We start from the raw sequence: 68,868 nt of genomic DNA, 5'->3' as shown, positions 1-68,868 counted from the left end.
CAGTCATAACTATACAAAAGTAGTCTCAGGCCATGTCTTGTTTTAAAGTAAGATCTTAAAGAAAGTACCCATTGGCTGGCTGAATGTGATTTGGGAATGAATATGTTCAAAAGAGAGGGAGAGCCATGAAATACTGAAATTTCCAAAAGGATAATTCTCTGTTCATGTTATGTTCCAGATCTCAGTTACTACAATAATACTTTGATGAATGCTAAAGGATATGAAACCACCTTAAAATATTTTTTAAAAACCCTGACATTCTAGAAATGCATGTATCTGGGCCTGAACTGGTGCCTTGAATGTCAGGTTTGCATGAGTAGTATTTTCAGCGGTGTTTCAGGCTTGTATCTTTGGCCTGCCCTGGACTATCTCAGGATTTTAATAACATCAGTGCTTTTCATCAAGGAGCAGTATATTGTCATCAGCATGCACGTTACACAAAGGCTTTGCAGTGTGTAAAGTTCACCTGATTGCTTTATGGAGAATGCATCTGAGAGCACCAAAAGGAGCCCAACCCAGACAAGCTGAAACGCTGTGATCCCAATTCCATTCCTTCTCTCACTCTCCTCCTAAAGTATCATTATATACTTAGAACTACATCTAAGGACTATAATGAATCTGTTCTATTTGCAACACTGAGAAATATTGCATATGTGATCTTTTAAAAATAAAACAATAAAATCTTTGCAAACAGAACATTATATCATGTCATTTAGAATACCAGGTAAGCTGAGATGACAGGAAGGCCCCAATTACACAAAGACTAACAAAACACAGGAGTTCATCTCTCTCGCAGCTAATGACCTAGAGGTGATTGTTGAAAGCAGCCTCTTCTCCAGGGGTCCTTCTGAGAACCAGTTTTCCCTAGTGTTCAGGTTCTACTACTGCATGTCCCAAGACAACTGTCCCATTGCATTGTTGCAGATTGAAATCTGCATTCTACCATGTCTGACCAATAGTAGAAGAAATGGGCTACAAAAGCTTTTCAGGCAGCAGCATAGAATTTGCAACTCTCCCTTCTGCTAACATCAGTAAAAGAAACAGTCAAGGGACCACAATCTGGCTTCAAGTAAACCTGGGCAACGAATCTGCCAATATGCCATAATATTCATTATTAGTTACGTTTGGAGTCATTGGTGATAGAAACAAAATTTGGAGAACAGAAAATGAAGGTTAGTTTTGTCTCTACTTCAGGAATGTCATAGGGTTGTTCCCTCCTTAGGAGAAATTTGGTGCAAAACAGATTTGTTATTAAGAATTTTAAAGAGGGGTTCTTGTCATGGCATAGCAAGATTAAGTTCTGCCTGTGTCACCAGCATACCATATGTGTGCTGGTTTGAGCCCCTACAGGCCCCCTGATTCAGATTCCCCACTAATCATCAAGAAAAGCAGGAGAGGATGATCAAGTCCTTGGGCTGCTATACCCACAAGAGAGAATCAGAGGTAGCACCCTGCTCCTGACTTCAGATTTGGTTGATTTCCAATGGTTGGGGCTGTTTGGGGAGTGAACCAGTGGATGGAAGATGTGTTTCTCCATCTCTATCTCCCTCTGTAACTCTGCCCTTCAAATATTTTTTTTTAGTTTTTAAAAATGTTAAAAATATATTATGAATAAATACAAAATATATCTCTGTTACACATTAATATCTCAAGAGGATAAGTATTTCTGGTGATAATAATATTACCATTGTTAACAGTAACATAATAATAGTTGCTATTTGGGGCCTATGCCATGGCAAAAACTAACTCTCCACCCTTTCGTACCATCATCCTATATTGGCATAAGTTCCTATTCCGGCTGTTGCACTTCCCATTGAGCTCTCTGCTTATGGCCTGGGACAGGGAGAGAAAGAGAGAGAGAGAGAGAGAGAGAGAGAGAGAGAGAGAGAGAGAACACCAGAGTTTTGTCAGACAAAAGCCAGGATCCAGACGTTTCATCCAGGTCTTCTACAAAAATGCAAGGACCCAAGCACTCAGGCCATCCTCTCTGCTTTCCCAGAAACTGTAGCAGAGAGTTGGACCAAAAGTAAATCAGTTAGGACCAATCATTGCCCTTATAGGATACTGATGCTGCAGGCATTTACTTAACCTACACTGCCACAGCACTGGCAGTAGGGATGCATATTGCATTTTATCTTCACATCTAAATATGGTAGATAATAGATAACCTTCTGTATCGATTTAGCTTAGGGTTATAAGTTAGTATGGAGGATAAATTTTATTGAGTACTTTCCTGAAGCTATTGAGATGATTATGTGATTTGTTCAATTATTTGATTAACATCATTTATTATACTTACTGACATATAGTGAACAATCCTTACATTTCTCAGATAAGTCACACTAGATCACAGTGGATGATCTTTCTGAGTTGATGTTTGGTCTAGTTTGCTAATATTTTTGGCATTCTTTGAAAGCATGCAGGGAAATAAAAATTTATTTTAACCCACTGTTTCGAGTGAACAAAATTTTCCCACAAGCTTCTCTTGTAAATGCAGTTTTTCCCTTTGTTTCCCTCCTCCCCGTCTCCTGCTCCTCCCGTTGTCTTTCTCTCTCCCTCTCTGTCTCCTTTTTCTCTTTATGAGTCCTAAGCAGAAATTTCTGTTGATATAATATCATCTATTGCATTTACGTGTTGGGACATTTTTATTGTGATTACATCTTACAGAGTTTATTGCTATAATATGGACATTTAATTTTTCTGTGTTGTTTAATATCCTTCTGCTCTCTCATTTGAATAGCAAATACAGTTTTAGATACTGTGGTTTATGAACATAATCTTAAAATTACTTTGATAGAACACAATATGACATATAGTGGTCCTGTGTTTCTGTCATAAGGCCCAAACTTTTCAAGAATAAATTCATTCTACCTTGTATCAAAACTGGAAATATGATATGACATTTTCTCCAAAACAGTAGATATTTTGGCCATTGAGAAGGCATCACTTTTATGTTTATTTTCCATTTCCATCTTTTTGTACATGCTCAGCTACATTTCCTTTCTCCCTGTCTTTCTCCCTCAAGGTGTCATTCTGTACTCCACTTTGCCTTTATCAGGAGTTCTCGGTCACCTTATTTCTCCATGGTCCACTAGACAAAAAAGCAACCTCTCTGAGAAGAAATTCTACCTAAACTTGTCTGTGTTTCTTTTTTTTCCTTTAAGCTTTCAAATACTCCATTACAAATATTCTTCAAATAGCAAATATATTCAATTTGACCAAAGCAGTGACATGGTATTATTACTTTGGTACACAGATAATAAACTTTGATGGCACAGGCTTCTGATTCTGACTCTACTTGTGACTAGTGGTATCATCTAAGATTCACTGCTTTTCCCCCTGCATTCATTCCCTTCCTGTGTTAGGGAAATCCATGAGGAAAAAGCACATCATACCTAGGTGTTACAATACCTAATACCAAGGTGTATAATACCTTATACATAAAGCTACTTTGAAATGAGTGTTGGCTTGCTTTTTGTTTCTCTATGCTAAATTGACTCAATTTGAGTTATCCTATTGTTCTTACTGAACATTTCTTTCAGCAGGTGGTTGCCATCCCCTTGGAAAGTGTACATCTAAAATAAAAACTGAAATACATATCTTTAGTGAGCTGTTTAAGTCCCTGATGCCTATGTTTTACAAGCAAAGCCCAGAGAATTTGAATTGGGTAGGAAATCTCAGAGTTTTGTTGCATTTTATGTGTACATCTAATTACTCCCATAAATATGCAATCATCCATGGAAGATGAAACTGTGTACCTTGTTTCCCTTTGTGGAGAGAGTAGTATATAATTTCCCAATCTACCCATCTCTTTCCAGTGTGTTGCAATGATTATTAAATAGAATTATCTTGATATTTTATTCCTGCCTTCCCAACTAAAGTGTAGGAGGAGACTGAGCGTGTGATCGGCAGACACTCAGGACAGGAGCCGCATGCCCTACACAGATGCTGTCATACATGAGATCCAGAGATTCATTGACTTGGCTCCCACTAACTTGCCCCACACACTGAATAAGGACAGTCAGTTCAGAGGGTATCATATTCCAAAGGTGAAAGGCCTGTCACCTGTAGAGTTCCTTCTTAAGCTGACAGTTGTCATCACAGTAGAACTGTAGACCACTGAGCCTTCCACACATATGCTATTGGTATAACCTTGGCATCTCACCCTGTGAGCACATGCTGATTTCTGTACTGCTTGATGGTGAGGACCTGGAGCTGTTTTTAGTCCTAACTACCATCTTACAGCATTTCACCTTGAAACGTCTGGTTGAGCCAAAGGACATTGACTCCACCCCAGTGGACAATGGGATAGTCTCTGTTCACCCTCCTATGAGCTGTGCTTTATTCCAGTCTGAAAAAGTTAGCAGCCTCTAGGGAGGGAACGTGCACAATTATCTGAACCAATCAGATGGTTACAACATTGTGTAATACATTCTCCACCCCTCCCTTGCCAGGGAGAGTGCTGTAACTAAACACTCTGCCTTCTAATTTTCCCAATTCATCAGGATCCAGTCCAAATTTTCCCACATAGAAAATAATTCTTTGTTTGGACTCCCAATAAAATTATTTTCATAATGCAATCCAGAGTTCATAAACTCCATCTCTCTTTGGTGTATATCTAATGGAAACTCACCATAGGTGTCTTATTTTATTTTATTAAAAATGAAGAAGCAGAGCACAGCACAGACATTTGATACAGTGGTTAGGACACTACTTGTGATGCCTTCAATCCACATTGGTGTGCTTGTGTTCAAGCCCTGACCCAACAACTCCTGATTCCAGCTTCCTGCTGATATAAGTCCTGGGACGGCTCAGGTGTCGCAGTCTCTGCCATCCATATGGAGATCTCATGAATGTTCCATGTTCCTAGTTATTGTCTAGCTGTTGCAGGCATTAAGGAAGTGAAACAGGATACAGAAGAGCTCTGTCTATTTAACACAATCTCACTTTGTCTCTGTTGTTTTCAAAACAAATAGCATTTAGGGAAGAGGCCAACATTGTGTTATAATGGGTTAAGCTGCCACCTGCAATGCCAACATGCTATATGCGTACTGGCCCATGTCCTGTTATTTTCACTTCTAATTCATTTCCAATACAGCCATTGGAAGATTTCTTCTCTCTCTCTCTCTCTCTCTCTCTCTTTGAAACCCTTTTCCCCTTCTCTGTCTCCCTCTCTATATATAACCCTGCCTTTCAAATGAATAAAATAAAACTTTATAAATAAACAAATAAATAAAAATAATTTGAAACTTACATGAAATTAGAGTACAAGGTTTAAATTAAAATTAAAATTAAATTTAAACCATGCAAATGAAAAAAATATTGTGAATGTGTACAATATGGCTACTATTTGAAGCTTAATATATCATAGAGATTTTTATCATATCCTGTTGCATGGCAATTACATAATCGTAAAATATTCACCTTTCCAAAGATACTATCTTTTTAGTTTCATAGTAAACACTACTGCATGAATGTATCTTTAACATTCCTCTACTATAGCTTTAAAAGCAGTTGCAAGAGACAAAGTGGCATACCATAGCATACAGAAACTTACATTTATCATACCTTCAGAAAAACAGTGCCCTGAAATCATGTGTGCTTACTTTTCCATTGTAATTCAAGGAGACTGTGGGAGATAAATGGTTTACTTTGAGGGAGTACCTCACATAATGCTGGTTTGACAATTTTGAAATCAATACATCCCATAGATTAGAGACCTTGGGAGAATCTGATACTGCAGTCTTTATAGAAACACAAACTAGAAGCAAAATCCATTCCTTGTGGGGGGACTCTAGTCCTTTCTCTAAGCCTTCAGCAGGTTAGATGAACCTTTGGAAATTATGGAGGGTAAACGGCTCCATTCAATGTCTCTAGATTAGATGTAATCACATCCAAAAAGCACCTTCAGGTAATGCTTATTGGTGTATAACCTAGGTCTGGGTATTATAACCTAGCCTAGTTGATACAAATGTTTAATCCTCACAGAATGCAATTTTTGAAACAAATCATGTAAATGTAGAGCAGCTTTTTTTGTCCTTTATTTTTTCTTTTTCTTTCTCTTTCTTCCTTTCCTTCTTCCTTTCCTTCTTCCTTCCTTCCTTCCTTCCTTCCTTCCTTCCTTTCTTTCTTTCTTTCATTTTTCTTGGTAGAGAAACTGGACCTGATGGGATGAGGACAGGGAGTCTGTCCTGGCTCGGCTACTATAGTGCCCGGCTGGGAGAGGGCCTGAGTCAAGGTGTTGCTGCCTGTGTCACCTTCATTTCCTCGAGGCCAGTTGCTTGAGACTTCCAGGAACTCTTGCCCTTATCTGAATTGCTATTTATGTCATTAATGATTGATCGCATTGCCAAGCCACTCATGCTTTTTTAACTTGTTGTCTTCAGATACTTCAGTATCTCCAGCCTCAGGGACCAAAGTCAGCACAGAAATTATATATTAATTCCCTCCTTTGCTGACTCTTGTGCATAGGAGAGGAACATACCCAGGTACATGTGGAAGATAAACCTGCCTCCTCTAGTGAACCAGTCAAAGGCCTCAATACGTTTCAAAAGCAAACACATCAAGGCTGCTGCACTTTAACTCAAATATGTTTTTACCTGCTTCTTCCGTTGATCCTCCCTGGAAGCTGCTGTTAGCAGGAGCACTCCTCAGTGAGCTCTTCCATTATTATTGGAAGATTTCATTTTCTGATGTCAATCTAATTTTCTAAAAAACCAACCATAGCTTTAGGTAATTTAGCCTGGAAATTTGTCCCTGGGAGTCATTTCAAGCCAACTTCTACAGTATGGACTCAAATACACAGACACTCTATCTAAAGTGGCTGTGGACAACTGAAACGCTAGAATATATACTTGCAAAACAAGGAGGAGCCTATGTTAGTACACATTAATGGCATCTGTCACTTCTAATGCTAGTATGTTCACTGAAAGGGACGTGATAAGTTTTATTGAGTGAGCTAGATGGTTTTGCCATCTTTGTAGAGGCAATCTGTCAATACCCAGCATTAGGGAAATAATAACATTTATTCTTCAATTCTCTTTTTAAGCTTTTTTTTAATTGGGAAGTCAGATATATAGAAAGGAGGAGATAGAGAGGAAGATCTTCCATCTGCTGATTCACTCCCCAAGTGGCCACAACAGTCAGAGCTGAGCCAATCCAAAGAGAGGAGCCAGGAGCTTCTTCTGGGTCTCTCCTCCATGTGGGTGCAGGGTTTCAAGATTTTGACCTGTCCTTAACTGCTTTCCCAGGCCACAAGCAGGAAGCTGGATGGGAAGCAGGGTCGCTGGGATTACAACTGGTGCCCATATGGCATCCCAGGACATGCAAGGGGATGACTTTAGCCACTAGGCTACCATGCCGGGCCCTATTCTTCAATTCTTAAAGAGCACTCCAGTTGCAATTAGATTCTTTCAAAATGCACTCATACAGACTGATAAACTTTTCTTTTTCAGAATCTGATAATTTCTTAGAGTAATGAGAAGGGGGATACAGCCATTGACAGTAATGCAAAATTCTCCAGTTCATTTGATCACTCCATTAGATGAGATTGGGAGAGATTTCCGAACCTAGGATATAAAAGGCCTATGTCTCTAATCAGCAGGAAGTGATTATAAAATGTGAAAACTCTGTGTGCTTCAACAATACAGCTCAATTTTCCCTTGTCTGAAAGAGACTTTTCACTAATTTCACTGAGCTTTTTATTCTTGGTTAGAAGTTTTACTTATTTATTTTTTCCTTTGAAGACCTTGAATTGTTGCGTTCCATTCTGTTTTGGCTCATAGGTTTTTGGCTAAGAAATCTGTTGCTTATTTAATGCAGTTTTTATACACACACTGTTGTTTTTCTCATATAGTCTTAATTCTCTCCTTATTCTGAGTTTTTGATCTTTTCCTTACAACATTAACTATTTTTGATTGAAACTGGTGGTGGTCCTCTGAGCTCACTGCATCTGTATGTAACAGATCTTTCAAGACTCATAATGTTTTCAACTGTTACTTTACTAAATAAATTTCAAATGCAGGGTCTGCAAAACTTAAGCCATCCTCTCCTGTTTTCCCAGTCCATAAGCAGAGCGTTGGATTGGAGTGGAACAGCCGGGACTCAAACAGGTGCTTACATGGGATGTTGGTGCCACAGGTCAGAGGACTAACCTTAAACAAACAAACAAATAAATAAATAAAATCTTTTTTAAAGGGAGAGGCAGTATTCTATCTCAGCTGCTACTTTTAGAGAGCAAACAGTGACTTAACATGGCATAGTACAGTATCTATTGCTAGATCTGTAACATATTTCCTTAAATCTACATCTAGATCTTTATTAATTAGCATTCTAATATCTCATCATTTTCTGTGCCCCTACATTCAGCAGTGCATGTACTGTAATAGTCCCTTGTTGTTTATGGAACAGATTTCATTGGGGAAAAATTTTGGTCTAAATGGAGTGCACGGTGTCATTTACGCAGCTGCTTTACTTGGGCTCTATATGATCCCATAGATTAATCTCTGAGTTATCTGTAGCAGTTCATGAAGGTGGAAGCATGAACGTGAAGCGGACATGTGCTTCAAAAGGCACATGTCTTTAGCCTCAGGATATCAAGCACACCAAAGTTTCTAGTGGCAGCAGCCTGGTACTTTCTGCTGTGGAACACAGAAGAACTGCACTATTATCCTACCAACCGTGAGCGATAGCTGTGACCCTGAGAATGTGTGATCTGAATGAGATGTTTAGCATGTCCAACCCTGTAGGTAGAGATGGCACCAGAGCTTCTGGCACCAAAGCTTCAGACTCAATAATGAGTGAACCCTGTACAAGAACAGTGGAATGAAAACGGGTAGTGCTAAGGATTGTCCAATGGCAAGTGAGGACCTGGAACTGTGCAATGCACACGAAGTCGTCTCCAGGTTGTGCTGGGTGAGTTACTCTGAGGAAAATAGCTTTACTTTTCATAATCCCAGAACTGTAAGACAAGAGTACCCGGAACCTAGGCACACATCTAGGGTTTCTGGCTCTCTGACTGCCTAGCTACAGCCGGTAGAATTTTGGGCAGCCTAGGTATGTGACCCACCCTGCTGGCTGCATACACAGCTGCAGCCAGTGGAATTTGAGGCAGCCTAGGTGCCTGACCCTGAATTTCTACCATGCCCACTGAGCAGCTATGTTCAGCAAAATCTTAGGTCACCCAGCAGTGAGCTCTGGAAAATTGGGGGTGTGAGCCTATGGGGGTTCTGCAGGACGGCACAGGTAGAGGAGTGTAGGGACCTGAGGATTCCTGTCCAGGTAAGGAATGACTTCCACGGGACTTCCATGAACCTGGCCACTCTACTAGAAGGTAAGCAAGGGGACTGTGACTGAGCTGTTTGGAGTAGAGAATGGGAGAGGCTTTAAGGATCAGACAAAAAGTACTAGCACACATGGGAGGCCTGAGCTGGGGTAGGTAACATCACCCATCATGAAATACCACTCACAGGAACACAGTAAAGCTAGGGCTGTGGGCCTATCTCATAGGGCTCGATCACAGTACCAACAGGGAATGGGTAATGTGATGCTGGGCCATGACACTAACCAGCATGTGAATGAATCAGGTCTGGGGGCAGAATCAGAGGGGAGTGGCGAAATGGGTCCTCACTCCTGTGGAACAACAGTCTCCATTGGCACAGCAAGATCTGTAGCTGAGGACCGGCCTGGTTGAGGAGCTAAAGGGATACCCTGGCTGGGTTAGCATTCAACTAGTAAGTACAAGAATCAGAACAGAGGAAGTGGGCTACACTGGACATGGCTGCAGTCTCCCTTGGCATGACTGTGAACTGGGTCTGGGAAGCACCAGACTGGGCTAGACCCAACACCCACTGGTACTCATGAGAGCCAAGATGGGTGTGGAACAGGCTGGGCTAAGCCTCAGCTCCTGCTGAGTCACATGGGTGCTGTGTCTGTGTGGACAAGGTGTGATTGGGCTGTAATACTCAACAACAAGAGCCAGAATGTTTGTGGGCTGATTGGGTAAGGACACTGTTCCTGTCAGGACAAGAGGTGGACTAAGTCAACCTGGGACAATGACCCACTGCTGTATGCAACATCTGCCACTGAAAGGAGACCTGATAAAGGAGCTTAGGGAACTGCTTTGTCAGGATGCAGTCCTTGTAGATAAGTTAAAAAAAAAAAAAGGAAAGGGAAGGAGCAGCCCAGGCCAGGCCAGGTCACTGTACCCACCTACGCATGTAAGCAAGCCAGGCTGGGCCAGTTCATGACATCCATTGTCAGAGCTGAGAACCAGGACAGGGTGCAGGAGGGGCCTGATTAGGATGCAACACCAGTCAGTTCACACTAGAATAAGAACTCAAGGCTGGTTGGTTGGGCTGGGCTAGGCTGCTACACACACTACAATTGGCAGCAGGCTTGACTGAGCCAGGCTACAGTATCCACCAGTGGATGCCAAGGTGAATCATGCCAATCTGGGGGAAGTGGATGCTGGATCCATGAGCCCCAGGAACAGCAGGTCAGGCAGGGCCTGGGTCATCTGGCCCACTTCCTTGAATGCCAGGATTTTGAACCCTGGGGGCAGGGGATCCAGTGGGGCCTATTCGCCTAGCACAGGTCCTCAGCCTGCCTGCATAGAGGGTGCCAAGTCAGTGAGTTTCAGGGATCAGGTGGTCAGGAGGCCTGGATTGCTTGGCCCAGGCCCTAAGCCTGCCTGCATGGTGGATGCCGGTTCCATGAGCCCGGGAGGGAGGGGGTCCAACAGGGTCCGGGGCCCCAGGTTGTCCCAGGTCCTTGGCCTGTCTATGAGGTTGATGCCGGGTCTGTGAGTCCTGGGGGGCAGGTGATTGAGCAAGTCCCAGTTCACCTGGCAGTGGTCCTTGGCCAACCACCAGAGTGAGTGCCAGGTCCATGAGCCACAGGGTGAGATGTACAGTATGGGCAAGGTCATCTGCATAGGTCCTTGAGCACACCTGTGAGAACTAGTCCTACTCAGTAGAAAAAAATAGAATAGTGAACAGCTGGCCTTGATCCACATAGAAGATATCACAGCCCATTGATGCCTACACAGGCCATCTGATACCTGCCAGAGGAAGGACAGAACAAATTGGAAAACTACCCCTAATCAACGATGACAACAAATATCTGGGCAAATGGAGACTCTAATATCAACTATGTCAGCCAATGGACCTTGGAAGAATTTCCTTATCTTTACATTGGTGAGATTAACAATGTTTCAGAACTATTGAAACCACCTGGACAGAACCCTCTGAGCATGTACCACAACAGGACCCTGGGTTGATACCAGGTGGCCATTCCAAATCCTCATGTTTGGGGTGGTTGGGGAGCTGAGTGTAGCTTCTGCCCTTATACCTCCCTCCCTAAGAAACAGGAAGAAAAAAATAGAAAATTTGAATACAATGGCCACACCCACTTTTCCCTAAACCTTCATCCTTCCCACCTTAATCAACTATGTAATCATCTAAAATTAAAAACAATTATTTAAAGGGTATATAATGTACAAGCCACACAGAAAAACAAGGACTTGCAGGATCTTACCCAAGTCCCTGTTCCATGAGCAGTTTAGCTTTGGGACTGGGCCTAGCAGGGCAAGAATGGGATCCATTGTCTACATCTGAGATTCTCACAAATTCCTATAAGTCAAATTCAGGCAACTTAGGGATGGCTCCAACAGCTCTAATCTCAGACCTGCAGCAGTGTAACTTAGCAACACCCTCAATGTTTATCAGTAGCTTGTGTACTAAAGGGTGCAAGCCTTAAAGATATATATACAAATGGAGCCTTCTCAGTCACTGCCCTCACCCCATCTCCAGTTCAGTACATCAGTCTCTGGGGCCACAGATCACAAACAGCAACAGGTCTGGAATTGCTGACCAAAATGGGGTCCTTTCCCAGGTCCATCAGTGTGGATGCAGGTGACTATGGAACATAGCCTCAAAAACCTAGGGCTTTTGGACATGAAGGCACCTGATACATGCCCTGCACTGTAATCTCAGTTAATAACTAGGATTGCACATTAGAAGGGATAGGCCAAAAGCAAAGGAATGCAGTTGAGTCTTCACTGTCCCTATTGGTGAGCACAGGTGTCCATGTACTTTACATAACCCGTAGCCACGGTGCCAGAGCTGCAGATTTTGTAGGGTCCTTATTCAGGTCACACAGGGTGACTTCAGGAATGTTATTATCCACAATTCTGAGCTCTCAATACATCCTATCTGTTCATTATATATCTGTTGACTTCACTCCAGGTATTCTGATATGGAATGTGGACATTTAGATATTCTTAAGAACTGCATTCAACTCCCTTTTTACATTTTCAGGAAACAATATATCAACAACAATAGTCACATTGCTGTGCAATACATTCCCTAAAAATATTCCTCCTGTCTAACTATAGTTTTGAATCCTTAGACCAACATCTGCACATCCCCTGCCCACTATGCTCCCAGGCTCTGCCAACTACCATTACACTCTCTACTCTGATGGCATCCTTTTGTTTAGATTACACATATGAATGATATTCTGCAGTATTGTTTTTTCTACACCTGATTTATGAAACTTTACATAATGGTCTCCAGGCTTATCATACTATAGGAAATTTTGTTTAATCAGTGAATAGTACTCTCTTATTTTATATATTTTGTATGATCTACACTGTATTACATATTTACTTAAATGAATAGCCACAAATTTTACCTTTAAAAACTGTAAAAGAAGGAAAACTTCTGAGAAGACTTGATAGAACTCTGAAGAGCATAGACTTAGAAATTCAGCGCAGAGGGAAGCTCAATGACCCTTATAACGTCTTCCCCAGTTCTCTAGCCTGGGGAAATCTATATTAAAGGACAAAGGTAAGCAGAAAGCTCCAAGAGTCATACACCATCACAGATTGACAGTCTTCATTGTCTTTAAGTCCACCTAGACAAGTGGAAAGTATCTCTGCTGTGTCAAATACTTTTCTACCAAAAAAAGGAAGGGGGCAGAAAACCCACCTCATCTCCCTCATGTCTCAAAAGCATTAGTATTAAGGTGCTACGATATCAGCACTGCTAAACTCTATTTGGTATGAGGCAACAGCAGGTGTGTGACTGCCAAAACGGTGGCCCTGAAATGCCAGGGTACTTCACAGGGCAGAGACTAGGCCCTCCTGAATACTGCACATGAATGGGGCCTTGACGCAAGCCCTAAAGCCTTGTTTACTCTGTGTAATCTAGGAACATTGTTTGAGACTGATTTTGAAGGCAGCTGGTGTGTGAGCACAGAGGAACAGAACTGAACATGATCCCTGCTTAACAACTTAGCAGAGGTTTCTTGGTGGCCAGGGTACAAACTCTAGCACCACCCTAGCATGTCCTGTACGATTTGAGAGCAGTCCCTTTTGAATTCTGAAGCCCTAGAACCATGAGTGCTGGGAACATAATTCCTGGAGCAACTCACAGTCACTGATGATGCCTGGAAAGCCTTATCCGCATTGTTGTGCTTCAAGATGGTAGTTGTGGGACTAACTATGGGAGTAAACCAGCAGTCACACTGTGTGACCTGAATAAGGACCCCACAGCATCCTGAACTGCTGGGACAACAAGAACCCAAGTATTTGAGAGATCACCTACTGCCTCTCAAGGAAACATTAGGAAGATGCTGGTTCAGAAAAGAGGAAACATCATTCAAGCCAACCATTCCTGTATGGGATGTGAGGAGTCAAAACCACACCATAGCCACTCCACCAAATGCTCACTTCATCTTATGTTTAATAAAGCCTCGCAGGGTTCAATAAGGCCTTATCATATAAACAAGAGGCAATTACAAGTCATAAAGCACACCGACTTTCAACAAAGTTTTCTATTTATTCATTTAGGAACTTAGAATGTTAAAAATGATTTCATGATTTTTTAAATCCTGCTGTACCTTGAAAGCATCTTTCATTACTTATTAGTGATTCCTAAGTCCTTTCACAGAAATAATCGAACAAACTTGCAAGGTAAGATCTGCCAGGAGAGACAGTCTTAGAAAAAAAATTCGGATTAAATTTATCAATGAACAAAGTCCACTCAGAAAAGATTAGAGTTGACCTACCAGATTGATTAATCACTTAGTATGTCAAATGTCAATCTCACACACACACACACACACACACACACACACACACACACACACACATTCAAAGAGCAGGGAGGATTTTAAAAGCCTCGATTTTCAGCTTCTCACTGTCTCAGGGAGAGAAGAACTCCAATGGACCCAGTTGTGGCTCTGGTGCTCAGTGTCTCCTGCCTGCTTCTCTTTTCACTCTGGAGATGGAACACCACCAGGCAGAAGCTCCCTCCCGGCCCCACGCCTCTTCCAATTATTGGAAACATCCTGCAGATGGATTTTAAGGACATAAGCAAATCCTTAACCAATGTAAGTACCCATGATGTTCCTCTGGTGGCTTACAAAGGATAAGTAAACATGAATTGACTTTGAAGTTAAAATGTATCCTTGGGGGCAAATATGTGAGCTATTTTTGTGTAGAAAGTGACTCCTATGGATTTGGACAGTCCCATTGCTTTTTTGTTTTTCTTCATTATTATCAGTATTACCCAGAGATAATGTACTTCGAAAAAGGAGAAATGTTTAAGTTATCGAGTGGTAGGATCAAAATACTAAAGTGACTAATTTCATGAGATCAATCTATAAACAACTATACAGGAATGACAAAGGGCACAGAACTTAGGAGTTCACTTAAGAACCTACAACAGCACAATGGATCACAAAATACTAGTAAATTATTCAAAGTCAGAGAAAGAACAGTTTTAATTTGCCAAAATAATTATAGTTTCACTTCCATTGCTTTGGAAGATCATTGACCAAGATCAAGTGCTATTCACCCAGGGAAACAAGGATGATTAAATACATAGATCCAGAATGGTCAAATGCTAGTAGATTGGACAACAAAAGTTATGTGATTATTTCAACAGGTACGGAAAAGATATCTCAGATAATTGTTCCTTTTTATATGAAAACCATTCCCAGTAGAATAGGCACAGAAATGATGTGCCTCAACATAGTAAGTCTTCATATGACAGGTCTGACATCATGCTCCGGGCTGAAAACTTGAAAGACTTTCCTCTAAGTACCAGCACAAGAGTGCCCAGTCTTACTAATTGCAATCCATTTCAGACTAGACCCAAGGCAAGACATTAGACAATGGAAAATTCTAAAGGACATCCAAATTGGGAAACATATGACATAGTCTGTACTGGCAGAGGACAAAACCTTACAAAGAGAAAACCCTAAAGAATCCAACAGAACTATTCAAACCATAGATGAATTACACAAAATTGCAGTACACAAAATCAACACAGAGACTGCAGTTGTGTTTTAGTCAAGAAAACTCTAAAACGTACACAAACACAAGAACCTGGACAACTTGGGTCTAGATGAACAGTGTGTCAAAGGAGAAATCAAATGGAAAATAAAAACAATTTTTTTGAAATCAAGAAAAATAAAAACACAACATTTCAAACCTGTGAGCAACAGCAAAAGCAGTGCTCACAGGAAGGTTGATAGGGATGAGTGCCAACATTTCCAGCATGTTTTCAAAGATGATCAGATGAAGAACAAAAAAGGAAAGAACAAGTTAAAACCAAAATTAATAAAAGAGAAGAAATAATGAAATTATTAAAATTAAAATAGAAAAAAGAAAAGCTATAAAAAGATTAATGAAACAAAGAGCTGGTTTTTAATAGAAAATTATACACCATATGACCAGTTATTCAAAAAAGGGGGAAGCCATAAGTTTATAAAAACAGACATAAACAGCATGTTACAGTTCCTACCACAAAAAAACAAATTACTAGGAATTATAACAAAAAACTATTCATCAACAAATTGGAAAACCTAGAAGAAATCAATACATTACTCAACACATGAACTTCATCATTATTGAGTCATGGCAAACAAAATCTGACTAGAACAATAACAAAGGTTGAGATTGAATCAGTAATAACAGGCCTCAAGTATTAAAAAAAAAAAAAAAGCCCAGGTAAGAGGGCTTCACTGATGAATTCTGTCAAACTTTTCAGAAATAATTCATCTCTATTCAATGTAAATTATTTTTTAAAAATATGAAAGGGAAAGAACCCTCCTAAATTCATTCTGTGAGCCCAGCATAGGTTAAGGCCAAAACCAATCTAACGTGCAAGAAAAAGGAGAATTACGGGATCAAATCACTAAAGAACATACACCCAATAATATGGAGCAAAATGCTACCAAATCCAGGGGCTGGCTTATACAATAGCATATCAAGCTGCCACCTGCATATCAACATCACATATTGCCACTTATTCCCATTCTACTTGTTTCAATTCTAATCCAGCTAAATGTTAATGGCCCAGGAAGAGCAGCAAAGCTCATCCCAAGTATTTGGCTGCTGTCATTCCTGAGGTAGACCCAGAGAAAGTGTTGGCTCCTGGCTTTCATCTGGACCTTATCTGCTCTGACTGTTGCAGCCATTTGAGGAGTGAATCATTCAAGAGAGAGAAAATCAGCATTCAACAGTTACTTGTACTTCCCTGCCTATCACACACAGGTTTCCCATGGTCACAGTAGAGGGTGACCCACTGTCTTCTTTCTAGGTTTTCTGTCCACAGAGCACTGCCTGCCCTACACAGGACAGTTCATGTCCCTTGTCACCAAGCTGAGTTCTGTGTTTGAGTGAGGAAACAAGAGCAATGTGCCTGCCTCTTCATGGCACTTACTGACACCCTTCCTCTCACCGACGTTCTACACTGGGTTAGAAGTCAGTGCTCACAGAGTCTGTCTCAACACATCTTGTAACAGAATTGATGTTGTTTTATTTGGGTTCATTGATGCTAACTTTGGTTATTAGACTGTGCCTGCTGGTGGCTCTGGAAGTTACATAGACAGCTTTGTTAGAACCTACCAAATATGTTTTCAATTTTTGGTTGTGAGCTGAAAGAGTGAGAGAGAGAGATTTTGTAGGTTTTTTATTCCCCAAATATCCTTAATGCCCCATATTAGGCCAAGTTCAAAGCTGGTTGCATGAACATGATTCAGGCTTCACAACCTAGTGAGAAGAATATGAATAAGTAGTCACCCCAGAATCTTTCCAAGAGACACAATAGCAAGATGCTGGATCTAGGAGCCATAGCTTAGTTTCTTCGGGGTTCACTTTAACTACTAAACTAAATACCCACTTGATTCAGAGTATATTTCTTTTATACGATGTACTTATTTTTATTAGTGAGATTTAGAAAGAAGGAATCACAGAAAGATGTTCCATCTGCTCAATTACTCCCCAAGAAGCCACAAATTAGCAAAGAAAAGATTAGCAAGCAAAAGCAAGATTTAAAAAGAGAGAGAGAGAATTGGAAGATATGTCCTGTCATCAGGGGGAAGCAAACAAAAAGCTGGAAGCTGAGTAGGATCTGACCAAAAAAAGTGTTCAAGAATTGAATGACACTATTAAGAGGCCAAATATGAGAGTTATGAGAGTCCCAGAAGGTGCAGAAAGAGAAACTGGTTTTACAGATGTATTTAATGAAATAATAAGGGGGAATTTCCCTAATCTGGAGAAAGAATTGGGAAACAACATTCAGGAGAGGCACAGTACTCCCAACAGGCTTGATCAAAAGCAATCTTCACCACAACACATGATCATCAAGCTCTCTTCAATTAAACATAAGGAAAAGATCCTTAAATGAGCACATAAAAAAATCGATTGACATAGAAAGGAATGCCAATCAAACTCAACAGAGGACCTCTCACAGGAAACTCTTTAGGTTAAAAGAGAATGCAGTGACATATTCCAGATCCTAAAAGAAAAAAATTGTCAGTCCAGAATAATACACCCAGTAAACCTTTCTTTTGTGTTTGAAAATGAAATAAAATTCTTCCACTGTAAAGAAAAGTTAAACGAATATTCCTCTTCCAAACCCACCCTACAAATGATACTTCAAGATTTCTCTTGATAGAGAAAAGGAATAGCACCCAACAAAACCAAAGGCAAATGTGAAAAAACATCCCAGTAAAATGACAGTAGAGGACTAAATCAATGAACAACCCATTGCTAAAGTTACAGGACCAAATTACCACGCATCCATATCAACCCTGAATGTAAATGGCTTAAGCTCAATCAAACGTCATAAATTAGTAGACTGGATTTAAAAAAAAAACACATCTATTTGTTGTCTAGAAAAAATACATTTCACCAACAAAAATCAGTGGAAGCTATATCTCATGGCTTATTGATGTTTCTTTTTTTGTTAGTTTCATCTCTTCAAAACAGTTTCTTGTGATTAAATTATTCAATGACTCAGATCATACAGTAGCATCATTTTCTTCAAGAAGGTTCTTGATTTTTTTTATTAAATTTTTTATTGTTAATAACATTGTATTATGTGATACAGTTTTATAGGTGCTTGGATTTCCCCCACTCCTCCCACAACCCTCCCCCCATGGCTACATAGGATAATTTTTCCTTTCCATTAGCCTGGAATATCTTCTTCAATCCTTTCACGTTTAGTTTCTACATGTCTTTGCTGGTGAGATGTGTCTCCTGTAGGCAACAGATAGATGGGTTTTGTTTTTTGATTCAGACCACTAAGTTATGTTGCTTGGTTGATGAATTTAAACCATTTGCATTCAGAGTTAATATGGATAGGTGGTCACTTGATCCTGTCATTTTAGCAATGGGTTGTTCATTGCTTCATTTTATCTTCTGAGGTTGTATTACTGGAATGTTCTGCACATTTGCCTTTGGTTTTGGTAGGTGCTATTCTTTTCCTTTGTCAACAGAACATACTTGGGCAAGTCTGAAACAGGCAAATTCTTTGAGCTTGTTTTAATGTGAAAGAATTTTCTTTCATTGTCAGTAGTGCTGTTCCACCCAGACCAATTCTGGGTGGAACCCACAGGATGTTAAGTCAATACTATTTTCCCAGTGGGACCAGTGCAATCTGTTGAGCTGGAAGTGAGTTTCCTCCATTAAGCTAGGTATGAACTGCTCCTAGAATAACAGATTACTGTTGTTCCTCCAGCCTCACAGACTTTGCCTCAGTACACAAAATGGCACTTTATGGTGTGGATCTGAGCCATGAAATCCATCCTGTTCCTGGACCCGCCTGCTTTGGCTCTGACACTAGTCTTCTGTTTGTCGTTGGATCAAGCATATCAGCAGGATGGAGAGCTCTGTTTGTAGTAAATCAGGCAAATCAGCAGGTCTATGCCTGGGGTCACCTCATAAGGTTCTGGTGAAATTCCCTTCCCTCCTGGCTGCTGGTGCAGCAATGATTACTAATTGATGTGACAATCATTGTGAAATGTGTACATTCATCCCCAAAACCACATCGTATAGCTGAAATATATGTGATTTTTGCAATCATGATGCAATAAAGCTGCTTCTCAAAAAACAAATAAGTAAAAGGCAATCACTGAGTACTGAGGAACCAGCATAAATCAGTAAATGTTTAATCATTCAGGCTCCAGTGGGTGATGACAATATCACATGGACTCTTTAAACTCTTACTGCTTGCCTACTGCAAATACACGAAGAGAGAAGTATTATGTTTCCATAAGACATCCCAGGTGTGACATTGCCTCTAATACTTACTGTCTTTCTGAGCTGCTTAGGCCGTGTATTCTCACAACGGGGTGAACATTAGAATCATCTGGGTTCATTTTTAAAGACACATTTATTTTCAGCATTTTTTATCATGCTAATATACTGGAATCGAACCGAGAAGAACTGTGTTAATGATCCTGAAGGAATCAATTCCACGTTGCCACATCTCTGTGTGACACTGTGAACTAAATTTGCTCAAAACCTGGAAGTGAACAAACATTAATCTACTGCATAAATGGGAAAATGCTGCTTTTTGGTTTGCAATTTTCTGACTTCATTTTCATTATTTCCAAACATGACATATAAACCTGATTAACATACTGAGTGAGGATTAATTACAATGTTTGCCCAAATTATTGGGATTGTTCATGGCACATTTTAGATGGAAAAGCAACAGTAACTACAATAATCACCATCACATGTATGAATATATTTCAGAAATGTTTGAAGCTTTACCTGCAAAAATTAAATATTTAAGATTTAAAATCTGAGTGACGAACTCTCTGTAGACCAAATAATGTCTTCTTTGGTAAAATTTCCATTTCCTTTTGCAGTTGTCCAAAGCCTATGGCCCCGTGTTCACACTGTATTTTGGCACAAAGCCCACTGTGATATTGCATGGATATGAAGCAGTGAAGGAGGCCCTGGTTGAACGTGGAGACGAGTTTGCTGGGAGAGGCAGTATTCCAATATTTGAAAAATTCACCAAAAGGCTTGGTGAGTGCATGCACCTGTGTGCATGCTCAAGCGTGTACCTGGCTGATCAGCAGTTGGTAATGAAGAGGGGAGGATGGAAAGCAGAAACCTGAGGAGCTCTGTGAGAGAGCCTGTGCCATGCATGTGACTGTTCCCTGTCATCTCCCTCCTCCTAGCCTGGTATTCTCTTACTCACTGTTCTCACACTGACAGGAATCGCGATGAGTAATGGAAAGACATGGAAGGAGACCCGGCGCTTCACACTAATGACCTTGCGCAATTTCGGGATGGGGAAGAGGAGCATAGAGGACCGAGTTCAAGAGGAGGCCCGCTGCCTTGTGGAGGAGCTGAGGAAAACCAACGGTGGGTGACTCTCTTCTGCCCTGCTAACTGGACATTAGGATTGACCTGCAAATGATGCAGGAAGATTTTCTGGGGTTCAGAAAATATCCTTCATCCCCTTAACCAAAATAAACCTTTGCTGTCAATGTTGGAATTCTGCAATGTTTAATGCACACTATCATAAATGTAAGGTACTCAACAGGCTTGTTGCTATTCATTGCTCTATCATTGTTTCATTTATTTTTTTAAAGAATTAACTAACAATAAACCAGACAGTGCAGGAAACTGCATTAGTCCATCATACTATTCTACAAGTTGTGATATCCACATTGTGTATCAGAGTGTCACCTCCAGTTCAACTGCTCCTCTTCATTTCAGATTCTCACTGCATCTGGGAGACAGTAGATGATGGTTCAAGTATGTAGATCTCTGCCACCATGTGACAGAAGCTAAAGAATGGTCCTAGCATATCAATCATATTGGGCACATTTCATTATCACACTTTGTTGGCATGAGAAATGGTTTATTTCTTTGGTGACATTCTTATGCTTTTTTATTTATATGAAAGGAGGAAAAACAGAGAGAGTGAGGAGAAGAGATAACCCATTCCCCAGTTCACTCACAATACTTGTAGGAACCAAGCCTGGGCCAAGCAAAAACCAAAAGCTAAGATTTTCATCCGGGATTCCCACATGGGTGGTAAAGACTCAAATATTTGGACCATTGTATGCTGCCATTCCAGGAACATGAGCAGGGAATTAAAGCCGAAGTGAAGCAGTCAGGACTCCAATCAGTACCCCAATCTGGGGAGCCAGCAATGAAAGGAAGGATTTAACCCACTACATCACAACTTCACCCCATAAAAAAATACCTTTTTAAATATTTTTAATTTCCACTCAAAATACAGAACACCTTGACCTAAAATATTCTAATTTTATTTATATCTGATGAATAATAGAGTTAGTGGTTCATTAAACCTGTGGTAATAAATTCTATTGGAATTATACTACTACAAATTTAGAAGAGGAAAACGAAGCAGATGAAGGGAGGAGAGAATAAGGAGGGTACAAAAAGAAGGATGGTAAAGGAACTGAAGGAAAGAAGAAAAAGGAAGAACAACGGAAAACAAAGGGGGATCGGGAAAGAAATATGGTTATCATCTTAGAATTGTTTCTATAAGGTGCAAAAATCAGTTCTATCGAATAGTTTTAAAATGATTTTTTAAATTTACTAAGAATTTTAAAGATTTTGTGTTTGTATGGAATATCAGATAACCAATTTCAGAAAAAATGTAGTATGCAAATGAAGTTCAGTCAAAAGACATGCTAATTTTATGAATGGTGCTTTTCTCTGCTTAAGAGTCACTTTTTATGTAAATGATAACATTTGTCAAATTATCCTTTCCTGCGGTCTCAAAGATGAAGGCTTTACTATGTATAGTCTAATGTTATTTTTAAACTCTGTTATTTTTTCAGCCTCTCCCTGTGATCCTGCCTTTATCCTGGGCTGTGCGCCCTGCAATGTGATCTGCTCCGTTATTTTTCAGAAACGTTTTGAATATTCAGACCAAAATTTTATCCACTTTCTGAAGCTATTGCATGAGGCCATCAGTATTATGAGCTCTCCATGGGTCCAGGTGAGACCAAGGTCCTTTCTTCATAAGAAAACATGGATCTTATGTACTTGTCATGCTAAGTAAGAACCCACGCTATGAAATGTCACCACAGTCATTCACAGAGCTCTGTGTCGTCAATGGAATCTGAGAAACAGAACTGAGCCCTTGATTTTGTGCACATCAGTTACAAGCTGATGTTCAAGCCCACTGGCTCCTTGACCAGTGCAGGTTCCACCAAGCTCTTGGACCAATTTGCAGGTGACACTGTCTGACTTGACACAAGCAAGGACATAACATTCAAGCTTATGTAGAGTTTAGGGGAGGATAACACCCATCACCAGGATTGTACCACAATGACCTTTAGAAATTTCTATACCACACTTGGAAGATATCATGGGTTAAGAAATCGAAGCGGGACAATATTCATAGGCACAGAGATGACTAGAAAACTGTAAACACATTTGGAAGTTTGATGCCTCAGTCTGAATGCTAACAGACAAGGTCACTAGGTTACATAAGAAGTACCATCAAAATAGGTCCTGTGTGGTAGCCTAGCAGGTAAATTCCTCGCCTGGCACACAGTGTCTCCCATAAGTGCCCTTCTCTAGGCCATGTGGGTGCCATTTCCAATCCTTGCAGCTCTGATTTCTATCCAGCTCCCTGAAAGTGGTCTGGGAAGGCAGTCAACGACAGCCTAAAGCCTTGGGACACTGTGCCTAAATGGTAAACCAAGAAGAGGTTCCAGGTTCCTGGCTTAGAATCATCTCGTCTCTGGCATGGTAGCACCTCGGGGAGTTCATCAGCAGACAGAAGATCTTCCTATGTCTCTCCTCCTCTCTGTCTCCACCTGAATTGTCAAGTAAAAGAATAAATAATAAACCTTAAAATATATATATAAAGAAATCACATAAAGAAATCACATAAAGACATGTGATTGTTTTCCTATGCTGAGCTATTACTCTACTTTCTTTCTTTAAAAAAAAAATCCTTGTAGGATCTTAGTAAAGTCACAGAAATGCTCATTTCCACTGTCACTAAGAACATAAAATGTTCCGGGGAATACATTCATGGAATTTTCAAACTCTCCCTGTCCTGGAGTAATCATTCTACACTAGAGGCATAAGTAATAAACAGCGAATAAACATCATACTCATGGTTTGACTGCCCAACTTCCTCAACATCTGTTGTCATCTGAGAGCACATTTATTTATTTATTTATTTGTTATAAAATTGTTCTATGAGCATATTACATGACTATCACATTTAAATCTTTGGTCTTATTGTTCTCCCAGAATTCGTTCTGTGAGAGGCTTATTGTCAATGTATACTAAAGGAAAAAAAAGTCTATCTCAATGTAGACATACTATTATTTTTACTTTTTAAGGTAAAGTTTCCAAACCTGCACTTGAAATGAAGTCTGGATGTCTTTAGTAAACATCTCATTAGGTAAACTTTTTTTCTTTTTCTTGCTTTTTAGGTCTACAATACTTTTCCAGCTCTCATTGACTATTTTCCAGGGAGCCATAACAAAGTTTTTCAAAATATGTATTACATCCAGAATTTCATCTTGGAAAAAATAAAAGAACACCAACAATCCCTAGATGTGAACAATCCTCAGGACTTTATTGATTGTTTCCTGATCAAAATGGAACAGGTAAAATATGAACAGCAGCTCAGAGAGTTGATTGCTTTGTGCATGTTATGATGCATTTGATGATCTACTTGGCATGAGTGCAAGAAAGACAAGAATTCCTTAACAACCACAGGTGAGGACATTTTTAAACTGATGGAGAAACATTAGCCAGGGTGAAGCAGAGAGGGCACAATTTTGTATGTGTGTATGGATCTGTACCAGACCCTTATTTCTTACCACAAACAAAAGTCAACTCAAAATTGATCAAAGATCTCAATGTTGAACCTGAATATACGAAGTTACTGGGAGAAGATGGAGGAAAACACTCCAAAACATTGTTGTAGTGGATCAACTGACTTCTTGAATACAAGCTGCAAAGCACAGGCAACAAAAGTTAAACTAGACAAATTGGTTTAATTAGACACAGAAGCTTCAACACAGTAAAGAAAACAATCAATAGAGTGACAGAATTCAACAGAATGGATAAAATATTTCTAAGCTTCCTAACAAAGGATTAATATCCAGAATATTCCAAAAAAAAAATCCATAGCAAAGAACCTCAATAGACAGTTCTCAAAGAAAGAAATTAAAATGACCAACAAACATGTGAAAAAAATTCTCAACCTCACTGGCCATTAAGGAAATGCACATCTAAACCACAATGAGATAACACCTCATTGCTGTCAGAATAGCTATTATCTGAAACACAGAATAACAAATGTTGATGAGGCTGTGGAAAAAGGAGAACACTTGGGCACTGTTGGTAGGAATGTAAAGTATTGCAACCACTATGGAAAACTGTATTCAGGTCTTTAAAAATTAAAATTGACTTCCCATTGGAACTACCATGCCTACTACTTGGTATATAAACCAAACATATAAACATGTTGTATCTAATAAACTTAAATTAAAACCATGCTGTCAGCATTATCGTTTCAAATAATCTTCTCAATCTAAATCAAACCTTTTTTTTTTTCTTTGAACCGGCTTATCATCTCTTTTTCTCCAATTTAATCCCACATTGGCAGTTTGTGCGTCAATTCCACGGAATTGTGGTTCTCTTCAACTTAAACAAATCCGATTCCTCTTGAACTTTTCTAGGTGAACTTGACTGGGGTCTCACATTCCAAACAATTCCAGATTCACCTGTAGTACGTGGGAAAGCCTGATCCAAGTAATTATATTCCAGAAGAAAATCACACTCTCTTGATAGAAGATTATTACATCCCTTTATAACATGCATTTATCTTTATGTATTGCTATAAATTAAGACTCTCTCTACCCACAAATATCCAATCAAAAATGGCTTTAAGTGGTGTGCTTGTTTATCTTGCAAAAAATAAATCTTGTGGAGGCTAGTGTGATATAAGTACACTAATTCTGCCCCATCATAGGTTGCTTTACTCCCACTTGCTACCATCACACTTTGCATGCCAACTTTCACCTAAAATCCTACTCTCAGGTGCTGTATCACTTGTCTACACCTTTATATCCTCATTTTTTAAGACACGAAAGAAGTGATGCTAACAGGCCTTTGCTTGTAAATAGTGATCATGAACTATAACCCATGGAACAGGCAGCTGCTAAGAGGATGGTGATGAGGATTTTTAGGCAAGCAAGAACAGGTCACCTGCATTGCAGTCCATCATGTCACATAGATGTCTTTTCTACCATTTCTTCTCCAATTTTTAGTGGTGGCTTTACTTTATACAAACTGAATTATTTTGTAGTTACTGCAATCAATAAGCTAGAAACTAATTCATCAAATAATTTTATCAACTCATTCCCAGGAAAAACATAACAAGCAACCTGAATTTACTCTGGAAAACCTGAAAATCACTGCATTTGATTTGTTTGCTGGTGGAACAGAGACCACAAGCATCACCTTGAGACACGGACTCCTGCTCCTGCTGAAGCACCCTGAGGTCACAGGTATTAATATTGTAGGAAGTTAAAGTTAACAGTCTGTTCTACAATGACATGAAGAAAACAGCTGAGTCATTGCCAATAAATTTGATGAATTAGCCCACATTTTACTATGAAATTTATTTGCCTTTAGAGTTTTTATCAGAAAGTCAAGATGGCAAAATAGGTAGAGGACACATTTAAACAGATGGAGAAACATTAGCCAGGGTGAAGCTGAGAGGGCACATTCCAAGAAATAGGAAAGGGCAGACCAATGTCTGAGCAGCACCTGATGGCTGCTGGACACAGGAAAGAAAGCATTGCATTACAATGGTGTGGTGTTGCAGTCATGTGATATGCCAACGACATTCAGCAAGGGATGATCTGACCTACACTGGCAGCTGAAATGCCACCAGCAACCAGGTGGGAAGAGGAGTTCACTGGGAAAACAAGAGGTGAACCCTGCCAAAAAACTGCCCATCCTGCTGGCCAGTCTGTTTCATTTGACCTGGAGCAGAGACAGACACATATACAAAACAGACAGTGCAGGAACATGGTGGATTTCACAGCCCAAAACCCCAGTAGAGCCAAATAGGGCACTGTCATGTGTAGGCAGGCAATATCTATGGGACAGGAATGCACATTCACTAAATAAGAGCAACCTCATTTTTGGCTCAGTGAATTGCACTGATGTGACAGCCTTAAGGTTCCACCCAAAATAGGTGCAGATAGGCCCCAGACCTAATGGCCAATAGATCAAGAACTCCACCAGTGGCATAACAGGTGCCATTTTATATAGTGTGTCAAAGGTTTTGAAACTGTAGGGACAACAGTTAGCTGTGCATGCAAATCCATCGAGCTCAGTACATTGCACTGGTCCCAAATCAAAAATAATACCAACAGTGGCATCTTGCAACTCAAAATATCTGTGAGTGGCCAACAGACCCAATGGCCATCAGGTTCTGGCAAGATCAGCACTGCCAACAACCTAGCTATTCAGAACACCCAGTGTTTCCCTAATCCTGAAACTATGCAAACGAATTGGAGAAATGTTGTACAGATAATGGTACAACAACAGTATGGGATCACAGGAGGTACAGTGCTAACGAAGGAGCTGGGTTATGAAGGCCATGGTGGAAGTATAACATAAGAACCCAGATCTGAAACTGGCTGTAGGAAGTGGAAAAAAGTTCTTTGTTTGACTGCAAACAAAGAACTGTGTACAAACTACAATCAATAAAATCAAATTGCAGTGACACAGCTTGAAAACTTGACCTAAGGAGAAGAATCTGCTAACCAAAAATACAATGACCAAGAGTAAAGGAAGAGACAAAGGCACAATGAATATTACTAAAGACTCCCCTGCAAAGCAGCAAAAGCCTTTGCCAACCTCAGAGTTAACTGAGGAGACATCGAGAAAATGGGAAATAAAGAATTCAAAACACTTATTACAAAGTTTCTTATCAACAGTGAAAAACACATGCAGAAAATTATGTAATGTATCAAAAAGAAATAGCAACATTGAAACAAAATCAAACTGAAATATTGGAAATGAAGGATACAATACAGCAAATTAAAATTTTAGTGGAAAGTTTCAATAATAGAATAAAGGAGGCAAAAGAAACAATCTTAGAATTGGAAAATGTTTCTTGTCACAATGGGAAAATGCTAAATGCAGACCTGGGCCAAGCTAAAAAAAAAGTATGCCAGAATTAAGAGTCACTGTTAAGCGGGCAAATTAAGAGTTCCAGAAGGTGCAGAAAGAAAAGGTGGGTTTAAAAATGTGTTTAATGAAATAATAAATGAAAACCTCCCTAATCTGGAGAAGAAATTGGGAAACAATATCCAGGAAGGGCACTGAACTTGCAACAGGGTTGACCAAAAGCAGTCTTCACTAAGACACATGATAATTAAGGTCTTGTCAATTGAGCAAAAGGATAGTATCCTTAAATATGCTCGTGAAGATAACCAACTGATGCATAAAAGAATGGCAACCCTTTGTCATTGTCCATGCCCACAATGATGGACTTATGGCTGTTTATGAGGAACTATGCTATTGTAATGATACAGGAGATCTCTGTATGAGGTACATGAGGCATTAGCAGAGGTGATAACAAAATTCCCATGGCCCATGAAGCTGTATCATAAAAATGATAATAATATGATAATAATATCATCAGTAAAGAGAGTTTATAAAAAAGTGTTTTGGTCAACTTGGGCTTTGTATGTGATCTAAGCATGTTTAAGGAAACCTACACTAAGCGATCACACTTGAGATATTAAAAGTATTCAGTGCATTTTCACATGAACGCCATTTACAGCTTAGAATAGCTTTGTTAAGGCATAACTCCATTGTAAGATGAGAGGCATCTATAGGGAATTACCAGTAAAATTTAACTTTAAAATATGTATATTATTTTAATTTTTTAAAAAATGCCTTCTGATTTTTATCTGCATTGCCAATAGTTTCTGGAATTATGTGATAAATATTATGTTCATATTTTTAAATATATACCATCTTGAACTTGCTAGCTGCCATGAATGCCAATTGATTGATATGTACAAATGTACCATGTGCCTGGCCTGTGTGAGAGTCACATATCTCCATTTTATGCCAATTAGTTTATATATTTCAGTATGTTGGAAACATGTAATTCAAATCTAAATGCCTTTGGGATAATCCCATGTTTCTTGTAGCTCTAACATATTCTGTCAACTATGCCAGTTTTCTCTTTCCTAACAGTTCTTTCTTATTTTTTTAACAGCCAAGGTCCAGGAAGAGATTGAGAGTGTGATCGGCAGACACCGGAGTCCCTGCATGCAGGACAGGAACCGCATGCCCTACACGGACGCTGTCATACATGAGGTCCAGAGATTCATTAACCTGGCTCCCACTAACCTGCCCCACGCAGTGACGCATGACATTAAATTCAGAAACTACCTCATCCCCAAGGTAAAAATATTTCTCTCACACTGCACCTCCACATTCTCAATGTTCCTAAATTCATTATATCAGCCCATTATCTCCCAGAACAACAAGGGAAGAACAAATCACATAAATGTGGCAGCTTGGTAGACTTAACGCTATTTCCAAAATAACTCTATTTGGGCCAAAATTTGCATCAAAAAAGTAATAAAAATAAAAATGTAATTATATTTTCATGTATCAAAAGAAAGGAAAAAGTTTAACATTATCTAGTAATGTGTCTTTGAAGTTTCTTCCACTTTTTTATTATGGGCCTGCTATTAGCTCTGTACATTTCCAAATAAATATTGGTGTCAAATGTCAAATTTCCAAGCCTTTCCAAAAATTTTGGAAGTTGACTTTAATCTATAGCAAAATTTAGAAAGAATGGTGATCCTAACTTCTTCAATATTTCAGTATATGACCATTGCATATCTTTCCCAAATTTTACAGACTTAATCATTACAATTGGGCACACATTTTATAAGGCTTCTTCCTGTTAAGTAATATTTGTGTTCCTACTATCAATAATAAAATATTAAATGCTTTTTCTATTTCTTGATTTTCAGTAGGCAGAATGTAAATACATTTTATTTTGATCATTTGTTGTTACTAATTTGCTAAACTCATCAATTACTATTAATGATTGCTTGCATAGATAGCTGAAGCTTTTTGTGTGTGTTATCCTGCTAGCCAGAATGATATATGTTTTATTCCTTGTTTTCTAAGTCTCATGGCCTTAATTTCCCATTATGACAAGGTTCTCAAGAGAGTGTTGAGCAGAAGTAGTGGGGGTAGACATCTTTGTTTCATGGTCTCTCTGAAAGTGTTTAATACCAGTGTAACTGCTCCTCTTCATTTTATTGTATGAGAGATGTCTGCTTTCCTCAATCTCTGTATGATGTTTTGTGATCAATGTATGTCCAGTGCGATTAAATGAATTCCATTGATACACACATATATTTGGCATCACTTTGCCAACAAAATATGCAAATCATATTTTCTCACCATGTAAAGGAATCTTGTATCTATATTTGTGGGAAGTCATTCTTTAATATTTCTTTTTATTATTATTATTTAACTTTATGACACAGTTCCAAAGGCTCTGGGATTCCCCCAACCCCTCCCCATGCCCTTTCCCCATATTGATTCCCTCCATATTATTACAGTATTATAGCTCATAACCAGTCATAATTCCATCATTATCAGCATGGACCAAGCAGAGAGTCCATTGTCAAGATAAATTCAACAGTTTCTTAGACCATCCTTGATCTGAAAGTAGAGCTGGCACAATATCATCCCCTCCAATGAAAAACCATAACACAAATTCAACAACAGGAAGAAACATGGAAATTTACAACACCATGAAGTCAATTGACATGCTATGGAGTGACCAATGTGTTAGAAAATGCAAGTTGTTAACCACATCCTGTAACTACTTCCTTGACATCTCAATTTCAGTTTATACATAACCGACTGCTGTAAACCTTAAAATGGTTATAGGATACTATTCAGCTATCTCGTGTCTTTTTTTTCTTCATACTTACGTTTAGCAGCTTATAGCATTCATGCAGATTTTACTGAACTTTGTGAGTTTTAGGATAATTCAGAACAGTTTTAGGAGGGTGCACAGAGAAATCTTCTCTAACTTAGTGAGGAGTAACTGATCTTTGTGTCCTAACTAGTGAGGTATATGGGAGTCCAAGCTGACTTTTTCCTGTCTGTTCTAAGCTTTCCTTATTGGTCTCTGTCTGTCTATCTGATCTAATTTTGGGGGATTGGAGTGACTCTGATGGTCATTGCAAGAGAGGATGGGGAGCCAAAGTTGGAACTAAGTAAGGGCCAGAGAAAGCCCCTCTCCTGAGTTCCAAAGGAAGCTTACTGTTCTGTTTCTAAGGACCGCTCAGGACATTGGCTGTTGTTCTGATGTCATTAGACCCTGTGAGGATGGTTCTGGGCTTCTTCCATCCCATGTGGGAGATCCAAAAAGAAATGGTTGACCTCAGAATTCTCAGCCTATGAGGGCATTCCAATTCCCTGTGATCTCCTTGGCAATTGGGATATAGTCCTTGGTGCCCAAACTGATAGTTCTTCATGAGGTATCCACTGCTTCTGTGGTGAAAGCATTTAGGAGGTTACTAGGAGTCACCAGGGTCAAAATACAAGCCTCCTCCTGTTCCAGTTTGGGGTCCCCTCTTGCTCTGTGCATACGACCTCCTGTTTAAGAGGCTATCAGGATAGCTCTTGGATTCCACTGTATGTCTTTATAGTTTTTGCTAATGTCTAATGTAGATTTAAGTATGCTGTCTATAAGTTACCCATTACAATCTTGATAGATTATACTTAACATCTTCCTCAAGCACTCTAAGAAGGTGGAAGATTTCTCTGCTCTCCCAACCCGTTGTGGAATAACATAGGGTATTAAAAGCACATCAGGCTCCCTGAGTGGTCTGCAGAAACAGAACAGTTAAGTTCCTTCGGGAGTAGGGAAGGGAGCTTTCTCTGGTCCTTGCTTGGTTCCAACTTTGGGTCCCTACCCCCTCTAGCAATGACCATCAGGATTGCTCCAGAAACCCCTCAAAACAAACAAACAAGCAAAAAAAAACTAGAATAGATAGACAGAGAACAACAAGGAAAGCTTAGAATCAGACAGGAATCAGTCAGTGTGGATTCACTGATACCTTACTAGGTGGGACATAAAGATTAGTTACTCCTCACTAGGGTACTGATTTCTCTGCACATCCCTCCTAAAATTGTTCTGCACCTAAACTGTTGACATATGTCTTGTTAGAGTGATAAGCCAGTCTAGACTACCCAAAAAACAGCCAGGTTCAGCAAAATTATGCTACAATGCTATAAAATCCTAAATACTATAATGAGAAAAAGCACAAGACAGCTGAATAATAATCTGTAACCTTTTTAAGGTGTATAGAACCCAGTTGTATATAAACTAAAATTGAAATGCCAATGAAGAAGTCACAGGATGTAGTTAAGAACTTGCATTTTTTTTCTTCTTCTTTTAACATATTGTTACTCAATACTATGTCAACCAATTCCATAATGTTATAAATTGTGGCTGATGTTATGTTGGGGCTTTTAATTGATTGGGATGATACTGTGCCGGCTCTACCTTCAGACCAGAGAAGATCTCCCCAAGAAGCTGTTGAACTTATCTGGACAATAAGATGCTGGGCACTATGCTTGGAATATGCTTGCAATGAAAGAGTCTCAACTGAACTTGAACTGTGGTAATGCAACAAGGTGGAGGAATCCACCATCGGGAGAGGGTTTAGGGAGGGGTGGACACATACCTACACTAACTTAGACCAGAAATATGTTTTTCCCTAAATCTATTTAGAAATCCTTTATTACTTCAAGTGTTAAAAACGATGTACAAGTTTGTCATGAGCTAGTTGGATGAGTAAAAGTTGACTTGAACTAAAGGGGAGCATTAATGCTCACATTTGCACAAAATTGTTTGAATATTCATGTTTTTCTAAAATTATCACTGTATTTGACTAGATCTCAGCATTCTGCAATATGTTGAGAGTATCATAAATTCTAGTGTTTATTTCCTATCACCTTTTAAAATACAAAACTCCTGAAATGGAAATACACTGGGTCTATGAAACTTCACTAACGAGAATGTACACTTCTAAAAGGGTAAATGCTCAGATTTGGGGATTAAAGCAGAGCAAATGCAACATAATAAAAGTAGTTCACCAAGAATGATTGTGAGATGCCAGATTAAATTAACTGAGGATGAATAACTTGTGCTTATGCCTTATATCAAATAGGAGTTAGATGAAAAGGGGGTCATGTTTTTCCAGTTTTTTTTTTTAATTTCTTTTATGTTTATTTGAAAGCAGATTTGCAGAGAGAAGGAGAAACAGAGAGAAGGCCAAAACACCTGAAAACAAGCTAATTCAAAGCCAGAGGTTTCTCAGGGGTTAACACATGTTCCACTTATCCAGGGTCTAGAACATCCTCTGCTGCTTTCCAAGGACAAAACCATGCAGCTGAATGGGACGTGCAATAGCCAGGAATAGAAGCAGTTCCCATAACGGAAGCCAGCACTGGAAGGCAGAATTTGGTCTTTAGGCCATCATGCTGACATGAAAGAGTGTATGTCTTCCAGTTTACATTCATCAGGGGGAAAAAAGTTCATCTAACTCAACTTTATTGCACTTTTAAACGAGATGTAATTGGGGCCAATGCCATGGATTCCCAGGCTAATTCTCCAAACTATGCTGCAATATGAGTACTGATTCATATGCTGGATTTTCCACTACTCTTCCAGCTCTGCTTCTGCCTAGCAAAAAAGAGAAGAATAGCCCACGTCCTTAGAATCCTGCACACATATGGGAGACCTAGAGGAAGCTTCTGGATCCTGACTTCAAATTAGTTCAACTCCACCCTTTGCAGCCATCTGGGGAGTCAACCAGAAGATAGAACAATTTCTCTACCTCTCCTTCTCTCTAAAGCTGCCTTTAACTATTTGAAAAGTCTAACAGGAATGTCACTTCTTTTCCCCTGGATTAGCAATTTCTCAACCAAAAATGAAATAAATGAAAACCAAGTAACCTTCAACATCTCTTCCAGCTCCTTGACGTCAGTATGCTTCTTTACCTGTGCCTGTTCTTTCCAGGGCACAACCATAATAACATCACTGACATCAGTGCTACATGATGACAAAGAGTTCCCCAACCCAGAGAGGTTCGACCCTGGCCACTTCCTGGACAAGAATGGCAACTTTAAGAAGAGTGACTACTTCATGCCTTTCTCAACAGGTAAGAGAGACTCCATTATTCAGAGGTCAAGATTCACTTCATGGAGGCTTTTGATCTGGATCATGCCTGGTCCAGGACCTGGGAACCTGCTATCTGTGAATGATCACAAACAGCTCAGTGCTCTGGCACCTTCCCTGCTCATGATGTATCCTCATTTGGAGGCTGACTTCTGCTCTTTCCACAGTAAGAGTGGTAGAGGAAGGGTTGAATTCTGCCTCTCAATGCATTACTCTATCACAAACACTACTCCTTCACTGCCTAGAAACAGAATAATGATTCAAGAATCTATTTCTAACTGTTAACTGAAACCAGAAAAAGTGAGAATCTACAGATTGAGGGGCTCATGGAGGGTAATGGGACAAGTAAGCACAGAAAGACGGAGCTGCATGATCTCAGCTACACATACACTCTGCAACACTAAGTAATTACTAGGGCTTCCTGATCAGAAGCAGCAATGTAAGAGACAGATTGAAACTGCTTGACATGTTGGAGACAGATGAGGACAGCTGGTGGCTAGATACGAGGCTAAAGAGATGGAATCAATACAGACAAAGATCGTGCAATAGAATAGCTGACAGTGAACAGGGAACATAAGCAATCAGGGTGTGCCTCTACAAAAAGGATTGGAGGAAGAGCCACACAGAGCAGACATTCTATAAATTTGCTTATCTGATAATTCCTGTTAACAAAGCTATGACTTGTGTATAATGCATGTCCATCCACTTCTCCATCAATAACATCAACCATCCTTCCAATCACCTTTCAGATTCACTTGGGAAACATTCATTCAATAATCCATCACATGATAATGGTACATTCTTTCTCTGCCAAAAGGAACATAGTATTCAAGGAGTATCCATCCTCTGTGTTGTTGCTTTCAGGAAAACGAATGTGTGCGGGAGAGGGCCTGGCCCGCATGGAGCTGTTTTTGTTCCTCACCACCATCTTACAGAACTTCAAGCTGAAACCTCTGGTTGACCCAAAGGACATCAATATCACCCCAGTTTTCACTGGATTGTCTTCTGTACCACCAGAATACCAGCTCTGCTTCATTCCCATCTGAAGAAGGGCTGTTGGCCTGGCTGCATCTGAGCTGTCATCAACAACTCCTCCTGCTGGGTATCTCTCAGCTCCTTCTCTTTAGAGTGATGCCTCTATGACCTCATCTCCCTTCTCATCCTTTCAGAATGCATTAACCATCCAACTTCCTCATTCTTCATTCTCCCCAGATGTATTTGGCAACTGTGTCTTTTATACACATGTAATCCATTAATATGATGTCACCAAAACCAGACCCAAACTTGGAAACTTCTTTTGGTGGGAAATGAAGCAGAGAGAGACAAACACTAAATGATTTCAGTTACATATAGGATCCTGAAGTTTGAACTCATGGAAGTAAATGGCAAAATGTAGTTCATTAGTAGATGGTGAGGGTGAAGTGAATGATGAGAAAAGAGTTGTTGGCTAAAACCTACAAAACTGTTACTTTGATAAGAGGAAAATTTTCTAATGACCTTTTCTACAATGTGATGATTATAACTACTAATAATGGATTGCACATTTCAAAATTACCGCTTGCACGTTACACAAAATCTTTGCAGTGTGTAAAGTTCACCTGATTGCTTTATGGAGAATGCATCTGAGAGCACCAAAAGGAGCCCAACCCAGACAAGCTGAAACATTGTGATCCCAATTCCATTCCCTTCTCTCACTCTCCTCCTAAAGTGCCTTTATATTTCTCTTTTTTTTAAGATTTATTTTATTTTTATTGGAAAGTCAGATATACAGAGAGGTGGAGAGACAGAGAGAAAGATCTTCCGTGCGATGATTCATTCCCCAAGAAAGCACAATGGCCAATGCTATGCCGATCCGAAGCCAGGATCCAGGAACTTCTTCCAGGTCTCCCACACAGGTGCATAGCCCCATGGTTTTGGACCATCCTCCACTGCTTTCCCAGGCCACAAGCAGAGAGCTTGATGGGAAGTGGAGCTGCCAGGATTAGAACCAGCACCCATATGGGATCTCGGCGCATTCAAGGCAACAACTTTAGCCACTAGGCCAAGTCGCCAGTCCCAATATCATTGTATTCTTAGAACTCTATGTAGGGACTACAAGAAATCTGTTCTCTTTTTTATTTTACTTCTTTTTATTTTGTCATGTTATGATACAGTTCCATAGACCCTGGGATTTCCCTTATCCCTTCCCCAATTCCCTTCCCCCTCACTGAGTTCCCTTATATAATTATTATAGTATGGATTTTCATACACAGTCATATATCAATTATTGCAAAAATGGACAGTGTTAGACAGTCCAACACCTTATTATCAAGATACAGTAAACAGTTGCATTGGGATTCCATCGTTGATCTGGAAGTAGAGATGCATATGCATTGTACCCTCATATCTTGATATGACAGTCTCCATTGCACAATTGCTATACATCCCTTTAAATAAGAAATCACAATACAAAATCAACAACAGGAAGAAAAACAGAAATTTACAATGCCATGAAGTGAAATAACATGCTGCTATATATGATAGTCTCCATTACACAGTTACTATACAACCCATTAAGTGAAAAGCCACATAACAAAATCAACTATAAGCAACAAATAGATAGATGGGTTTTGTTTCTCAATCCAGTCTACTCATGAATGACACTTGATTGCTGAGTTTAAGCCATTTACATTCAGTGTTAATATGAATGGGTGATTATTTCGTCCTGTCATTGTAGCAATGAGTTGTTCATTGATTTAGCCTTCTGTTGTTATTTTATTGGGATGTTCTGCACATTTGCCTTTGTTTTTGGTGGGTGCTATTCCCTTTCCCTATCAAGACAACATCTTAAAGTAGCATTTGTAGGGCAGGTTTGGAAGAGGCATGTTCGTTTAAATTTTCTTTACAGTAGAAAAATTTTATTTCATTTTCAAAGACAAAGGAAACTTTTGCTGTGTATGTTATTCTGAGCAGACAGATTTTTGCTTTTAGAATCTGGAATATGTCACTCCATTCTCTTCTTTACTGTAGAGTCTTCTGTGAGAGATCTGTGAGTTTAGTTGGCATTCCTACATATGTTAATTGATTTTTTTTTCACGTGCACATTTAAGGATCTTTTCCTTATGTTTAATTGAAGAGAGCTTGATGATCATGTGTTGTGGTGAAGATCGCTTTGGTCAACACTGTTGGGAGTTTTGTGCCTCTCCTAGATGTTGTTTCCCAATTCTTGCTCTAGATTAAAGAAATTTTCCCTTATTATTTCATTAAATACATTTGAAAACCCAATTTCTCTTTCTGCTCCTTCTGAGACTCCTATAACTCTTATTTGGCCTTTTCATAGTGTCTTTCAATTCTTGAATGCCTCTTATGGCCTGATCCATCTCTGCTTCCAGCTTTTTGTTTGTTTCCCCCGGTGACAGGAAATACCTTCTAATTTTGGGAATCAAGATGGTGGAATAGGGTAAGGACAAGTTTAAACAGATGGAGAGATATTAGCCAGTGTGAAACAGAGAAAGCACATTCCAAAAATAAGGGAGGACAGAACAACAGCAGAGGGGCACCTGGAGACGGACAGACATAGGAGCAATGGAAACAATGGTTTGGCACCACAGTGACCGAAATCACAGCAGCATTCAGGGAGTGGTAATCAGATTCATACCAGCACATGGAACTCCACCAAGCAATCAGGTGGGATTGGACTTTCACAAGGAACTCAAGAGGTGAACCCAGACAAAGAACATGCTGTCCTGCTTATCTGTTTGATTTGATCTGGAACAGAGACAGAGCAACAGAGCCCAGATTGGCACTGCGGGAAAAGAGTGAATTTCACAACCCAATCTGCTCCCTTGCTAGAGCCATATCGGGAGCCATTTTGTTTCAGGAGGCAACAGCTATGGACAGTACTATGTATGCACTGACCTGTGAGTGAACTCATTAGTGACTCAGTGAACTGCAACAACATGGCATCCTTCAATTTCCACCCATGATAGGTCCAGATAGCCCACTGATCTGATGGCCATCAGATCAATAAATGTAGTAGTGCACATTTGGTATATTTTGTACAATATGGCCAAGAATTTAAGTGAAATATTGCCTTTTCCTGCAATATACATGGACCTGGAGACCATTATTACATTTTTACAAATCAGGAGTAGAAAGAACAATACTGCAAATTATCATTCATATATGTTATCTAAACAAAGTGAAGCTATCAGAGTTGAGAGGGTAATGGTAGATGGCAGAGCTTGGGGCGATAGAAGACAGGGTGATGTGCAGATGTTGGTCCAAGGATTCAAAACTATAGTTAGACAGCAGTAACATTTTTTAGGAAATGTAGTGCACAGCAATGTGACTATTGTTGTTGATATATTGTGTTTCCTGCAAATGCAAAAAGGGAGTTGAATGCAGTTGTTAAGAATATCTAAATGCCCACATTCCATATCAGAATACCTGGATTCAAGTCTTATACACAGAACTAAACAAATAGGATCTATTGGGAATCCAAAATTATAGATAATAGTGTTCCTAACAGCATAGTGCATCAGAATCCCCAAAAAGACGCTAAAGTTGTCCATTAGTATAGCAAGAAACATTAAATTGTGGAATAGTTTGAAAACACTGTATAGGAGTCACACTTCTGCATTTCTACTCCAGTTATACATTTTATTATAACTTCATTATAATGGATTTACATTATTTTATTATTTTTTTATTTTACATTAATTTATCATATGTGTGATATATATTACATATAACAAATATATAGTGATTTATAATATGTCATATTAGAATTATATTACAATTTCTTCCTCTACATGCAGATTATGTTTAAAACCAAATATGAAGAACATACATAAATGTGCAATTCCACAGAAATTAAGATTAGAAAACTGCATGACACTGGATACATTTAGAAGGGGAGGTAGTTAGTAAATAAGAGCAGGCAAAAGGAATTTTTGGAATCCTGAAAAAATTATTTCTCTTCACCCTCTTTTGGTTACCAGGATACAAAGATACAAAAATTCATTTAGTATGATGTTTTAAAATGTGCATCATTCTCTATGGTGTCAGACAACAAAAGTGGTGACTTCCATCAAGAACAAAAAGCTCTAAAAACTGTGTGTGTGGAAATATTCATAGTGCTGCTTCCTGTCCTTGCATTTTTGCAGTGTTAGAAGATCCTTTGATGTGGAAGGAAACTGACATCCAGGATTCTAGAACAACGTGTTATCCTGATGCTGTGGTGACACTTCAGCTCCCACAATGGTTCACCTGCTTCTCATTCCTAAACAGGAAGGATTGAGCTCTGAGATCTCTCCTAACTCTAAATAATGATGAGTTCCTTCTTTTGATGGAATAGTGCCTATAAGGTGCCTCAAGGGAAGAAGAAAGGACTAGGAAACCCAACTCTTAGAAAACAAAGTAACTAACGTGAATAAATGAGATTACTCCATTCAAACAGGATGAGTATGATCATTTCCTAAACAATTTTAAAGTTGTGCAACACTACAGAAAATCACTGCTTTTCCTTGACATGGGCAAAGAGTTCAACATGACATGAGATTATGTAAGTGCAATGGTTTAACAATCAAACCTTTCTGACCTCCATTTGATTTAACTAATGCTGTAATTATTAACAAAATGTTGACTGTGAAAGATCCTGATGGAAAGATACTACCTCTTCCTGGCACAGTATCGGTTAATATTGGCTCTGTGTCACACACTAGGAGATCTGAGTTAGTTCTAGGCTCTTGGTTTTGTCCTTGTCCAATCTTCCTTTGGAAGTTATCTGGGGAGTGAACAAAACAAGAAAGATCTCTCTCTTTTGTCAATTAGCCACATTTAGCAACTCCAAACGCAAGATATACTTAAAAGGTGATGTTACATATTATAAAAAGATGCAGTGCCATGTGTTCATTTAATGGTAAGTTTAAAATTGTATCAGCTAGAAAAAAATGTATGAGTTAGGATACATTTTCATTTGCAGATGACCATGATATTGGTAATTCACATAAATATGCTGCAAAGATTTCCATTTGGAAAGACAAAATATCAAAGTACTTTTATTTATATGTTATTTTATTTGAAAAGTGGAGAGGCAATGACAAAAAGAGGTCTTTACCCTCTGACTTAACACCCCAAAATGCCTGCAATTCCCAGAGCTGAGCTAGGACAAACCAAAAGCCAAGAGTCTGCATTTCAATCTGGGTCTTGCAAGTGGAAGGCAGGAACCCTGGTGCACATTAGGAAGATGCTGGGTCGGAAATGTTAGAATCATGATTCAAGTCAATCATTCCTATATGGGAAGTGTGGAGTCAAAGCTACACATTAACCACTGCACACAATGCTTGCTTCATCCACTTCATGTTTAGTTAAAACTTACCGTGTAAACATGAGCCAATTACAACTCATGAAGCACACTGACTTTCAATAAAGATTTCTTTTATCCACATGAGAATTTAGAATGCTAAGAGTATTTTTAAAAAGAAGATTTGACCCGTTGTTTTTTAATCATGCATCTTTCACCTTTTTCTTATTGGTTCCTATATGCTTTTGCAGAAATAATTGAACAAAATTGCATGATTAGATCAGCATGGGGAGCCACTCTTACAAATAAAAATTCTATTTATCTTTATCAATGAACGAAGTTCACTCAGAAAAGATTACAGCTCACCTACCAGATTGATTAATCACTTAGTATGTCAATCACACACACACACACACACACACACACACACACACACACATTCAAAGAGCAGGGAGGATTTTAAAAGCCTCGATCTTCAGTTCCCCACTGTCTCAGGGGAACAGCAGCTCCAATGGACCCAGCTGTGGCCCTGGTGCTCAGTGTCTCCTGTCTGCTTCTCTTTTCACTCTGGAGATGGAACACCACCAGGCAGAAGCTCCCTCCCGGCCCCACGCCTCTTCCAATTATAGGAAACATCCTACAGATGGATTTTAAGGACATAAGCAAATCCTTAACCAAAGTAAGTACCCATGATGCTCCTCTGGCGGCTTGCAAAGGATAAATAAATATGAATTGACTTTGAAATTAAGTAACTAAGCTATTTTTTGTGTAAGAATGATTCCTATAGATATGAATGGCTCCATTGTCTTGTTTTTTCTAATCTTTATCAATAGTAGCCTGAGGTAATATTATTTGGGAAAGTAGAAATGTTAATATAAGGTAGAATTAAAAGAGTAACATAACAAATTTGTTGCAATCAATCCATAAATAGCAATACAGGAATGACAATAGCTGCAGGAGAACCTAGAAGTTTGCTTAAGAACCCACAACAGCACAGTGGATCACAAAATACTAGTAAAATCTTCAAAGTCACAGAAAGAACAGTTTTATTTCTTTCCAAAATAATTATAATTTTGCTTTTATGGCTTTGCAAGATCATTGACTAAGATCAAATGCTCTTCACCCAGTGAAGCAAAGATGATTCAATACACAGATCCAGAAAGGTCAAATGTTAGCAGACTGAACATCAAAAGTTATATGATTATTTCAACTAGTACAGAAAAGATATCTGAGATAATTATTCCTTTTTGCATGAAAATCATTCCCAGTAGAATAGGCACATAAATGATGTGCCTCAACACAATAAGTCTACATATGACAGGTCTGACATCATGCTCCGGGCTGAAAACTTGAAAGATTTTCCTCTAAGTGCAAGCACAAGAGTGCCCAGTCTTGCTAGTTCTAATCAGTCAACTTCAGGCTAGACCCAAGGCAGAGACATTAGACAATGGAAAATCCTAAAGGACATCCTAATTGGAAAACATATGACATAGCCTGTACTGGCAGAGGACACTACCTTACAAAGAGAAAACACTAAAGAATCCAACAGAACTAGCAAATGTTCAAACTAGCAAATGAATTACGCAAAGTTGCAGTACACAAGATCAGCATAGAAGCTTAAGTTGTATTTCAGTCAAGAAAACTCTGATATGTATACAAATCAAGGAAACTTAACAACCTACTTCTGGATGAACAGGGTATAAAGGAAGAAATCAAACGGTAAATAAAAACAATTTTTTGAAATCAAGAAAAATAAAAACACAACATTTCAAACCTGTGAGCAAAAGAAAAAGCAGTGCTCAGAAAAGAGTTTGTAGTGATGATGTGCCAACAATTAAAACATTTTTTTCCAAGATTATCAAATAAATATGTCAGAACCAAAAAAGGAAAGAACAAATCAAATCCATTGTTAACAAAAGAGAAGAATAATGAAATTAGAAAATAAATTATCAATACAGAAAATCACACAAAATATAAGTGAAACAAAGAGCTGGGTTTAAAAGAAAATTATAAGCCATTTGCTCAAATATTCACAAAAGGAAAAACGATAGGTTTATAAAATCAGAAATATAAAAGAAATTACAATTCCTACCACAAAAAACCAAGACAATTATAAATTTAAAAAAACTACTCATCAAGAAATTGGAAAATCTAGAAGAAATTGATACATACTCAACACATAAACTTCATCATTATTGAGTCATGGCAAACAAAATCTGACTAGAACAATAACAAAGGTTGAGATTGAATCAGTAATAACAGGCCTCAAGAATTAAAAAAAAAAAAAAAAAAGCCCAGGTAAGAGGGCTTCACTGATGAATTCTGTCAAACTTTTCAGAAATAATTCATCTCAATTCAACGTAAGTTATTTTTAAAGAAGTGTGAAAGGGAAAGAACCCTCCTAAATTCATTCTGTGAGCCCAGCATAGGTTAAGGCCAAAACCAATCTAACGTGCAAGAAAAAGGAGAATTACGGGATCAAATCACTAAAGAACATACACCCAATAATATGGAGCAAAATGCTACCAAATCCAGGGGCTGGCTTATACAATAGCATATCAAGCTGCCACCTGCATATCAACATCACATATTGCCACTTATTCCCATTCTACTTGTTTCAATTCTAATCCAGCTAAATGTTAATGGCCCAGGAAGAGCAGCAAAGCTCATCCCAAGTATTTGGCTGCTGTCATTCCTGAGGTAGACCCAGAGAAAGTGTTGGCTCCTGGCTTTCATCTGGACCTTATCTGCTCTGACTGTTGCAGCCATTTGAGGAATGAATCATTCAAGAGAGAGAAAATCAGCATTCAGCAGTTACTTGTACTTCCCTGCCTATCACACACAGGTTTCCCATGGTCACAGTAGAGGGTGACCCACTATCTTCTTTCTAGGTTTTCTGTCCACAGAGCACTGCCTGCCCTACACAGGGCAGTTCATGTCCCTTGTCACCAAGCTGAGTTCTGTGTTTGAGTGAGGAAACAAGAGCAATGTGCCTGCCTCTTCATGGCACTTACTGACACCCTTCCTCTCACCGACGTTCCACACTGGCTTAGAAGTCAGTGCTCACAGAGACTGTCTCAACACATCTTGTAACAGAATTGATGTTGTTTTATTTGGGTTCATTGATGCTAACTTTGGTTATTAGACTGTGCCTGCTGGTGTCTCTGGAAGTTGCATAGACAGCTTTGTTAGAACCTACCAAATATGTTTTCAATTTTTGGTTGTGAGCTGAAAGAGCGAGAGAGATTTTGTAGGTTTTTTATTCCTCAAATATCCTTAATGCCCCATATTAGGCCAAGTTCAAAGCTGGTTGCATGAACATGATCCAGGTCTCACAAGAATCTGATTATGTAGTCACCCCAGAATCTTTCCAAGAGACACAATAGCAAGATGTTGAAGCCAGGAGCCATAGCTTAGTTTTATTGAGATCATCTTAACCACTAAACTGAATACCCACTTGGTTCATAGCATGTTTCTTTTTTAAGATTTGTTTATTTTATTGAAAAGTGAGATTTAGACAGAAGGAGCCACAGAGAGAAAGATGTTCCATCCTCTGATACACTACCCAAGCGGCCCCAAAGCCTGGAGCTGAGCTGATCCAAACCAAAAGTCAGGAACTACTTACAGGACTCCCAAGCAGATGCAGGATCCCAAGGTTTTGGCCTTTCTTAACTGTTTTCCTAGGCCACAAGCAGGGCGTTGGACAGAAAGTGGGGCAGCTGGGACATGAAACTGGTGCCCATTTAGAATCCCACTGCATGCAAGGCAATGATTTTAACCGCTAGGCTACCACGCTGGGCCCCATAGCATGTTTCTTTAAAATATTTTTTTTGAACTGCAGAATTACAGAAATAAGTTGAGACAAAGACAATCTCACACCCACTGCTTCACTCCCCAAGTGGCTGCAATGGCAATCCAAAGCCAGGGGCTTCTTCCAGGTCTCCCACATAGTTGCAGGGTCCAAAGGACTTGATCAACTTGTAATGCTATCCCAGGCCATAGTGGGGAGCTGCACCCAAAGTGGAGCAGCTGGAACACACATCAGTATCATATGAGAAGCCAGCACCAAAGTTCTGGCCCTGATAGCAAGCATTTCAAGGTGGCTTTCATACTAAGATGTATGAAAATTTCTGAGAAAAAAAAATCCTAAAGTGAGTAAGTTCTCTAAGTGAATGAAGAAAAGAGGAAATAAAGCTTCAAAACAACAACTGAAAAATGATATATGAGTTCAGATTGGGTGGTTTTTACTTTTCACATATGATGTAGGTAAGGTTGTATTTACTTTGTGCATATAATTGACTCTAGCAAATATGATAGCTGTCAGTTCCGTGTTTCTGGGAGTGAAATGACTAATTTGTAAAGGACTGTGGTAACTTTTATAAGCAAATACTAGAAAAGGAATCTAAAACTCCAGTCATCTTCAAAGAAGAAAACAGATAATAAATAAAAACCAATAATAAATGTACATAACCTTATTTTTAGGCATGTTATATATATACATATATATGATATGTATTTTACTAGCACATTATATTTATTTTTATATAAAATATATAAATATGTGTGATACAGTTCTATTGTTGAGGCTTTCTACTGAACTGATCATTTGCTCCATTGTGCCCTCTGTTTCTAATATAGCTGCTTCATTCCTCGATTTTGTTTCAGGGTTCCTATTTCCTGTTTGATATATTCCTTAAATTCCTTAAATTCTTGTATGTACATCTCATTGTTGTTGGGTTTTATAACAAGATGCTTTAATCATTTTTTTTAATTATTTATCCCCCACTTTCTTATTCTTTTCTCAGATAGCTCTGAGTTTGACAAAGGCTTTTGTTCCTTTGAAGGTATGGCCTCTGTAGCATTCATTGTGCCCCTGTGTCTTCTTTTGCTTTTGCTCATTGCTATTATGGTTAGCAGATTCTTCTCCTTAGGACAGGTTTCTGAGCTGTGTTGTCCACTGGTCTAAAGGACAATTTTACTGATTACATTTAGTAATTTGTTCTTCATTTGAAGTCACTTGTGCAACTCCCTCCAGCAAGTTTCAGTCCTGGGATCTTATGCTACAGTCCACCAATGTCCCCCTAGTGCCAGCTCCCGGTTACCGCTTTCCATTCCCTGTCATCCCATGCTATGGCCACGTGTTTGCCTGCATGACCTTTCTCCCACTCCCAAGTTGAGCAGTGCCCAGGATCAGGGAGATGCCAGCTGCCCTAAGTTACTGGATTGTCAGTGACGCTGGTCCACCTGAACCAATTTTGGGTGGAACCCATAGGATGCTAAGTCAATACTATTTTCCCTGTTGGACAAGTACAATATGTTGAAGAGGAAGTGAGTTTTCTCCAGGCTTAATGCCTATGCATCTTACCCTATTTCCTTACCCTAATTCCTTCAGCCCTCACTGTCTTTTCCACAGTACACAATATTACCTGATGTGGCACTAGTGGAGGTCAGGGCTTGCTATCCACGAGGTCTGAGTGCCACCCAGACTTTTCTTGGATGGAACCTTTGGATTCCAAGTCTGTACTGTATTTCCTGCAGAGGGACATAGGGAATAGGACAGAGGGACATGGGGAAGCTGGAATTGAACTGCTCCTGGAATAGCAAATCACTGTTGTCCCTCCAGCCCCATAAACTTTGCCTCAGTACATAAAATGGCACCTGATGTGGTACTGGTATGGATCTGAGCCATGAAATCACCCTGTTCCTGGACCCTCCTGCTTCGGCTATTCTATTCTGCTTCTGCTCATGGTCAAATCAAGCAAATTAGCAGGATGGGCAGTTCTATACCTGGGGTCACCTCATGAGGTCCGGGTGAAATGCCCTTCCCACCTGGCTGCTATTGCAGCTCTAATCACTAATTGCTAACCTCCGCTGGAGTGTCTGGTCACTGCAATACCACTATGCTGTCTCTGCTACTTCCCCTTCTCAATGGGTCACAGCCATTTGTCCTCTCCTATTTCCCAGGATCACGGCCTCTCTGCTTCATCATAGCTAATATTTCACTATCTGTTTACATCTGCCCTTAACCTATTCTGCCATATTCTTTAACCAATTTAAATTCTTTTAAAATAATGTTTAAAGATCAGTCATAGTGAAAAATAAATTTCAAACTCCTAAAAAGGCTCAAAAAATTTTCCCACTCTCCATCCTCTTCTATTATATTAGGCCCCAAACAACCATTTATTAACCTCTGGTCTCTCCATAATTTCTATTTCGGTATTTCAAAATACCTGGCCATCTAGTTTTAATTTAAATGCTTTGGATATATCTTCATCTCCCACTTTCATCTATCTATCCAGGCCTCTCATTACTCTCTAGTTCTGTGATATTCGTAGAATCTGAAATAAATTATTCAGAAGAAAGTATGGTGGACAGCTCTCTAACCTTGCATCACCAATATGCTTTTTTTATTCTTTTATTTTGGTAATCTTTACATAGTTGTTGGGGCACAAAGGGTCAAGGGCTACAGGAAAGTGGGTAAGACCATTGTTTCTGAACTAAGATTTTTTTCCTGTATCTGGGATGAGGTAAGAGATAAAGGTAAAAGCCCCAGATAGCCTCCCACCCATCCCTGGTGGGAGTTTTGATAGTTCAACAGTTTTGAATTGTTGCCCAAGCATGATGAAATCTTGAGAATCCACTGGCTGACATGGTTAGGGTTCTCTTCATGGTTAGGGTTCTGAGATCAGCAGTTCAGTTGGAGGGATCCCCAGAGAAACTTCGTCTGAGATGTTCCCAGACTTGATTGTTGTGTGTGCTTGCCAGTATGAGGTCTGGCATAGTCTGTCACCCCAATCAGCACATGCATATGTTAGTGTTGCAATTGCTGGGTTAGTTCTGTCTTCCACTTGAACCGATGGGGGTTGTAATCCAATCAAATCCTGCTCACTTCATACTCGACCCTCATACAAACCAGTGGGAGCTACAGCCTTGTCGAAGCGACTCCCCATAACCCCCACCAGGCCTGCCCCCTACCGTGGTTTCCATGCTTGCCAGTATGTACCACAGACTTGTCAAGTCTGTCCCACATCCCATTTAGCTCTCATACATGTCAGTGAACATTGAAGTCTAGTTCAAGTCAACCTGGGATCCAGCCCACACACATACTGGCAGGTGCCTTTCGGTCTAGCCACCCATGCCCCAGTCCTGGTTTTCATACTTTCCAGTGGGAATAACAAACCAAGAGGGAGGGGCTCACTGTTTTCCTCCTAGACCACTCCCACCCCCGGATTATACACTCTCCAGGTAGTTCTGTGGTTTAACTTGACAGAATTAGCCCCCAGTGCCTGCCCCTGCCATCTGATGATGTGGTAAGCCCAACCAATCCTCACCCACTTTAATTTATGTTTACACCAGTAGGAACAGTCAGTTCAACCTGGCTTTTTCCTGACCCAGCTCACATGAGGCCCACAGGTATTGCAGCCCTGCCTGGTCTGATTTGACCCCATCCTAGCTTACACTCTCCTATGGGAATGGCTGTCCAGCAGGGGAGAACTCCACATTCCCCCTACTGGCTAGGCCCCCTCCCTCCCTGGTTCTCACATTTGCTGGTTGAGCATTGCAGCCCAGTCTGGTGCGGCCTACCTCACCTTAAAATTTGCCAGTAGGTGTTACAGCCTAGCCAGGCCTAGCCCACCCCCATTTCCAGCTGATGCTAGTGAGGGTCATAGCCTGGCCCAGCCCAGCAGGCATCCAGTCCCAGCCGCAATGTGCACTGGTATGTGTTGTGGTCGTACCTGGCCTGACCGACCCTTTGCGCTCAGATTTGCCAGCACGTGATGTGGACTGGTTCAGTCTGTTCAGTCTGACCTGCCCCCAACCTATGCCGAATGTATGCTGGTGGGTACCTTTCCCTGAGCTGGTCTTGGCTGCTCACTATCATGGTTCTTGCAGTCACCTGCAGGGACTGTGTCTTGCCAGAGGAGTTGCCCAAGCTCCTCCATCAGAACCTCTCCCATTGCCAGATCTCACACATACCAGTGGGTCCATGAGCCAGCCCTACTTAGGCCACCTCCTGTCCTAAAAGGAACATTGGCCTTACCTGACTGGCCTTCAACCCATTCCAGTACTTACTATTGGATGTTTCAAGCCAGGAAGGTTAGTCCATACCCACATATGGCTCACACATAGCTCAGTAGAGGCAGAGACCTAGCCTAGTCCATCTTACATCTACCTTGGTCCTTCAGAGCACCAGATGGTGGTGGAGTCTCCCCCAGCCTGGTACATTAATTCCCAGTCCATACTTGTGCCCAGGGAGACTGCAGCATCCCTCCCCTACACTCACATTAGCCTTATCCCTAGATACCCCTCTGCTGTTGTTCCATCCTCTCCTATTTCCTAAATGTGCCTTCTCTGCTTTACCTGGCTAATGTTTCTCTATCTGTTTAAACATGTCCTTAGCCTCTTCTGCAATCTTGATTCTGTATTTCCTGTTCTTTTAATATCAGATATAGAAGTGTAATATCTAGCGTTTTTACTGTATGTAATTGCTGCCTAGTGACATCTAGGGATAAGGCTAGTGTGAGTGTAGGGAAGGGACCTCTTCTCTGTCTCTGCTCCTGGTAAAATCAAACAGACCAGCAGAATGGGCAGTTCTTTTTGGGTTCACCTCCTGAGCCTCCAGGGAAAGCCCCTTTCCACTATTGCTGGTAAGGTTCTGTCTGCTGGCTCAGTTCATCTTGGAAATTGCTGAATGCTGCTGGGTTACCAGGTCACTGCAACAGCACACCATTGTGTCTGCTGCTTTGCTGTGTCTGTCAGTCTCCAGATACCCCTTTCCCAAACTCAAAGTTAATTGAGGAACACATCGAGAAAATGGGGGATGCAGAATTAAAAACACATGTTGTGAAGCTTCTTATAAACAATGAGAAGCATGTAATATAGGAGTCAAGAAATTTAAGAATATATCAAGCAGGAAATGAACCAAATGAAACCTGATATATCAGAAAGGAAGAATACATTGGAAGAAATTAAAAGTAGAGTGGAGAGTCTCCAAAATGGAACAAAGAACGCAGAAGAAAGAATCTCCGAATTGGAAGATATTTCCTGTCATCAGGGGGAAACAAACAAAAGCTGGAAGCAGAGCTAGATCAGGCTAAAAAAGTATTCAAGAATTGAAAGATACTATGAAAAGGCCAAATATAAGAGTTATGGAGGCGTGGCACAATAGCGTAGTGGTTAAAGTCCTCGCTTCGCATGCTCGGGATCCCATATGGTCTCGGGTTCCAGTCCTGAGAGGATGGCCCAAAGCTTGGGACCCTGATTCCATGTGGGAGACCAGAAGAGCTCCTGGCTTCGGATTGGCTCAGCTCCAGCTGTTGCGCTCACTTGGGGAGTGAACCAACGGATGGAAGATCTTCCTCTCTGTATATCTGCCTTTACAATAGAAATTTTAAAACTTTAAAAAAAAAAGAGAGAGAGAGTTATGGGAGTCCCAGAAGGCGCAGAAAGATAAACTGGGCTTACACATGTATTCATTTAAATAATAAATGAAAACCTCCCTAATCTGGAGAAAAAAATGGGAAACAACATCCAGGAGGGGCACAAAACTTGCACAGGATTGACCAAAAGCAATCTTCACCATGACACATGATAATCAAGCACTTTTCAATCAAACATAAGAAAGATGATCTTTAAATGTGCACATGAAAAAACCCAATTGACATAGAAAGGAATGCCAATTAACCTCACAGGAGACCTGTCACAGAAAACTCTACAGGCCAGAAGAGAATGGAGCAACATATTCCAAATTCTAAAATCAAAAAGTTATCGGCCCAAAATAACATGTCTGGCAAAGGTTTCCTTTGTCTTTGAAAATGAAATAAAATTCTTCCACAGTAAAGAAAAGTTAAAAGAATTTGCCTCTTGCAAACCTGCCCTACAAATGATACTTCAAGATGTTCTCTTGACAGAGAAGTGGAATAGGGCCCACCAAAACCTAAGGCAAATGTGAACATCTCAGTAAAATACCAACAAAAGACTAAATCAATGAAAAGCCCATTGATAAAAAGAAAAGAACAAATGAACACCCATTCATATTAACCTTGAAAATGTAAATGGCTTAAACTCAATCAATTGTCATAGAGCAGTAGACTAGATTAAAAACACAAAACCCACCTATTTGTTGCCCACAGATGACATATCTCACCAACAAAGATAACTGTATCTCATGGCTATTGATTTTTTTTTAATTTAGTTTCATCTCTTGAAAACACTTTCTCATGAAATTTTCACTGCCTCATAGATCATACAGTAGCATCATTTTCTTCAAGAAGATTCTTGATTTTCTTTTTCATTTCTTTAGTGTCACATTAGTCATTCAGTAGTATGTTCTTTAACATTTTATATTTTCTTGTTGTTGATTTTGTTTTGTGGTTTTTATTTAAGGGAATGTATAGTAACTGTGTAATGGAGACTGTCATATCCAGTAGCATGTTATTTCACTTTATGGTCATTGTAAATTTCTATCTTTCCTCCTGTTGTTGATGTTATTTTGGAGCTTTTCATTTAAGGGTATGTATAGGAACTGAGAAATGGAGACTATCATAACAGATGGGAGGCTATGGTAGAGTACACATCTACGCTTCCAAATAAATGATCGACTCCCAGGAAATTGTTCACTATATCTTGACAATAGGATGCTGGACTCTGCAATTGTCCACCATGCCCACAATGATGCACATATGACTGTGTATGAAAAACTATACTATATTAATAATACAGGGAAGCTAACAAATTTTAATCTGCTGTATAAATGGTAAAATGCTGCTTTTTAGTTCGCAATTTTCTGACTTCATTTCCATATTTTCCAAACATGAAGTATAAACATGATTAATGTACTGAAGTGAGGACTAATTACATTGTTTGCTCAAAATACTGAGATTTTTCATGGCACATTTTACATCATACATCAACAGCAACTATAATAATCACCATCAAGTGAATGAATATAATTCAGAAATATTTGAAATTTTATCTGATGAAATAAAATCTTCAGAATTCAAAATCTGAGTGACGAACTCTCTGTAGACCAAATAAAATCTTCTTTATGTAATATTTCCATCTTCTTTTTCAGTTGTCCAAAGCCTATGGCCCCATGTTCACACTGTATTTTGGCACAAAGCCCACTGTGATATTACATGGATATGAAGCAGTGAAGGAGGCCCTGATTGATCACGGAGAAGAGTTTGTTGGGAGAGGCAGTATTCCATTGTTTGAAAGACTCAACAAAGGACTTGGTGAGTGTATGCATCTGTGTGCATGTTCAAGTGGTCAATTAGAGTTTGGTAATGATAAGGGGAGGATGGAAAGCAAAGACTTGAGGAACCTTGTGAGAGAGCCTATGCCATGCATGTGACTGTTCCCTGTCATCTCCCTCCTCCTAGCCTGGTATTCTCTTACTCACTGTTCTCACACTGGCAGGAATCTCAATGAGTAATGGGAAGACATGGAAGGAGATCCGACGCTTCTCACTAATGACCTTGCGCAATTTTGGAATGGGGAAGAGGAGCATTGAGGACCGAGTTCAAGAGGAGGCCCGCTGCCTTGTGGAGGAGCTGAGGAAAACCAACGGTGGGTGACTCGCTTCTGTCCTGCTAACTGGACATTAGGATCTACCTGTAATTGATGTACCAAGTTTCCCTAGGTTTATAAATTACTCTTCATCTCCTTAACTAAACTAAACCTTTGTTGTCAATCTTGGAACTCTGTACTGTTCATTGCACACTATCTTAGGAGTATGGTACTCAGCAGGCTTGAGGCTACTCATTGTCCTTTAATTTACTCATTTTTTCTTTAAAGAATTATCTAATTCTTAGCAGTACAGAGTAGGGAACTGCATTGTAGTGCATCTAGTGTTTGGGCAAGTTTTGACAACAACATTGTTTATCAGAGTGTCATCTCAAGTACAGCTGCTCTTCTTCATGTCAGATTCTCACTGCATCTGGGAGACAGTGGATGATGGTCCAAGTATGTAGGTCTCTGCCAGTTTGTGAAAGACGCTGAAGAATGGTCCTGGCTCATCAATCATATTGCCCACATTTGATTATCACACTCTGCCAGCATGAGAAGGGTTTTTTAAATCACTTTCTTATACTTATCTGAATATTTATCTGAAATGAACAACAGAGAGTGAGGGAGAAGAGATTACCCATTTCCTAGTTCACTCCACAATGTTTGTAGGAGCCAAGTATGAGCCAGGCAAAAACCAAAAGCTAGGATTTTATCCTGGATTCCCACATGGGTGGTAAAGACTCAAGTATTTGGAGCATCGCATGCTGCCTTTCCAGGAACATGAGCAGGGAATTAAAGCCAAAGTGAAGCAGTCAGGACTCCAATCAGTACCCCAATCTGGGGAGCCAGCAATGAAAGGAAGAATTTAACCCATTGCATCACAACTTCACCCCATAAAAAATACCTTTTTAAATATTTTTAATTTCCACCCAAAATACAGAACACCTTGACCTAAAATGTAATGGTTTTTCTTTTTTTATTGTTGAATATTAGAGTTAGTGGTGTTTTAAATCTGTGGTAATTAATTCAATTCAAATTATACTATTACAACAGTTAAAATAAGAAAACTGGATAGGAGAGGAGAGGATGATTGGGAGTGATGCAAAGGGAAGGAAAGGCAATGGGAGGGAAGAGGAGGGGAGAAGGGAAGAGGGAGGAAAGAGGAAGGTAGAAAAGTGAAGGAAAGAAAAAAAGGGAAGAAATATGGAAAACCAAGGGGGAGAGGGAAAGAAGTATGGTAATCTTTTGCATGGTTATCTTTTTAGAATTGTATCTATAAGGTGCAAAAATCAGTTCTATCGAATAATTTTTAAAGATAAATTTTAAAATCTACTAAGCATTTAACACAGGTTATCTCTTTGTATGGAATGTCAGATAACCAGTATTAGAAAAAATGTAGTATGCAAATGAAGTTCAGTCAAAAGACATGCTAATTTTATGAATGGTGTTTTTCTCTGCTTAAGAGACTTTTTATGTAAATAATAACATTTGTCAAATTATCCTTTCCTGCGGTCTCAAAATGAAAGCTTTACTATGTATAGTCTAATGTTATTTTTAACTCTGTTATTTTTTCAGCCTCTCCTTGTGATCCTGCCTTTATCCTGGGCTGTGCTCCCTGCAATGTGATCTGCTCCGTTATTTTTCAGAAACGTTTTGAATATTCAGACCAAAATTTTATCCACTTTCTGAAGCTTTTGAATGAGACCGTTAGTATTATGAGCTCTCCATGGGTCCAGGTAAGACCAAGGTCCTTTCTTCATAAGAAAACATGGATCTTATGTACTTGTCATGCTAAGTAAGAACCCACGCTATGAAATGTCACCACAGTCATTCACAGAGCTCTGTGTCGTCAATGGAATCTGAGAAACAGAACTGAGCCCTTGATTTTGTGCACATCAGTTACAAGCTGATGTTCAAGCCCACTGGCTCCTTGACCAGTGCAGGTTCCACCAAGCTCTTGGACCAATTTGCAGGTGACACTGTCTGACTTGACACAAGCAAGGACATAACATTCAAGCTTATGTAGAGTTTAGGGGAGGATAACACCCATCACCAGGATTGTACCACAATGACCTTTAGAAATTTCTATACCACACTTGGAAGATATCATGGGTTAAGAAATCGAAGCGGGACAATATTCATAGGCACAGAGATGACTAGAAAACTGTAAACACATTTGGAAGTTTGATGCCTCAGTCTGAATGCTAACAGACAAGGTCACTAGGTTATGTAACGAGTGATAAAGAGGAAATACAAGTGGTAGCCTAGCAGGTAAACTCCTCGCCTGGCACACAGAGACTCCCATAAGTGCCCTTATCTAGGCCATGTGGGTGCCATTTCCAATCCTTGCGGCCCTGATTTCCATCCAGCTCCCTGAGTGTGGTCTAGGAAGGCAGTCAACGACAGCCAAAATCTTGGGACCCAACGTCAATGTGGGAGACCCAGAAGAGGCTCCAGGTTCCTGGCTTAGAATCATCTCATCTCTGGCATGGTAGCACCTCGGGGAGTTCATCAGCAGACAGAAGATCTTCCTCTGTCTCTCCTCCTCTCTGTCTCTATCTGAATTGTCAATTAAAAGGAAAAAAAAAAACAAAATAAACCTTAAAAATATATATAAAGAAATATAAAGAAATCACATAAAGACATGTGATTGTTTTCCTATGCTGAGCTATTACTCTACTTTCTTTCTTTAAAAAAAAAATCCTTGTAGGATCTTAGCAAAGTCACAGAAATGCTCATTTCCACTGTCACTAAGAACATAAAATGTTCTGGTGAATACATTCATGGAATTTTCAAACTCTCCCTGTCCTGGAGTAATCATTCTACACTAGAGGCATAAGTAATAAACAGCGGATAAACATCATACTCATGGTTTGACTGCCCAACTTCCTCAACATCTGTTGTCATCTGAAAGCACATTTATTTATTTATTTATTTGTTATAAAATTGTTCTATGAGCACATTACATGACTATCACATTTAAATCTTTGGTCTGATTGTTCTCCCAGAACTCGTTCTGCGAGAGGCTTATTGTCAATGTATACTAAAGGAAAAAAAAGTCTATCTCAATGTAGACATACTATTATTTTTACTTTTTAAGGTAAGGTTTCCAAACCTGCACTTGAAATGAAGTCTGGATGTCTTTAGTAAACATCTCATTAGGTAAACTTTTTTTCTTTTTCTTGCTTTTTAGGTCTGCAATACTTTTCCAGCTCTCATTGACTATTTTCCAGGGAGCCATAACAAAGTTTTTCAAAATATGTATTATATCCAGAATTTCATCTTGGAAAAAATAAAAGAACACCAACAATCCCTAGATGTGAACAATCCTCGGGACCTTATTGATTGTTTCCTGATCAAAATGGAACAGGTAAAATATGAACAGCAGCTCAGAGAGTTGATTGCTTTGTGCATGTTATGATGCATTTGATGATCTGCTTGGCATGAGTGCAAGAAAGACAAGAATTCCTTAACAACCACAGGTGAGGACATTTTTAAACTGATGGAGAAACATTAGCCAGGGTGAAGCAGAGAGGGCACAATTTTGTATATGTGTATGGGTCTGTACCAGACCCTTATTTCTTACCACAAACAAAAGTCAACTCAAAATTGATCAAAGATCTCAATGTTGAACCTGAATATACGAAGTTACTGGGAGAAGATGGAGGAAAACACTCCAAAACATTGTTGTAGTGGATCAACTGACTTCTTGGATACAAGCTGCAAAGCACAGGCAACAAAAGTTAAACTAGACAAATTGGTTTAATTAGACACAGAAGCTTCAACACAGTAAAGAAAACAATCAATAGTGTGACAGAATTCAACAGAATGGATAAAATATTTCTAAGCTTCCTAACAAAGGATTAATATCCAGAATATTCCAAAAAAAAAATCCATAGCAAAGAACCTCAATAGACAGTTCTCAAAGAAAGAAATTAAAATGACCAACAAACATGTGAAAAAATTCTCAACCTCACTGGCCATTAAGGAAATGCACATCTAAACCACAATGAGATAACACCTCATTGCTGTCAGAATAGCTGTTATCTGAAACACAGAATAACAAATGTTGATGAGGCTGTGGAAAAAGGAGAACACTTGGGCACTGTTGGTAGGAATGTAAAGTATTGCAACCACTATGGAAAACTGTATTCAGGTCTTTAAAAATTAAAATTGACTTCCCATTGGAACTACCATGCCTACTACTTGATATATACACAAAACATTTGAACATGTTGTATCTAAGATGCTTAAATTAAGCCCTTGTTGGCATTTCTGTTTCATATGATCTCCTCAACTCTAAATCAACTTATTTTTTTCTTTGAACCGGCTTATCATCTCTTTTTCTCCAATTTAATCCCATATTGGCAGTTGGTGTCCCAATTCCTTGGGTTTGCAGTTCCCTTCAGCATAAGTATTTCTAGTTGTTTCTAAGCAAAGGTGATTATACTTTCACATTAAAAACAAGTCCAGATTCACCTGCCATGTGTGGAAAATCCTAATCTAACTAATTCTTTTGCAGAAGAAAATCACACACTCTTGATGTAAGATTATCACACACCTTTACAACATTTATTTTTTATCTAATACTATGAATTAAGACTCCACCTTAAAAAATTCAGTCACAAATGGCTTAAAATGATGAGCTTATTTTTCTTGCAAGAAAAGAAGTCTTGTGGAGGCTAGTGTGGTATTAGTACACTAATTTTGCCCCATCACAGGTTCATTTACCTCTATTTACTATCATCACACTTTGCATGTCAACTTTCACCTTAAATCCTAATCTCAGGTGCTGTTTCACTTGTCTACACTTTCACACCTGCATGTTTGAAGAAAAGAAAGAAGTGGTGGTGACATGTTTTTACTTGTAAATAATGATCATGAACTATAATCCATTGAATGGCCAGTTATGAAGAAGATGGTGATAAGGATTTTTAGGCAAGCAAGAACAGGTCACCTGCACTGCAGTCCATCATGTCACATAGATGTCTTCCCTACCATTTCTTCTCCAATTTTTAATGATGGCTTCACTTTATACAAACTCAATTATTTTGTGATTACTGGAATCAACATGCTAGAAATTAGTTGTTAAATAATTTTATCAATTCAGTCCTAGGAAAAGCATAATCCGCAGTCTGAATTTACTCTGGAAAACCTGAAAATCACTTCCACTGATCTGTTTGCTGCTGGGACAGAGACCACCAGCACCACCCTGAGATACGGACTCCTGCTCCTGCTGAAGTACCCCGAGGTCGCAGGTATGAGCACAGAGGGTGAGCAGGGAAAACCTCAGAATTTGAGTTTTTCAACACATTGTTAATATTCTGCATCTCATTTCTGTTTGGAAAGCTTCAGTATTAAGAAACATATGCTACCAACTCTAACTGCCCACATTTAATGAAGCCATAAGATCAGATAATACTTCGTAACATGAACCTATCACAGTAAGAGAAGGAGAGTGTCAGCAGTCCCACAGTGATAACACCTGTGTGTCCCAGACTTAGGAGTCTTCCTAGGACAGACTGGAAATTTAAAGGAAGGTGCTAGGCAGCACACCCAGGAAACAACCAGTGAAGATTCAAGCAAGAAAGTAAAACAGATATGAAAAACAGAAGACCAATACAGAAAGCCAAATGTTAGCTGTGGCTTTACATATGAAATTTTTTAGCAAGCAATTTGTAAATTATTACTATTACCAGTGGGTAGTATGAAGGTGGTTGTAATTGTTTAAATATATATACATTGATGTAATATAAATTTTGAATCAGTGTGAAGAAATCTCTGTCAAAGAGCACTGCTAGAGTGACTCAAAGACATTGTACTTGGTTGGAAGGTTGGGAAGGGTGTTGTGAAATCTTGATGAGCATTCACAAACAAAACATATGCATCTGTAGAGACACTCCAATATACATGATCGTTCCACTTGGAAATTTTTTTATTCCACTACATAGTGGATGTGATACTCACTTGTTCATGTAAAAACCATGATTCTAGTTTCCAATTTTGATCTTTTTAGGAGTCAAAAAGATAGAAATAAACAAATAAACAAGGGAGGAAATAAATCAAATAGAGGCCAAAAAAACTCTACATTACACCAAGGAATCAACAAGCTGGTTCTATGAGAAAATCAACAAAATAAGACTCAACACTAGCCCAACTAATCAAAAAAAAGGAAGGAGATTTGCATCAATAAAACCAGAGACGAGAAAGGAAATGTAACAACAGATACCTCAGAAATACAGAGAATCATCAGGAACTATTACAAGCAACTATATGCAAACAAATCAGAAGACCTAGAAGAGATGGATAGATTTTTGGATACATACAATCCACCAAAATTGAATCAAGAAGCAATTAACAATCTAAGTAGACCTACACTGAAATTGAATAAATAATCGAAGCCCTTCCCACTAAGGAAAGTCCTGGACAGATGGCTTCACTACTAAACTCTACCAAACAACTCAAGAGGAACTTACCCCAATCCTCCACAAGCTTTTCCAGATGATGGAAAGTGAGGCCATCCTTCCAAACTGTTTCTATGAAGCCAATATCACCTTAATACAAAAGCCAGATAGAGAAACAACAGAAAAAGAGAACTACAGACCAATATCTTTGATGAACATAGATCCTCAAACAAAATACTAGCCAACAGGATCCAACAGCATGTCAGGCAGATCATTCACCCAGACATGCAGGGATGGTTCAACATCTGCAAATCAATAAATGTGATACATCACATCAACAAATTGAAAAATAAAAACCATATGATCCTCTCAATAGATGCAGAAAAGGTATTTGATAAAATCCAACACCATTTCATGCTGAAAACCCTAAGCAAGATAGGCATAGAAGAAACATGTTACAAAACAACCAAAACAATTTATGAAAAACCCCATGTCAGCTTCATTCTAAGTGGAGAAAGCTTGGAAACCTCCACACTAAAATCTGGAACTAAACAGGGATGTCCAATGTCACCACTACTCTTCAATTTAGTACTGGAAGTCCTTGCCAGAGCTATTAGGCAAGAAAGAACAATTAAAGAAATCCAAATTGGAAAAGAAGAAATAAAATTATCTCTATTTGCAGATAACATGATTCTCTAAATAGGAGAACCAAAAGACTCCGTCAAGAGACTATTGGAACTCATAAGAGACTTTAGCAGAGTAGCAGGATACAACACAAGTCAATGGCAATAGTGTACACAAACAATTCCATGGATGAGAAAGAAATTGTAAGTACAATTCCCTTTAAAATACCTAGGAATTAAGCTAACTAAACATGTGGAAGATCTCTATGATGAAAACTATAAAACATTATAAAAGGAAATAGAAAAAGATCTTGAAAATTGGAGAAACTTACCATCCTCAGATATAGAAAAGATGATACAAAAGTTCTTCATCTGAAATCTCAAAAGACCACGAATAGCCAAAGCTATCCTGAAGAATAAAAACCTAGCTGGAGAAATCATAATTCCAGACCTCAAAACATACTACAGAGCAGTGGTTATCAAAACAGTTTGGTACTGGTACAAAAATAGAGATCAATGGCACAGAATAGAAACACCAGAATGGAATCCACACATGTATAGTCAACTAATATTTGACAAGAAAAATGTAAAACAATCCAGGCAAAAATCCTGGTCTATTCAACAAATGCTGTTGCAACAACTGGATAGCAGCTTGCAGAATAAAGAAGCATGGCCCACACCTGTCACAGTATACAAAAATCAGCTCTAAATAGATCAAGAACCTAAATCTACACCCAGAAACCATCAAACTATTAAAGGAAAACAAAGGAGGCACTCTCCAAGATATAGGAACAGGGAAAGACTTCTTAGAAAAGACACCAAAAGCAAAAGCAGACAAAGCCAAAATGAACAAATGGGACTACATTAAACTAAAAAGCTTCTGTACAGCAAAAAAAACAATTTCAAAAAGTGAAGATGCAACCAACAGAATGGGAGAAAATTTTTGCACACTACACAAGTGATAAAAAAAAACTGTGAAACAATGGGCAAAAGAAATGAACAGGCATTTTTCAAAAGAACAAATTCAAATGGCTAACAGACATATGAAAAGATGCTCAGGCTCCCTAGATATCAGAGAGATACACATGAAAACCAAGTTGAGGTACTATCTAACACTAGTGAGACTGGCCTACATTCAATATTCAACTAACAGCACCTGCTGGCGTGGATGTGGGGAGAAAAGTACTCTCCTTCATTGCTAGTGGGAGTGTAGGCTAGCATGACCACTGTGGAAATCAGTATGGAGAGTGCTTGGAGAATGGCAAATAAATCTGCCATATGACCCAGCTATCCTGCTCCTTGGAATGTACCTAACAGAAACTAGATCTGCATATGAGAGGGGATCTATGGTCCTATATGTACAGCAGCACAATCTACAAGAGCAAAAACATGGAAACAAACCAGATGTGTTTCCAAAGAAGAGTGATTAAAGAAACTGTGGTACATCTACTCCATGGATTGTTATTAAACTATTAAGAAGAATGAAATTGTGCCGTTTACAACTAGGTGATCCCAACTAGAGACCATTTTGCTCAGTGAAATGAGTCAGTCACAAAAGAACAAATATCATATCTTCTCTCTAATATAAGGAAACCAGCATGGAAAGTGTAACTCCTATCACCCGATTCATGCTAGGATTTTTGTTGTTGTTGTTGTTGTTGTTGTTGTTGTTGTTGTTGGGGTTTTTTTGGCTGCATCTCATGGGTTTTGATGTTTTTTATTTTGGTTTCATTTGTTCCAAATACTTTCCTTTCTCTTGTGGAATTCATCACTGGCACATGGATTACACAGTAGCATCATTTTTCCCAAGAGCCTTTTGTGTTTCCTTTTTGTCACCCATGTGTTGCTTACTCCATGGCGTGTTTTTTCATGGTGCTGTAATTTGTTATTATTGTTGTTGTGGTTGTTGTTCTAATTCATACCAGTTGTTGACCTTGTTTCATGGCTTCTCATTTATGGAAATGTACAGTGATAGAGTACTGGGGTCTACCATATCCAGCTGTGGGGTGCAATGCAACATGCATTCATGCTTCCAAACTAAAGATGGACTCCCAATGAAACTGTTGGAAATGTAGAAAATGGGATGCCAAACTTTCTAACACTGTCTGTACCATCAATGTCGGGGCACACTTAAATAGGAGACTAATGGAATTATGACTCCTTATGAAGGACTGTATTATTATAGCAACATGGGGAAATTTTGTCTGGGGCAGGAGTTTGGGGGAGCGGGAATCCTAACTTTAAAAAAAAGATAGAGAATGCACTGCATTTTGACACTGATGATATTTTCAGCTTAGAATAGCTTTGTCAAGGCATAACTCCATTGTAAGATGAGGAGCATCAAAAGGAAATTACCAGTAAAATTTAATTTTAAAGCATCCTATATTATTTTAATAAAAAACAATCTGCATTCCTGATTTGTTTCTGCATTATCGATAGTTTGCAAAATTAACTATGTGATACATATTATGTTCATATTTTGAAATGTAAACCATCGTGAAATTTCTAGCTGCCATGAATGCCAATTCATTCATAAGCACAAATGTACCATAGTGACTAGCGTGTGTGAGAGTCACATATCTCCATTTTATGGCAATTATATTTATATATTTCAGTATATTGGGAACATGTAATTCATATGTAAATGCCCTTGCATAATCCCATGCTTCTTGTAGTCCTAAAATATTCTGTCAACTATGCCAGTTTTCTCTTTCCTAACAATTCTTTCTTATTTTAATAGCCAAGGTCCAGGAGGAGATTGAGCATGTGATTGGCAGACACCGGAGCCCCTGCATGCAGGACAGGAGCCGCATGCCCTACACGGACGCTGTCATCCACGAGGTCCAGAGATTCATTGACCTCATACCCACCAACCTGCCTCATGCAGTGACAAAAGACATCAAATATAGAAACTACTTCATCCCCATGGTAAAATGATTTTTCTCACACTGCACCTCCACAAACTTTAGGCCCTAAATTCATAGTATCAGTCTCTTATCTGTCAACACAACAAGGGAAGAAAATGCTCATACATGTGGTACCTTGGTGGACTTACCATGAGAAGGAGGAAATACCTGAAACCAAGGTGATCAAAGTCAGAAGCTTCACAAGGGCTACGACATGGTTCCAGATTCCCATAGTCCTAGAACGCCCTTTGATCCATTCGAAGGACAAAACCATGGAACTGAATGGGAAGTGGAACAGCAAGGACTATAACCAGTGCCCATAAGGGTGAGACCAGTAACAGCAGATGATTGGTCTTTGAGCCATCATTTTAGTCCCAGGGCCTGTACATCATTACCTTCAGTTCATCTGGGAACAAAATATTTCATGATACACAATTTCATCACACGTTTAAGCTAGATGCTATCAGAGCCACTGAAATGGCTTGGCCTGTCTGGCAGGATAATTTTCCACATTGTGCTGCCATGTGAATACCGGTTCATGTCCCAGTTTCTCCACTTCCCTTCCATCTCTGCTTCTGGCCTGAAAAAAAGAGAAGAATAGCCCACGTCCTTAGAACCCTGCACACATGCGGGAGACCTAGAAGAAGTTCCTGGATCCTGACTTCAAATTAGTTCAACTCCACCCTTTGCAGCCATCTGGGGAGGCAACCAGAAGATAGAACAATTTCTCTACCTCTCCTTCTCTCTAAAGCTGCCTTTAACTATTTGAAAAGTCTAACAGGAATGTCACTTCTTTTCCTTGGCTTGGCACTTTCTCAACCAAAAATGGAATAAATGAAAACCAAGTAACCTTCAACATCTCTTCCAGCTCCTTGACGTCAGTATGCTTCTTTACCTGTGCCTGTTCCTTCCAGGGCACAACCATAATAACATCGCTGACATCAGTGCTACATGATGACAAAGAGTTCCCCAACCCAGAGAGGTTCGACCCTGGCCACTTCCTGGACAAGAATGGCAACTTTAAGAAGAGTGACTACTTCATGCCTTTCTCAACAGGTAAGAGAGACTCCATTATTCAGAGGTCAAGATTCACTTCATGGAGGCTTTTGATCTGGATCATGCCTGGTCCAGGACCTGGGAACCTGCTATCTGTGAATGATCACAAACAGCTCAGTGCTCTGGCACCTTCCCTGCTCATGATGTATCCTCATTTGGAGGCTGACTTCTGCTCTGTCCACAGTAAGAGTGGTAGAAGAAGGGTTGAATTCTGCCTCTCAATGCATCACCCTATCACAAACACTACTCCTTCACTGCCTAGAAACAGAATAATGATTCAAGAATCTATATCTAACTGTTAACTGAAACCAGAAAAAGTGAGAATCTACAGATTGAGGGGCTCATGGAGAATAATGGGACAAGTAAGCACAGAAAGACAGAACTGCATGATCTCAGCTACACAAACACTCTGCAACACTAAGTAATTGCTACAGCTTCCTGATCAGAAGCAGCAATGTAAGAGACAGATTGAAACTGCTTGACATGTTGGAGACAGATGAGGACAGCTGGTGGCTAGATATGAGGCTAAAGAGATTCAATCAATAGAGGCAAATATCATGCAATAGAATAGCTGACAGTGAACAGGGAACATAAGCAATCAGGGTGTGCCTCTACAAAAAGGATTGGAGGAAGAGCCACACAGAGCAGACATTCTATAAATTTGCTTATCTGATAATTCCTGTTAACAAAGCTATGACTTGTGTATAATGCATGTCCATCCACTTCTCCATCAATAACATCAACCATCCTTCCAATCACCTTTCAGATTCACTTGGGAAACATTCATTCAATAATCCATCACATGATAATGGTACATTCTTTCTCTGCCAAAAGGAACATAGTATTCAAGGAGTATCCATCCTCTGTGTTGTTGCTTTCAGGAAAAAGAATATGTGTGGGAGAGGGCCTGGCCCGTATGGAGCTGTTTTTGTTCTTCACCACCATCTTACAGAACTTCAAGCTGAAACCTCTGGTTGACCCAAAGGACATCAATATCACCCCAGTTGGCAATGGATTTGCTTCTGTACCACCGGAATACCAGCTCTGCTTCATTCCTTTCTGAAGAAGGGCTGTTGGCCTGGCTGCATCCTAGCTGTCATCAACTCCTCCTGCTGGGTATCTCTCAGCTCCTTCTCTTTAGAGTGATGCCTCTATGACCTCATCTCACATCTCATCCTTTCAGAATGCATTAACCATCCAACTTCCTCATTCTTCATTCTCCCCACATATATTTGGCAACTGTATCTTTTATACCCATGTGATCCATTAATATGATGTCACCAAAACCAGACCCAAACTTGGAAACTTCTTTTGGTGGGAAATGAAGCAGAGAGAGACAAACACTAAATGATCTCAGTTACATACATGATCTTGAGGGTTGCATTTATGGAAATAGAGGGCACAGTGTAGTTCATTAGAAGGTGGCAGGGGTGAAGTGAATGATGAGAAAAGAGTTGTTGGCTAAAACCTATAAAACTGTTACTTTGATAAGAGGAAAAATTTCTAATGACCTTTTCTACAATGTGATGATTATAACTACTAATAATGGATTGCACATTTCAAAATTACTGAAACAGTTTTTCAGTTACATTTTCCTCACATGGAGGAAAGCTCCATGCAGCAAAGAACTAGTATGTGGGATAATGACCACATAAATTAATATGGTTTTATTATTCTACAGTGCCTACACATGTCACAGTTTCAGCTTCCACCCTATAAATGCATGCCATTTTTGTCTTATCAAAGAATGAACATGGAAATGGATTAAAAAGAAAGTATTTAAATTAAGAATAAAGTATATATTAAACTCTGTGTTTGTCAAATAAACATACCTTTAGTACACTAATTTTGATGAAGGTATGGACAATATCAGACTGGTACACTGACTCAAGGCAATTCCTCAATGACTCATCTGGTACTTGATGAAAACTTTAATCTCCCCTGCATCACCACTTCTCCCATTATTGAATTCTTGATTCTGGTTCTGACAGCAATGTTTTTGACATTTTCATGAAACTCTTTTATACATATTCTGATAAACAGTAATATAGTATGGGCACTTGTGCTAATGTCAATTACTTCTGCTAGAGAATACCTCAAATATAGTGGCCCAACTAAAATATCTTCTCCTATGAAGCATGTGTTTATCGTCTTTAAACTCTGGATTAGAATATCTAATATATTGAGCTAAGATCATGGTGTCAGCAGTGCTGATCCTTCCAAAAGCTCTAGCAGAGAAATCTATTCACTTGAACTTTAAAGGTGGTAGAGACTCCGATTCATTTTTGTTCCATCTCAACCTTCGTCATCACATCTCTGCACATGTTTGTCCTCTAATTTTCCTAATACAAAGTCCTTTGTTACTGCTATGGGTCAACACGAATAATCTTATATAATCTAGCCCTCTTGTGATCCTTAACAGGGTCATATCTGTGGTGTCCCTTTTGTCATGTGAAATATTGAATTAAAGTTCTAGATTCCAAGGATTAAATTGTGACCATTTAAGGTCATTATTCAGCTTAGCACACACTTCTTGTGTGCATTTGTGGATATCCACGAATATCCAGCCTCAGGCTGTGAACTCCAGCAGGGTTTCTCAGCAGTCTTCTCATCACTCAACAGCAGTTTGGGGTCTTGGAAAACTGACTGTGCTTGAAACCACTGTTTACCTACACAATAAGAGAAACAGGATAATGCACAGGTATTTTCCCAAGCTCCTTTATTCCATCACATCTGTGAAATCTATTTTCCCATTTAAGGCAGCATACTTGCAATGTCTGGAGATTGGGTTGTGGAAGTCACTGGGGGAACATTAGTTGAAAATAGGAACATCTTCGTTCAGAACACAGAAACATCACCCATAATAGAAAAGATAAATATATTGATGAAAGTCTTCATTACAAGGAAACTTCCATATCAGATGATATAAACAAAATATATGATGGAGTCCCTGGGTTTCTGCACCCTGTTACTCTCATTCACATATTAGAAAAATTCAGTAGCATATCCACTCTGGGTGCAAACAATGAGTTATTGTGCTACTGATAAGCCTGTCTCTATAGCAGTTGGTAATATCCACTCAGGTAAAAAAAATAAATATACACAGCTGCAGACGGGCAGCTTGAGTAATAGATGAGACTCTGGGTGGGGAAAAAATGATGCCCACCAAGGGAGCACTTTGTCATAGTGCATCATATCCTGAGCAGCAGCAGCACAGGACCTACACATGAGCAGTCATCTGAGCTGGGGCTTCACCAACTGAACCAAAGACAAAGATAACCACTGTGATAGCTGGGCATGAAATCACAAAGCTTGAGTAAAGAAAAGGATACTGTTGCAGAATGTGGGACTACCTAGTAAGGAGACACAAACCAAGCAGAGTAAAAAGGGCATGTCTTTAGGGAGACATACCTGGCTGAGAAATCAGAGAGATGCGGAATACACACAGCAGGGACAGGGACAGCCACCTGCTTTATACAGAGAATAGATTCTGATGTGGACATAGATGTTCCTGGATGTTATTGCCAAAACACTCGTGGCCTCTGAGGAATAGAGGAGTCTAATGAGTTAATAGTAAATTTCCAAATTTGATAGTTGCATGAAAATCGCACAAAAGAAAAGTGTTGGCTTCTAAAAGTGTGTGCTAAAATATTTAAGGTGGTAGGAACCTCAATTCATCATTCCTAAGTAAAAAGTGATGTATCTCTGAAATTTATTCTGTCTCAAATGACTTAAGAGTGGATCATTTAAAAAAAAATAGAAAGGGCCAAAAAGCAGCCTCACGGGATGTAGGATGAGGAAAATAGCGTTAAAATGAACAAGGAGAATCCATAAGTTCATTTTATCTTAAATCAGAGAGTGTGTTTCTTTTGGATTTTAGAGTTATACAAGCCAGGCGGTAAAGCATTGCTTCTCTTTGATCAAAACAGATTTCACTATGGCCAAGGATTATGTATGTGTAAAGGTTTCACATCCAAACTGTAACAGGTACTATAATTATTCATCTGGCACTTGCTTTGTAAACTATTGATTGAGATTGAACCAGAGAACACTTCTTCATGGTGTACCCTTAAGAGAGGAGTTAGATGGGTAATAGACAGTTAGGGTGTTCTGGGTCCCCAACTCATCATTTTTTTTCTCAAGTATAAAGGGATATTTTCCCCACCATGTCTTAGATTCACCAGAGCACGTTTCTTCCAAGGGACCAGGGCAACATTAGCATATCAATTCCCCACATGCTGCAATTCCAATCCAGTTCCCTGATGATACACAGAAGATGGCTTAAATATTTCTGTACCTGCCATTCAAGTGGGAGATTTGGACTCAGTTCTAGGCTGCTAGATGTAACCTTACCTTTCAAATAAAAAATAAATGTTTAAAAAATAAATTTAAAATATATACCATGCTATCTATTTTATTTACAGGCGGCTATGATGTTAGTGCCATATATTCAAATGTATCAAAATTTTCCATTTTGAGAGATAAGACATCCATGTGGCCTTTAGAAATGGTTTTTGTATTTTATCTGAAAGGCAGACAGAGAAAGACATCTGCAACATATCCACCCAAATATCTGCAACAGAGCTGGGCCAGGACAAGCCAGGAACTCAGAATGTAACCTGAGGTACGGACAAGATTAAAAATCCTTCTGCCATCAATCTGCTGCCTTCCAGGGTGAGCGCTTGAAGGAAGCTGAGCAGCAGAGAAACAAGACATGACAAAGCAGCAGCTGTACATTGATCATGGTACCGAAGGGTCACTTTACTTCTTATTGTATAAAAACCTTTACAAGATAAACACTTTCTATAAACAAAGCATAGAGAACACTCATTTCCCCCAGACAAATATTTCTGTCAATTGGGGCCAGCGCAGTGGCATATCAGACTAATTCTCCACCTGCAGAGTTGGCATCCCATATGGGTCCCTGTGCTAGTCACAACTGCTCCATTTCTAATCTAGCTCCCTGGCAATTTACCTGGGGAAGCAGAAGGTAACCCAAATCTATGGACCCCTGGGGCCCTGTGGGAACTCAGAAAATGTTTTTGTTTTCTGGCTTTCAGACTGGCCCAGCTCTGGTCATTGAGGCCTTTTGAGGAGTAAACCAGCAGATGGAAGATCTCTCTCTCCCTCTCTGTATTTCTGACATTAAATTAAGTAAATTAATTAATAATGTGTTTAGAACCATTTATCAATGTGAGAATTTAAAATAATGAAAAGTTTTGAATCAAATCATTTATTATTTTTCTATTTTTTAAAGATTTATTTTAGTTATATAGTGAATTCAGGCATAAAGAGAGGAGAGACAGAGTAAGTTCCTCCGTCCACTGATCCACTCTCTAAGCAGACACAATGGCTGCAGTTGCACCAATCCGAAATCAGGAGCCCAGAGCCTTCCCCAGGTCTCCCATGTGGGTTCAGGGTCCCAAGCCTTTGGGCTGTCCTTGACTGCTTTCCCATGCCACATGCAGGGAGCTGGGTGGGAAGCAGAACTGCCAGGACACAAACCAGATCCCTGCGCATGCATGCATGCAAGGCGAGGACTTTGGCCGTGAGGCAACTGTGCCAGTCCCAGATTTTTTTAATGCTTCATTTTGTTTTTGTTTTGTTTTGTTTATATCTGAAATAATTTTCTAGCTCTCATAGGTTATTTACCAAGGAGTCATAAAACAATTTATTGATAATACCACTGATACCCACAATAAAGCAAGACCAACAATCACTGGATATGAACAATCCTTGAAACTTTATTTTTCCTGCTCAAAACAGACCAGGTGAAATGTTCCAACAGCTCAGTTCTGTGACAGTTTCTGCAGCTGGTTGCTCATTTATTGATTTATTTACTCAGGAGAATGGAATGAGGACATAAATAAATATTTTTTAAAAAAGAAAACCATGTGGCCATCAATGTGTGTTTGATTACTGTAGTTTTGAAGTAAGCTTTGAAATGGAATCATGAATGGAATCATGAATTTCATTTTTGTTTCTGTTATATGTATTTTTTTGGAAAAAAATTTATTGTTGAATCAACTGGTTTTTTTTTAATCTTAGAATGCTGACTGCTATACCATTATAAATTTTGGAAAATTGAAATCCTCTATACATTGTTATCGGGGTCCCTCGTCCCGCGAGCAAGACCCCGATACGGTAAAGAGTCTTTGAAAAGTTTATTTCTGGTGACTTCAAGGGTAGTTACAAAGCAAAAGCAGTTACAACAGTTGTAAGATTTATTGCAGCAAAGCGAAAGCAGCTACAGCCTAGCGCTAGTGATAGCAGCTACAACATAGCCTTGAAGCGATAGCCTTAGCTCTAGCCACGCGCCTGGGTGAATCTTCTCCTTTAACTATTTTTTACCCACAACTTTTTTACATTGCACAAACCAATCCATACACAGCTCCTCACATCATGAGACGAGCACACCAATCATGACTTAGGTCACATAGCTTCCCTGCGTGCTCGGCCCAATCTTCAGTAACTTCCTGAAACCTGTTTACCACCTTTGTG

General features: G+C 39.4%; 2 protein-coding genes across 3 annotated transcripts; both read left to right on the top strand.

Annotated features, from left to right (window-relative positions):
- Positions 1 to 14,226: 14,226 nt before the first annotated feature.
- LOC121164301 (cytochrome P450 2C5-like) lies at positions 14,227 to 35,043 on the top strand. 2 transcript variants are annotated; one of them, XM_040992422.1, is made up of 9 exons: positions 14,227 to 14,394; positions 20,173 to 20,335; positions 20,528 to 20,677; positions 22,132 to 22,292; positions 23,749 to 23,925; positions 25,695 to 25,836; positions 28,575 to 28,762; positions 33,423 to 33,564; positions 34,446 to 35,043. In XM_040992422.1, the coding sequence occupies exons 1-9, from the start codon at positions 14,227 to 14,229 to the stop codon at positions 34,625 to 34,627; spliced, it is 1,473 nt and encodes a 490-aa protein (XP_040848356.1). In that variant the 3' UTR covers positions 34,628 to 35,043. The 2 variants fall into 2 exon arrangements, with proteins under 2 accessions (XP_040848356.1, XP_040848357.1); XM_040992423.1 differs by lacking the exon at positions 23,749 to 23,925.
- A 5,315-nt stretch (positions 35,044 to 40,358) lies between these two features.
- Positions 40,359 to 63,430, top strand: LOC121164389 (cytochrome P450 2C18-like). Its single transcript, XM_040992513.1, has 9 exons — positions 40,359 to 40,546; positions 50,942 to 51,104; positions 51,289 to 51,438; positions 52,954 to 53,114; positions 54,572 to 54,748; positions 56,495 to 56,636; positions 61,146 to 61,333; positions 62,226 to 62,367; positions 63,249 to 63,430. Exons 1-9 carry the CDS (start codon positions 40,379 to 40,381, stop codon positions 63,428 to 63,430), a joined length of 1,473 nt encoding a protein of 490 aa, XP_040848447.1. The 5' UTR covers positions 40,359 to 40,378.
- Positions 63,431 to 68,868: the final 5,438 nt, after the last annotated feature.

This window comes from Ochotona curzoniae, unplaced genomic scaffold, assembly GCF_017591425.1.
Source record: "Ochotona curzoniae isolate NIBS_2020 unplaced genomic scaffold, NIBS_Ocur_1.0 contig_66, whole genome shotgun sequence".
In the NCBI taxonomy this organism is placed as follows: Eukaryota; Metazoa; Chordata; class Mammalia; order Lagomorpha; family Ochotonidae; genus Ochotona; species Ochotona curzoniae.
The sequence above is the reverse complement of the archived record's forward strand: the minus strand, read 5'-3'. Positions and strand labels throughout refer to the sequence as shown.

Bases quoted from the DNA above. Each gene is read 5' to 3' on its own strand.
- LOC121164389 (XM_040992513.1), top strand. From the start codon at position 40,379: ATGGACCCAGCTGTGGCCCTGGTGCTCAGTGTCTCCTGTCTGCTTCTC. The intron at 40,547-50,941 runs GTAAGTACCCAT...CTTCTTTTTCAG, and splicing joins TAAGCAAATCCTTAACCAAA to TTGTCCAAAGCCTATGGCCC. The intron at 53,115-54,571 runs GTAAGACCAAGG...CTTGCTTTTTAG, and splicing joins TGAGCTCTCCATGGGTCCAG to GTCTGCAATACTTTTCCAGC.
- LOC121164301 (XM_040992422.1), top strand. From the start codon at position 14,227: ATGGACCCAGTTGTGGCTCTGGTGCTCAGTGTCTCCTGCCTGCTTCTC. The intron at 14,395-20,172 runs GTAAGTACCCAT...TTCCTTTTGCAG, and splicing joins TAAGCAAATCCTTAACCAAT to TTGTCCAAAGCCTATGGCCC. The intron at 22,293-23,748 runs GTGAGACCAAGG...CTTGCTTTTTAG, and splicing joins TGAGCTCTCCATGGGTCCAG to GTCTACAATACTTTTCCAGC.